This window comes from Oryctolagus cuniculus, chromosome 11, assembly GCF_051225735.1.
Source record: "Oryctolagus cuniculus isolate XC-2025 breed Fujian yellow rabbit chromosome 11, ASM5122573v1, whole genome shotgun sequence".
Lineage (NCBI taxonomy): Eukaryota > Metazoa > Chordata > Mammalia > Lagomorpha > Leporidae > Oryctolagus > Oryctolagus cuniculus.
In genome coordinates, this window is record NC_142877.1 from 13,804,717 (window position 1) to 13,861,064 (window position 56,348).

The 56,348-nt window shown below is 50.8% G+C and overlaps 5 protein-coding genes across 5 annotated transcripts in view; 4 read left to right on the forward strand and 1 right to left on the reverse strand.

Moving 5' to 3' along the window:
- LOC127491182 (E3 ubiquitin-protein ligase XIAP) overlaps positions 1-3,088 on the forward strand; it is a 10,179-nt gene extending 7,091 nt beyond the window's left edge. Inside the window, 9 exon segments of the mRNA XM_089309027.1 lie at positions 1,555-1,651; positions 1,654-1,812; positions 1,815-1,964; positions 1,967-2,128; positions 2,131-2,319; positions 2,322-2,541; positions 2,543-2,599; positions 2,601-2,779; positions 2,782-3,088. Coding sequence (XP_089165153.1) covers positions 1,555-1,651; positions 1,654-1,812; positions 1,815-1,964; positions 1,967-2,128; positions 2,131-2,319; positions 2,322-2,541; positions 2,543-2,599; positions 2,601-2,779; positions 2,782-2,828 — 1,260 coding nt within the window. The 3' untranslated portion in view covers positions 2,829-3,088.
- A 7,591-nt stretch (positions 3,089-10,679) lies between these two features.
- On the forward strand, positions 10,680-21,433 carry WFDC8 (WAP four-disulfide core domain 8). Its single transcript, XM_089309028.1, has 7 exons — positions 10,680-10,717; positions 11,861-11,970; positions 14,954-15,094; positions 17,018-17,185; positions 19,186-19,326; positions 20,296-20,436; positions 20,749-21,433. The coding sequence occupies exons 1-6, from the start codon at positions 10,680-10,682 to the stop codon at positions 20,433-20,435; spliced, it is 738 nt and encodes a 245-aa protein (XP_089165154.1). The 3' UTR covers position 20,436; positions 20,749-21,433.
- A 4,990-nt stretch (positions 21,434-26,423) lies between these two features.
- LOC100353214 (eppin) lies at positions 26,424-31,924 on the forward strand. The gene is made up of 4 exons (XM_008274766.5): positions 26,424-26,699; positions 28,479-28,610; positions 31,126-31,293; positions 31,785-31,924. Exons 1-4 carry the CDS (start codon positions 26,609-26,611, stop codon positions 31,790-31,792), a joined length of 399 nt encoding a protein of 132 aa, XP_008272988.3. The 5' UTR covers positions 26,424-26,608; the 3' UTR covers positions 31,793-31,924.
- A 1,154-nt stretch (positions 31,925-33,078) lies between these two features.
- On the forward strand, positions 33,079-37,594 carry LOC100008810 (eppin). Its single transcript, NM_001082104.2, is given in 4 exon segments — positions 33,079-33,190; positions 34,409-34,540; positions 36,490-36,657; positions 37,301-37,594. Coding segments are annotated over 4 exon segments (414 nt in total). The 5' UTR covers positions 33,079-33,099; the 3' UTR covers positions 37,324-37,594.
- Positions 37,595-52,469: 14,875 nt separating this feature from the next.
- WFDC2 (WAP four-disulfide core domain 2) overlaps positions 52,470-56,348 on the reverse strand; it is a 5,130-nt gene continuing 1,251 nt past the window's right edge. The window contains 2 exon segments of the mRNA NM_001082354.1: positions 52,470-52,634; positions 54,517-54,663. Coding sequence (NP_001075823.1) covers positions 54,518-54,663 — 146 coding nt within the window. The 3' untranslated portion in view covers positions 52,470-52,634; position 54,517.

A 56,348-nucleotide genomic window follows, 5' to 3' on the forward strand; every position in this document is an offset into this window, starting at 1 on the left:
GGCCTGGGTAAATCTCAGAGCCCCCTGTGCCGGGACTGCAGCTGTTGGGTAGCTTCATCCACACCCACTCAGCAGGACCTAGGAAAGGTCACATCCACATCCCACAGTTCCAGAGGCCCAACTCTCAGTGCCACTACCCCCAGTATCACCCATAGGGCTGCCCCTTCTGTGTCCCACAGCACCAGCAATATGGCTTTGTTGATACCTGACCTGTGGACAGGATTCATTCTGAGAGGAGGAGCGTGGTGGGGCAAGAGGCGTGGAGTCACCGCACAGACCCCAGGAGTCAGGGGAAAGCAGGCCAGAGGCCAGCAGCCTACAGACTCATTTATTTCAGTTGGTACAGCAGCTTGTATAGTCAAGGCAGCCAATCAGGTCAAGGGGCGGTCTATGCCCTAACCAATCACAGCCTGTTGCCAGTCAGTCTCCATTGCCATGTGGTTTTCGAAGCCATCCAATCAGAACCTGTTCTCAGTCAGGCTCTGTTGTCATGTGGTTTCCAAAGCCATCCAATCATAGCCTGTTGCAAGAGGCCATCTTGGCATGGCCTTCACATTCCACCTCACAGGGTGCTTCTCATTTCTTTTTTTTTTTTTTAAGATTATTTTATTTATTTGAAAGGCAGAGTCACGGGGGGGGGGGGGGACAGAGAGATCTTCCATCTGCTGGTTCACTCTTCAAATGGCCACAACAGCCAGAGCTGGGCCAGTCTGAAGTCAGGAGCCAGGAGCTTCATCCAGGTCTCCCACATGGGTGCAGGGGCCCAAGCACTTGGGCCATCCTTTGTGTCTTTCCCAGGTGCATTAGCAGGGAGCTGGATTGGAAGTGGAGCAGCTGGGATTCAAACCAGTGCCCATATGGGATGCCAATGGCACAGGTGGCAACCCTGTCTGCTACACCACACAGCCAGCCCTTCTCATTACTTCTGAATTGGGATGAGAGACTTTTTTTTTTTTTTTTGACAGGCAGAGTTAGACGGTGAGAGAGAGAGAGAAAGGTCTTCCTTTCCATTGGTTCACCTCCCAAAAGGCCACTAAGGCCAGTGCGCTGCACCAATCTGAAGCCAGGAGCCAGGTGCTTCCTCCTGGTCTCCCATGTGGGTGCAGGGGCCCAAGCACTTGGGCCATCCTCCACTGCCTTCCCCGGGCCAGAGCAGAGAGCTGGACTGAAGAGGAGCAACCGGGACAGAATCCGGTGCCCCAACCGTGATTAGAACCCGGGATGATGGCGCTGCAGGCGGAGGATTAGCCAAGTGAGCCGTCGAGCCGGCCTGAGAGACTCCTCTTGTTCATGGCTTTCAAAAAAATTTTTGAATCAAAACTTATCTTTTAATTCCATTTCCAGCTGGGGCGGGGGTCGGAGGGCAGGCGGGGAGGGGTGGAAAGAGGGTTCGTTTTCTGTGGCTGCGCCCTCCCTGCTCGTGGAAGTGGCGGGACCTTGGCGACGCCTCGAGCGGGCGCGGCGCTAATCGAGGGAGGCCCGGCCAAGGGGCAGGAGTTGGCTTTTCCAGCTGGGGGTTCGGGCGGTTGGGGCCGGCTCTCCTGGCGCGAAAAGGTGGACAAATCCTATTTTCAAGAGAAGAAGACTTTTACCAGTGTGGAAGGACCTGCAGACGTCCATAGAGAGGAAGAATTTGTAGAGGAGTTTGAAGTTAAAAACTTGCCGATTTTCCAAGCAGCAGTCCGGCTTCCGCGTCAACACCTGCACGAGCAGGTGGAGACACGGAGCGATGCTCAGCCGCCGCTAGAGGGCAATGTGCAGACTCGGTGGTTGGAAGACACGGGAAAGTAACCCCAAACTGCAGATTTATCAACGCTTTTATTTTGAAAATAGTGCTGCACAACCAACAAATCCTGGTGTCCCAAACGGTCGATACGAAGGTGGAAACTACCTGGGAAACAGAAATCATTTTGCTTTAGACAGACCATCTGAGACTCACGCAGACGATCTTCTGAGAACTGGACAGGTGTGGATCTGTCAGACTCCTTATACCCACGGAACCGTGCCACGTGCAGCGCAGAAGCCAGATTAGAGTCCCTTCAGAACTGGCCACGCTATGCCCACTTAGCCCCCAGAGAGTTGGGTAGAGCCCGGCTCCGCTACACAGGTGTAGAGGGTCAAGTGCAGTGCTCTGGTGGAAACTGAAGAACTGGCAACCCTGTGTTCATGCCTGGCCGGCGCCCAGGCAACGCTTTCCTAACTGCTCCTTTGTTTTGGGCCAGAACGTGGGTATTCGAAGTGAATCTGATGTTGTGATTTCTGATAGGAATTTCCCAAATTCAATAAATCCTCCAAGCAACCCAGCCATGGCAGATCGGGAGCTGGATGTGATGCGTTAGCTGAACAGGGTGTTGAGTATCTATTAGAAGAGAAAGGTCAAGGATATATAGACAATATTCATTTAACTCATTCACTTGGGGAGCCTCTGGCAAGAACGGCTGAAAACACACCGTCACTCACTAAAGCAACCGATGGTGCCGTCTTCCAAAGTCCTGTGGTTCAAGAAGCTATACGGATGGGATCCAGTGTCAGGGACATTAGGAATGGAGGAAGACGTTCAGGCTTCTGGGAGCAGCTGTAAATCACTCGAGGTCTGGCTGCGATCTAGCGAATGCTCGGGAGGGCGGTGCACAGGGTGAGTGGAGTCGGACTTCGCTGCTGGCCGACGTCAGCACTGCAGGGCAGCTCCGGCGCCTGCAGACAGAAGTGCTGCTGCGGTCTTCATTCCTGGGGACACCGAGCACCTGTGAACAACGCGCTGGAGCAGTTGACACGTGCCCCTCTGCTACACCGTCATCGCTTTCCAGCAGAGGATGTTTGTGTCTTAATCCAGCTCCACAGGGGCAGGTTGTGGTGCTCTTATTACCCTGATTGAATGTGTGCCATGAGCTGACTTCAAGTAATCAGCGTTGGATTCTGTTAGCGTTTGCTACCAATTAGGGGGGAAAAGTAATGGTTTAGTCGGCAGTCTAACATTGAACTTCCGGGTTTTTCCGGTTATTAACTGTATTATTTTTCCCATTGTTTTACTGTTCTTTAGCTGAAACTGTAGACTAAGAAGCATCACATTATAACTGATTGCAGTGTGTATTGGTAGTATATTGACTTAGTTTCTAGGTGTACGTGAATTAATTGAGTGTTTTGTTCTTTTCAGATAGACTTAGCAAATGGAGTATTCTATAGAAACTTGGAGATTCGAGTTAATCTCCCCAATCACATAATTTGTTGTGTGATAAACAGAATGAACTGTTCTGCACTGGTGGAAAGATAGAGATTATTTTTAGATGCATGTCTTTGTGTTTTAGGATTCTGTCCTTTTCAAATTATCAGCACTCACTTGGATGAATGATTTCAAAAGAGGTTTGTATTCAACGACACAATGCCATCTAGCCAACACGTAGTGACATGGAAAGATGTCAAGGGTATTGTAAGTATAAAACACAAATAGTAAACCACTGTGCTTGTTATGAGCCAAGTCAAGGGGTGTGTGTTTTGTGTATGTGTAGAACAAATGATTTGTAAAGATAGCTCCAAACTGTTAGAAGTGGCTTCTTTAGAGGGGGTGGGAGTGTGGATCCCATGGAGGGTGTACAGGGGCCTTTCGCTTTCTGTTTTGTTTTTTTTGTCTTTTATTCTGTTTGAATTTTTATAAGTATGTGTTACTTCTGTAATCAGAATCTGTAGAAAATATTTTACTGATGTAAAGGCTTAGGCATGTTCAAACACCTGCAAAACTACTTATCACTCAGCTTTAGTTTGTCTAATCCAAGAAGATGGGGCAGGTAACCTTTTTAGTGCCAATGTGAAATTTAAATGTCTTTATGTTTTTCCTGCTTTGTGGATGGAAAATATTTCTGAGTGGTAGTTTTCTGAGGTAAACCATGTCTTATCTTATTTCAAAATAAATATTTCTGATTTTGTAAAATGAAATAATAAAAAAAAGAAATCTTCCTGAACTTGACCTCAGTGATCTTCCGGTGAACTTAGTGGACTGGCCAAGTCTAGAGCCACTAGAGAGGCAGAGTGGGAGAGCATCTGCCCCGAGGGCAAGGAGCGACGAAGGTCCGGGTCCGTGTCCACAAGGTCAGGGGTGGCGTCTGTATAGGGAGGCTGTTGGTATAGGTGGTCAGAGCTGGAGAGAGCCTAGGCAGAGATGGAAACGGCGTCTGCTTGGGGCCTGGAGAGCGGCTGGGTGACGTGTCCGTGCCAGGGAGCAGCCTCAGCACTGGGGCAGAGCATGCGCGAGTGTGGACCGTCAGGGCTGAAGGCAGGTGTCCACAGGCGTCGGGGTGGGAGGCGAGACCCATCCAAGGTACTGCAGCCTGAGCAGGGGAGAAGGCTGGCGGTGTGAGGGGCACCCAGATGTGCAGGGCCAGAGCCCCAGGAGACTGAAGAGGACATCTGGAGGCGAGGGTGGCCTGCCATGGGGAGCCAGCACCCGGCTGAGAGATGAGGGGTTCCCCAGAATAGCCCCGGATGAAGCAGGCACCGGTGTGCAGAAGCAGCCCTGTATCACTGCGGGAGCCCAAGCAGGGTGAGTGGGCAGGGTAGAAAGTCATCCTAAGCAGGGGAAAGTGCGAAATTTTCTACAAATCTGACTATAAACGTTAAAAATTCAGAAAGAGTAATAATGATAAGTTATATATATATATATATTTTGACAGGCAGAGTGGACAGTAAGAGAGAGAGATACAGAGAGAAAGGTATTCCTTTTGCCATTGGTTCACCCTCCAATGGCCGTTGCGGCCGGCGCACCGCGCTGATCCGAAGCCAGGAGCCAGGTGCTTTTCCTGGTCTCCCATGGGGTGCAGGGCCCAAGCACCTGGGCCATCCTCCACTGCACTCCCGGGCCACAGCAGAGAGCTGGCCTGGAAGAGGGGCAACCGGGACAGAATCCGGCGCCCCGACCGGGACTAGAACCTGGTGTGCCAGTGCCGCAAGGCGGAGGATTAGCCTATTGAGCCGCGGCGCTGGCCAATAAGTTATATTTTTAAACACAATTATTTATTCTAGTCTTCTTGAAGAAGATTATGTTGGACCAGCACTGTGGTGTAGTGTGTTAAACCACAGCCTGCAGTGCCAGCATCCCTTATGGGTGCCAGTTCGAGTCCTGGCTGCTCCAGTTCCGCCAGCTCCCAGCTGATGTGCCTGGGAAAGCAGTGGAAGATGGACCAAATCCTTGGGCCCCTGCACCCCTGTGCAAGACCCAGAAGAAGCTCCTGACTCCTGGCTTCAGCCTGGCCCAGCCCTAGCCGTTGTGGCCATTTGGAGAGTGAATCAGTAGATGGAAGATTATCTATCTATCTGTCTATCTATTTCTCCTCCTCTTTCTCTGTAAGTCTGCCTTTCAAATAAATAAACATGTTTTCTAAGAGAGAATCATGTTTCTGTCCATTGCCTGTGATTTACAGACCCTCCTGTGGGAAGAGTAGCATCGTTGACCTTGGGCTTGGCTGTGAGTTGTGCTTTGGCCAGTGGAATGTGAGCAAAGGCAACGCACACACTGTCCGTTCCTGCTGGCTTCTTGGTTATTTCACTTTATCTTGAGAAGAAAACTGACCAATGAACAGGCTGCTCCTTTAGTCTCAGCCCCATGGCCTGGAGGGGACACCCCCGCCTGGGACAAAGCAGTAGACAACTTGCAACCTACACGTATCTTCAACAAAGGGAAAAAAAGCAAAAACAAAAACCCACCCTTGTGTTGTGGAAAGCCAAGGAGGGCTTCGGGTTACTTGGGCCCCAAACATAAGCAAAGTTGATAGAGACGGCTGATGCCCCTGTTCACATCAGTCACGTTCACCACACTCATGGTCAGCACTGACGACATAGCAACCCTGAGCCACTGCTGCTGGGGACACGGAGTTGGTCTCCGTGGGCCCCCGGCTGCAGCGTTTTCCCCAGTTGCGCAACACATAGCCTCATTTTATGTGTGTTTCGGTGGGGAGACACCTTCTGCAATGCTTACTGTTCCATGAACATCCTGGCCGACTGCACGGAAGTGGTGCCTGTCCAAAGCTCAGCTAACACACGCGGTCTTTTTATTTATTTATCTATTTATTTTTGGTCAGGCACATCACAGCCTTCTTGCACATAGGAACTCAAGGTGGCACTTCAGCATTATGCGTGGAGCCATTTTATACAGCAAAATCACAAAACTGAAAAAACGTGGCCCCAAATCCACAGAAAAGGACAGCCCCACAGGAGAGCAGGGAACAGGAGGGCTGGGAGCGCCCCCCTCCACCTCAGCTGGGAATGTGCACGTTGACCAACTCGGGGTTTTCGCCCTGGGCACAAGGCTCTGAAGGACTGCCAAGGCATCACGGGTACTGATTCTAGGGTAGCAAGTAGACTTCAGCAAGCAGGAGACACTGCAAGTTCAGAATCGCATAATGAGGACAGGCTGTAGAACACTCAAGCTAGAAATTAATCCAAAGATGTCACCAAAGCCCGTAAGTGTTAATTACCAGGTCCAGATTGCCAGACTAAATTGTTAACATGTAGATTTGCACTATTTGAAAGACAGAAAATGTAAGTATGTAGGATGGTTGAAAGCAAGAAGATGGAAAATAACCAGGAAAATACAGGCAAAAGAAAGATATAATTAGATTACTACCAGACAGTAGGAAGCTCCAGGACGAAGACTTAGGGATAAAGAAGGCATCACCAGAAAGACTCAATTCACCAGGAATACACTTATATTTGACTTAATCAATAATGTTAGGGTATATAAAGCTAACACTCATGTAGTTACAGGTATAAATTGAGAAATCTATGACCATGTTGAAATCATTTAGCATTTGTTTCTCAACTACTGAGAAAAAGGACAAAAAGGGTTAGGCGTTACATTGTAGCGGATTAAGCCGCTGCTTGGGATGCCCGCACCCCATATCCGAGTGCCCAGCTTGAGTGCACTTCCCACCCAGCTCCTTGCTAACGTGCCAGGGCAGCAGTGGGTGATAGCCCAAGTGCTTTAGTTCCTGCCACCCACGTGGGAAACTCGGATGAAGTTCTGGCTCCTGGCTTAAGCCTGGCCCAGACTTGGCTGTTGTGGACATTTGGGAATGAACCAGCAAATGGAAGATTCTCTGTGAGTCACTCCACCTTTCAAACACATAAGTCAATAAAAATTTTTAAAAGACAAAACATTAGAAAGATTTAACCTATTTGAACAACCGATCTATGTTTACGGAGTGCTTCACACAACATTTAGAGAGCACCTTCTTTGGTATGAGGATGGAGACAGCTGAGTAGGAGTTATTTAGAAGGCAGTGTTGGTGGAGGAATCTTACTTATTCACTCTGCTGGAGCGTAGGGCAAGGTGTATTAGAGAGGCCCATGGAGCCATTGTTTCCCTCAAGGTCTCCTGGCCAAGCAGAAGGCACTGTCCTGGTTGAGCAGTCACATGGCCGAATGCACCATACCACTGGGGTGAGGCAGGTGTGAGAAGGAGCGCTCAACCATGAGAACAGGGCCTGGGGCTCAGCGGGCTCCAATAGGGCAGCAGAAGGCGGTACTGGGATATAATAGTGAGGCCTTCCCTGTAGTTAGGTTACAACCTGGGAATTTGCACGGCTCCTCCCGCTCTTGGCCATCTATAGGTCTTCCGACTGCAAAATGCTCCTTAGTTTACAGCAAAAAGCAAGTCCAGCCATTTGGGACAGCAGTGCAAAAAGGTAGGTCCTGGGTAGTATAGACTTTTTTTTTTTTTTAAAGATTTATTTATTTATTTGAAAATCAAAGTTACAAAAAGAAGGAGAGGCAGAGAGGGAGAGAGAGAGAGAGAGAGAGAGAGAGAGAGAGGTCTTCCATCCACTGGTTCACTCTCCCAAGTGGCGTCAACAGCTGGAGCTGGAATGATCTGAAGCCAGAAGCCAGGAGCCAGGAGTTTCCACTGGGTCTCCCACACAGGTGCAGGGGCCCAAGCAGAGAGCTGGATCGGAAGTGGAACAGCCAGGACTCAAACCAGTGCCCATATGGGATGCTGGCACTGCAGGCAGAGGCTTAACCTGCTATGCCACAGGGTCAGCCTCTAGTATAGACATTTTAACAATATAATGCTTCCATCTATGAATATGGGATATCTTTCCATTTCTTTGCTTCTTCTTAAATTTATTTCATGAGAACCTGTGTGCAAATGTTTGTAAGGGGTTTATTCATAATTGCAAAAAAACCTGGAAGCAACCCAAATGTCCATCAGTTGATGAATGGATTAACAACCTGTTGCATATCCATACAATGGCTGCAACTCAGCAGTAAAAGGAACAAACAGCACACAACAGCATGTATTATGTAAAATGTATTGTGTAAAAATATGGCAAATGCTATTTTTTATACTGCCACCTAACTGTTTTGGGTGTATTCATTGAGATGAAAATACCATACTACTTTGATACCCACAATACCCATTTGAAAATATATGAAAGGCAAATCTCTAACCACTGGAAAATTAAGATTTTTCTTTTTCTTTGAACTCCCCAATTGGCCACAATGACCAGAGCTGGGCCAATCTGAAGCCAGGAGCCAGGAACTTCTTCTGGGTCTCCCACGCAGGTACAGGGGCCCAAGGACTTGGGTCATCTTCTACTGCTTTCATAGGCCCATAGCAGTGCCATAGCAACTGCCCCACAGATATTTTTAATCAAATGAAGTACAGCCATATACCCCAAAGTCTTTTATACCCTTCTCATTCTGCTATGCAATAAAAGCATATGCATAACTTATAATTTACTTTTTCATTTTCTAAGATCATAATTCTCTAAGAATATTTTTTTCTTATAGACTTCCCTCTTAACCTGTGTATTATTTTAATGATACAATAATAATCATATAATTAAATATAACAATGTGTTGATAATATTCTATTGATAAAATTCTTCAGGGAATGTATCACTGATTATATGTGGGTACATGAGAACACATGGAGCTTTGAGCATATCACTTGGTTCTTTGAACTTCTAGTAAATTGCCAAAACTCACATGATACTCTCTTATCAAAATTATTTTAATGATAAAACTTAGATATTAACAAACTTGAGTAAGTTTGCCTTCAATTTTTATGAAGGCATAAAATGAGAAACCTGGCACTTTCTTTTTTTTAATTTTATTAGACAGGCAGGGTTAGACAGTGAGAGAGAGAGAGAAAGGTCTTCCTTCCATTGGTTCACCCCCCAAGTGGCCGCTATGGCTGGCGCGCTGCGCCAATCCGAAGCCAGGAGCCAGGTGCTTCCTCCTGTCTCCCATGCGGGTGCAGGGGCCCAAGCACTTGGGCCATCCTCCACTGCCTTCCTGGGCCACGAAACCTGGCACTTGTAAAAGAACTTGTTTTGGGGCCGGTGCTGTGGTGTAGCGGGTTAGGCCACCTCCTGCAGTGCCGGCAACCCATATGTGTGCTGGTTCAAGTCCCAACTGCTCCACTTCTGATCCAGCTCTCTGTTATGGCCTGGGAAAGCAATTGAACATGGCCCAAGTTCTTGGGCCCCTGCACCTGCGTGGGAGACCTGGAAGAAGCTCCTGCCTCCTGGCTTCAGATCAGTGCAACTTTGACTTCTGCGGCCAACTGGGGAGAGAACCAGCAGATGGAAGACCTCTCTCTCTCTCTCTGCCTCTCCTTCTCTCTCTGTGCAACTCTGACTTTCAAATAAATAAATTAATTTAAAAAATAACTTGTTTCCTAATAGTTGGGATACCAATCACAAATTACAAGTGATTTTTGTTAATTTCTGGAAAGTTTATTAGTAAGGTTTTATCAACATTTACCAAATGATTAATAATATTATTAATTATACATTTAATTAGTCCTTTTGAGGCACGATTGCTTACTTTCATTTGCTCTGTAAGTGTTGAAAATTTTGAGTATTATTAATTTTGATAGATCTTTGATGAGATTTTTAAAATTTATTTATTTGAAAAGCAGAGTTACAGAGAGGCAGAGGCAGAGAGAGAGAGAGAGAGGAAGAGAGAGAGAGAAAGAGAGAGAAAGGTCTTCCATCTGATGGTTCAATCCCCAATTGGCTGCAATGGCCAGAGCTGTGCCAATCCGAAGCCAGGAGCCAGGAGCTTCTTCTAGGTCTCCCACACTGGTGCAGGGGCCCAAGGACCTGGGCCATCTTCTATTGCTTTCCCAGGCCATAGCAGAGAGCTGGATCGGAAGTGGAGCAGCCGGGTCTTGAACTGGCGCCCATATGGGATGTGGGCACTGCAGGTGGCAGCTTTACCTGTAGTACCAGCCCAGATAATATGGTTTTATAAAATACTTTATTTACATGCTTTAAGTATCTATATTTTTATGTTGCCATCATATCTAAAAAATTGGCAAGGTCAGTCCTTGGTCAACCAAATCAGATCCTCTTTATCTCACAAGAAACCAACTTCATTTTTCAATTTGAAGGAATGTTGTAATATATATCTCTGTGGAAGACATCGCATTTCTGAATTCTAATTCCAGACTGGAGCACCAACGAGGAGCTTACTCCTTGACATGTCTTACCCAAACTTTCTCTGCTTTGCTCCCGCGGCAGCATTCTTGGGAATAGGATTCACAAATTGTTCCTTGGTTTGGAAATCAGAATTGGAAAGTTCATATGAGACTGTCGAAGACTTAATGCAGTGTGTGGGATGGTAGAAAACTCATGGCATTAGACTTCACCAGCTGCGTTAGATTGAGCGAGGATAAGACAGGGATGCGTCTTAGTCCTCACAGTGACCAGGACGCTGCCGGGTAGGCTGCACTGTGCCCATTTTCTAGATGTAGATCAAGAGGCGCTGTAACTGTGAGTGACGAAGCCAGGACCAGAATCAAGACTGCTAGTTTGAGGTCAAAATTCTTATTGTGGAAGAGTCTAGACTCTGTGATAACAATGGGTACAACAATGGCAGAAATGGGGAGAAGACAGGATTAGACTTCTGAAAAAAAGAAAGAGGGGGAGGAGGTTGGGGAATAAATTGCCACAAATGTTCACTCTTAATTAGCCACATGTGAAGACCCCAGGAGCTCTGGAAAGACTACGACAACACACTCCCGAGGGTCTGAAGATGCACCAATGCGATGCATACTTTGTCATAAAGCTACTCATCTTTCCCTCTCTAATCCTCTCTCTCTCCCTCTATCTCCGTGTGTGTATGTGTGTGTGTTTGAAATGCATTTATTCCAAGAGTTAACACAGTAAGGCATTATTTAGGTCTTCACACCTAAACATAAAAAAATACTTAAAGATCATAAAAAGGTACAAGGAAACTGGGGGCTTGTGCACGCTGGGGAAGAGTGTTTATCTCGTTGTCTGACGGTATCATAACATCCTAGGCTTGGATAGCGGTGGAAGGAGTAAGAGGAATCTCTTTGTTAACCCAGTGTCATCTGGGATCATTTATGCTCTGGACACCACAACCCACAGGGTGTGATTAGGCCCTCCAGAAAATCTCGTCCACCTGTTCTGTCATCCGTGGAGCACAGAAAAGGTTCTCTCTAGGAGTGACCGTGAGCAAACCAGCCCTGCAACTGTGCAACTGCCCCAGATAAAGCCCTGTGATCGTTCAGGTGTGGACCGTTAGGAGCAAGACAATGGGCAGGTGTCCGCGTGGGGCACCTGGGAGAAGTCTGGGCGCTGCATATCCCAGGCCTGCCCCATCTCACACCCGACCTCAGAGAATCCTTTTCCCATTCTGGACCTTGGTGCTCAGATCCATAGACTAAGGGAAGCCGGTGGATCCTCGGGAAGGCTTCCATAGACTAAGGGAAGCCGGTGGATCCTCGGGAAGGCTCCTCCGTAGACTAAGGGAAGCCGGTGGATCCTCGGGAAGACTCCTCTGCAGACATTCTGTGTCCCTGTCGGGATCCTAACTCCTGCCCCCTCCTCTCTCACAGGCACCGCCCTCTCCACAGCGCCACCTTCCGCCGGAGGACGGTAGCGCTCCTGCTGCTGCTCGCTCTCCCTGTGGAGCAGCCTTCCGCAGCGCCGCCCCAGAAGACACAAAGTGCGTTCAGAGAAGCTGCGGCCACTCTTCCTTAAGCAGCATCCTTGGGGACTGCGGGTCGGACGCGAGAGGAGGCCACCGCCACTGACCGCTAGGACAGACCCGCCCAGGGCCCTCCGGATTCTTCCCGAACGTGTTTCCCCAAAGTGATCGCCCCGAGTTTCTCTGATAGTTGTCTTTCAAGTGAATATGTCAGATGTGAGAGTCACTACGCAGGGCCCGGGAGGAAGCTGCTGTGTCCCTGGGAAGAGATGGAGTGAGGCCAGCTGCTGATCTGAGGACCCACAGTGAGGGGGGTGGGGGGGGGCTGGAGAAAGAGGCAGGAAAACGGCACTGACCAGGGTCTCTGGCTGCTAGGGTGACGGCAATCCCTGGATTCCAACAACAGACGAGAATTGTTGATCTGAATCCCAGGGGACTGCCTACAGTTTGTGGAAAATGGAATCAAAAATTTAAAAATAAAAATACATAAGCTTTACTTCTCAACACAAACTCCATTCAGTTCAAGACACTTGAACTCACTTGATGAGACCAGACATGTAGTCCACCCCTAATTAACTGAGGGTCCTGGGCATGTCACTGTATTGACGCAGTCTTTTTTTACATGAATAAGTTTAAAAAAAAAAAAGATGCCCTTTAAAGATTAGGAAACAAAGAATTCTGGAACCAAATCAGGACTGTCAAGTGAACACCTAGTGACTGCCTATCCAAACTCCCACCAAATTGCTCCCATTTGATGAGAGGACGAGCGGGAATGCTATGGTAGTGGAGAGGGACACTCTGGTGAAGACTTCCTGGGGGTTTCTCTGCTGATGCTCTGGCCGACCTTCTCAAAACACTGTCATCATCGGCAGATGTGGCCACTCCTTGGCCAGACGGAAAGTCAGCGAGCAAAATATCCCGAGAGTCCCAGCAAACTGTTGCCAGGAGTTTTTCTCCTCACCCATCTGCTTTTTTTTTTTTTTTTTTTTTTTTTTTTTTTTTTTTTTTTTGACAGGCAGAGTGGACAGTGAGAGAGACAGAGGACAGAGAAAAAGGTCTTCCTTTGCCATTGGTTCACCCTCCAATGGCCGCTGCGGCCGGCGCGCTGCAGCCGGTGCATCGCGCTGATCCGATGGCAGGAGCCAGGTGCTTCTCCTGGTCTCCCACGGGGTGCAGGGCCCAAGCACTTGGGCCATCCTCCACTGCACTCCCTGGCCACAGCAGAGAGCTGGCCTGGAAGAGGGGCAACCGGGACAGAATCCGGCGCCCCGACCGGGACTAGAACCCGTTGTGCCGGCGCCGCAAGGTGGAGGATTAGCCTAGTGAGCCGCGGCGCCGGCCTACCCGTCTGCTTTTGCCTCAACTGGACCATTGCTTTTGGTTGTGCTTCACTCGAGAACCCAGCTGGGAAAGCCATGTTCCCTCTCCTGCTACAAGTCTTTAAGAAAAATGCTTCGGGATCATGATCTCACTTATTTAATGTTTGCATTGAAAGCTCTGCTCTTGCCTGCAGCTGATCTGGGCACGAGCGTGTTGGTCCCCGTTAGCGTCTCAGAATGGTGTTAACTGAACCGCGTGAGGTATCCACGGCGTGGAGCGCTGTTTCTGCTGCTAAGCATCTGTCCTCCTCAGTTAGGTCAGGAAGGTTAACCTGTCCCTGCAGACGATGTGACGACCTGTTACAGCCCCATCCATCACTCCTGACAATGAGTTATCTATCCTCTTACAAACTGCTGAGTCCCTTGTTCTCATAAACCTCTTCTAAACCATCAATGATTGTTCTCATTTTTCCACGCAAGCTTTTCCATAAATGTGATGTTTATTCTTGCAGCAATCTGATTTGTAATAGCCCCCCCACCCCCCCACCCCCCGCTAGTTCCCATCCAGACATGCTGTGGCAAGTTAGTGCATGGGAGGTTAGCAGAATCATCTCCTTGCACTATGAGGCCCCCGTTCATCACTGGAGGTCGGATTCCAGAGACCACCCGCACTCCATGGCGCTTGGCCTCCTCCGTCTGCTCAGCTGCCGAGAGAGTGTCAGATCCTGCCCCTCGTTTGGATCTCTCTGACCTCTTCTCCACCAGCCAGAAGAAAATTCTGCTTTGAAAGGACTCAGTTGATGGGGCCTGGCCCCCTTGGGTAACCTCTGACCTTAAAGTCCACTGACTTGGGACTTTAGTGACACCTGCAAAGTCCATTCACGGCAGTGCCTGGGTTATTATTTGATTCCATAACCAGAGGTTATTGGGAGTGAGACTTTGAATTCTGTCTACCACAAGCACCAAAATCAGGAGGCTATGCGTAGCCCCAGAAAGGGCCGTCTGCCATGCTCTGGGACAGGGTATGATAAACATCATCCCATGCAACTGTGCAGGGAGCTTATAGGGAAGGGATTGCCATTCTCATTTTACGGATGGGAGACTCAAGACTTAGACAAAGGAGGACGCCTCTCCCAGGTGGGTCAGCTTGTTAGTGCTGGAGCCAAGCTCCCAACCAGGTTCTCCTGTCAGTCCTCCTTCCACTCCACCTCTTCTTCCCTTCCCAGGGGTGATTTGCAAGTCATACAGTTGAACTTGGCTTGGTCTTGAGCTCACACGGTGCCAAATCCCGAACTCCTGATCCCCACTTCTGCAGCATCGCACGACTCCATACTGGTTTTCCCGTCCAACTAAGATCCTAGAGGCAGAGGAGGTAGTACTCGGTTTCAAGAATAGCGTGGAAGATCCTCACTAGAGGGGGAGATCCTTGAGGCCAGGGTCTTGGTCCCCAGCTAATCCCCTGTCCTGGAGCCCAGGAATTTCCCTGCAGATCTGCCTGGGCACAGATCGCTCATTCAGATCCATCTGAGGAGGCCAAGAGTTGTGAGAGGCAGACCTAGTCCCTAACAAGCAGAGAAAGCAGATGGAGGACAAGGCTGAGAGAATTCCACTATGCGCCTTCAGCACAGGAGACGCCTAAACCTCTCAATAAGGGTGATCTTGGACTTTTTTTTTTTTTTCAGAGAAGCCAGGAGTATGTCCCAAAGAAAGGCTCACCTGTGACACTAAGGCTGCGGGCTCCTGCAAAACAGATTTGGACTGCCGGGAGTTCCTGAAGTGCTGCCATTTTGCCTGTGAGAAGAAGTGCATAGATCCATACCAAGGTAGGGGCATCCAGGTTAAGGGTAGAGGTGCCTCCTGAAGTTCCCCTCTCTTGCTATGGCCAGAGCTGGCTGAGTGATCGCCCCAGATGGCAGGACAAAGAGACCAGGGTTCATACTTCTCTCATTCTTTAGTCCCCCATCATCAAGGATGAACCACGAGTCTAGGCACAGTGCACTTCAGCTAGATGATATTGCTGCTGGTCTTTGGCCCAACATTCAGCCATTCACAAATAGCTGGTACTGTCTGTATGTTCACTAGGTGTCAACAGACTGTTGTTGGCACTGTGGCAAAATCAGACCTCAGTCCACTTAGATGTTGGGGTCATTTGGGGCTTTTTGGGCTTTTCTGACTTCAAGGTTTTCTAGTAACTCAAAATGTTGGGTGCTAATATGTATGGGGACCTGTGGATTTCATAGAGCTTTGCTCATTCATTCAACCAACACGTATTGTCAATATCCTGTGGCCAAAGCCCACTGGGAACACATCTACAGTTGAACAAACTGGATTAAGTCCTCATCATTGCAATGGGGGAGAATGTTCACCATAGAGAAGAAACCATGACACATCTCAGCAGGAAATGGTTATGAAGAAATCCTTGCAGACTTTGAGGGCGAGTCTAAAGAAGTTCAGGTCTGGGTAGCTGCAGCCCATATCAGCTTGATCAGTTTGAACCCCAACTCTGCTCCAGAATTCAGCTTCCTGCCATTGCGTACTCTGGGAGGCACAGGTGATGGCTTGCATTGTTAGGTCCTCGCCACCCACATAGGAAACCGGATGGAATTCTATGCTCTAGACTTTGGCCTGGCTCTGCCCTGGCCACGGCAGGCATTTGGGGAATGAACAGTGGATGGAGAGTTCTCTCTCTCTCTCTCTCTCTCTCTGTATGTGTGTTTCTTTCCCTCTCTCTCTCTTTCTATGACCTTCAAACAAATAAATAAAAATTAAAAACCAAGAGAAGAGTTTTCTTAGACTAGGTGCCCTGATAAAGCAAGTGCGATGCTGTGGCCGGATGTCTCAGTGAAATTTATCTGTAGAGAGGGGATAATAAAGTGAGCATGAAGCTGTCATTGGTAGAGAAGTATAAGTCACTCATGCTAACTGGGAGAGAGAAGTGTTTGGTAGTCGCTGTGTTTCACATTCGTCTTGTTTTCACCTCACCTTGTGTGGATGTCCCGTGAGATTTTTTTATGTCCACCAGAGGAACAACGTGGCTCAGCTGTGAAGGTCACATCAGCTTTCAGAAGTCAGGATCTGCTCTTTTTCTCCCTTCCATGAACCAGGCACTTCTGTAGGCACTCTGGACATAGATGCTGAACAAGTCTTACCCTGCCAAGTTTGAGCAGTGGAGAGGAAAGATCAGCTCCAAGGTGATCTCATGTGCTCTTCGTAGCAGCCTTTGCAAGGAAGAAATGCTGCTTACGGGCACTGTGCCGCATAGACTATTAGTAGTAGGGCCGGGACTAGAACCTATGCCTTTTTTGGGCTGTGGATCTGCTTTAAATGTTAATTTATTTATTTGAAATGCAGAAAGAGAATGAGACAAGGACAAAAAGAGATCTTCCATCCACTGATTCCCTCCCCAAATGCCCACAACAGCCAGGGTTGGGCCAAGCTGAAGCCAGGAGCCTGGAACTCAATCCAGATATCCCACGTGGATGGCAGGGACCCAAGTTCTCGAGTCATCACTGCTGCTTCCCAGCATGTACATTGACAGGAAGCTGGAATCAGAAACAAAGGCGAGACTCGAACCCAGGCCCGGCAATGAGGGATGCAGGTGTCCCAAGGAGCGTCTGGAGCGCTGCCCTCAACTTCCGCCCCTGTGGCTCTTTTTCATGACTTGGATGAGAGCAGCAAGGGCTGGGCGCCTGACCCCTCCTTTTATCTCTGCGCTGTGTTCTTCCCTCTTTGCTTCCTGCCTCCAGAGCCCTGCACACTACCCTCCGACCCAGGAAACTGTAAGGATTACAAACAGCGCTGGTATTTTGACTTTGAACATGAAGAATGCAAATCCTTCACATTTGGGGGCTGCCGTGGGAATGCCAACAACTTCCTCAGCCATAATGACTGCCAGAAGGCCTGCGAGTTTACTGGTGAGACCTATATCCCTGGAAATCTGAGGGGCTGGTTTTACTAGACATAATATCTAAGTGTGGTTATATGTTCAGGCCTTGACGTTGAACAAGCCATAGCTCTGTTGTTCACTGTCTGGGAGGTCTTGGGCAAGTTGTATGCCCTGTTGAGTTTTGGTTTTCTTGTCTATAAAATGGGGATAATAATGGCATTTACCTAATGGAGGTTTTGTGTCAACAATGAGAGAGAGAATGCGAAGTGTTAAAATAACTTGGCAAGTGGAACCTGAGAGTCAGATCTACCTCCTTGGAGGAAAGTGTTTCCTTATCACAGCCACCTATTGGACATCACCCTGAGGACTTGCCCAAGAAGAAAGCACAGACGGGAGAGGTCAGGAACCCTGTGGAGTTAGTGTAGACACTGGAGGCAGAGAGCTGCATAGGGTGAAGGAGAGGCTGTAGATTAATTGCTCTGTATAATGACCATCATCAGTAACATTAGAAGACAGTGTCTTAAAGAGCTTAGGAGGAAAGTGGGCTGGATTAAAATCCTTGCTTTTCCCCTTACTGCAAGTTTCTGTACCTAATACTGGAGCAATAGCAACCACCTCATTGAGTCGTTGGTGCAATTATATGGGCTCAAAGACAAAGACTCGCCAGCACAGTGGCTGCCTGCGGTGTGGGTTCACTAAGAGCTAACGATTGAGCCGGGAGCCCTGGATCTTCCAACTGCAGCACTGTGTGTTTTACAAGTCAGCACTGGGATGTGGACCTCAGAGTCTACAAGGCAGGTTGGGAAATGTGCCGTCAGCACTACTGTACAGGAAACAGTTAGAGAGGTGAAGTTAGCTGCCCACGGGGTAGAGCTGGGATTTCAATTCCACAAGCCCAGTGACCCTGCAAGGCCAAAGCAATCTTGTGGCCTGACTTGATGGAACTAGGATCACAGGCTTCCCTTTCGGAGAGGCCTTAAGGAATCGCTGTGTAGTGGACAAGATCTTAGTGCTGCCTCCCAGGAGCCAGCAGGAAGAACAGGTCAAGAAAACGGGCTTCAGCTGGTTAGTAGGGAAGGTAGGCTGGTGCTCAGAGGTAACCTAGCACACTTTGGAGGGTCAAACCTGGTGTAGTCTGGAGGAGGAAAAGCACAGAACAGTTTCTGGCCTCATAGAATTTACAATCAGACGAGGACAACAGGACACACGCACAGACTCCTGGAGACTTCATTCCAACGCCACCTGTGCCCTAAGGACCAACAAGGTTGTATCTGAATCTGACTCCCACACTCCAGCTGGACCTCACAAACACCGCACGCTTAACTCACCTAAGACCTACCATCGCTCCCCACCAGACATTTTCCAGCCCAAGTTCTCCCCAGTTTTGTTGAAAACACCTTCTAAGTTCTATTTTATGCCTCTCTTTCTCTCTCAGTTAACATCCACTAACTTAGGAAATTATTTTAGGTCTAACTTGAAAATCGATCCAGAATCTGGCAACCTCTTATCAGCTCCATAGCCGCCGCCCTGGTCAGAAGAGCTGGCTTCTTAGCAGTATGGCTGCCTCACCCTCCGTAAAGGTCCGCCCGCTCCTACCCCTGCCTCCTCTGTGCTATTTTCAACATGGCAGCCACAGTGGTTCTTCCAACTTTGACATGAGTCCAATCATATCACATTGCAATGGCTGCACGTTTCACTCAGGGTAAAATCAAGGCCCCTAAAAATGGCTGCGGTGATTTGTGTACATTCCACATATTATCTTTGTTTTATAGAGAGAAAACTGATGTTGCTCATTAAACAGCAGAACTGAGGCTTTACACTGGGGCTTCCGACACGATGTCAAGTATTTTTTCTATTGTATTCCATGATATGAAGAGATGTTTCATTCCTCCAAAGCTCGAGTTAGTTCAGGGAATGGTGAACCAAGTTTCAGAAAGAGATTCTAGCTTTGAAGAAAAGCAAACACTGTTGTGAAGGGTGGTGAGGTGGGGTGGTGTTGGCAGGAGCTCACATCTGCTCTTGTTTTAGTCAAGAGAGGACAGTGTCCACTCTTCCCTTACAATTTCCGTATGGAGTGTCCATCATCGTGTAAGAGTGACATTGATTGCCCCAAGAAAGAAAAATGTTGTGAATCCACTTGTGGCTTTGTTTGCACCAAGGAATGGTCAGGTGAGAACTGGGGATATACCTCCCACAGCCCAATGGGTATATGCCAAGGGTACCATGTTTCCTATTGAATGGGGGGAGGGGACTTGAACCTCATATGGCCCTTGGATTGATCGATTTTTGAGATCTGTTGGGAATGCTTCCTCTTTTAACGCCCACCTTGTGCTCATTCTGACCTCAGGACACTAGTGGGCAATTCCTTAAAGTCAACCCTATGTGGTATCACCCTCAGCTCTTCCCCAACAGAATGGATTGTTCTGAGTCTCATTCTTCAGTGACCTACAAGGCGATGACATCCACTGACATTCTCTCCCCCGCCCCGCCCCTCTGTCTCTGTCTCTGTCTCTGTCTCACACACACATACAAATACACATACCTCATAACCAATTCATGTGTTCCCAACAAGCCCTCGTCTCTGCACAGAACCATCCTACAAGATGGACCGATGAAAAGCTTAGTAGCAAAAGATTTTGATGTAGAAGCTAACTCTGCCACTTTTAAGGCTGGAAGGATACATTCCCCAGTATGGTCCCAGGAATTGTCAGTGTTTTAAAGTTCAGCACAGTACGGTGGCAAAAATGGTAAAAGTATGGTGGCCTTTTTCGACTTCAACTTTTCCACTGGACAATTCACTCCTGATAGATGACCCTCAATTCCTATAATTTATAGGACAAGGAGGTTCTGGGCACTCTCTCATACTCCTCCCACCTCTGAACCACATAGTTCAGATACTTTCATTCTGTTGGGCCGGCAGGGATCCTCCAGACTGGAGAAGTCAGAGATGGCAGTACTTTTTTGATGCTCCTCAAATTATTATCCCCAGAGAGTTGATACTCTGCTTCCTCCAGGCCACTGTTGCTATGGGAGGAAAGGTAAGAGGCTTAGTCAGAGTAAAGCCATTTGGGTTCCCCACGTTTGTCTCAAACTGTGACAAGCATTTCAAGATCCAGCGTTGTATTTTACTTCATAAAGCCAAACTAGGCTTCTGCCCGCACAAGCCCGCAATGTGTGGCAAGATTGGTAAACCCATGTGCCTGCATGATGATGACTGCCCACTGGAACAGAAGTGCTGCTCGCGGTGTGGACTGCAGTGCCTGGAACCCAAGAAATGAAGTGAGTGGAGAAACTGGTCATCGGAATAGTTTGTCATGAGTAGCGTAATCCGAATCGAAAGTTTTTATTTGTCTTGTATCTAACTACATGACCCAGTTACATTTTTAAGTACAATGATATTAGTAGTTATTGTGGCTTTGGATATAATCATCTGATCTGAAAATGATAGTAAATTTCACTTTTCTTTTTTGAAACTTCGTGACTTTGTTCTCTTGTCTTATATTATGCAGAATCTGCAAAATACCACTGAAAATAAAGGTAGTGGTATCTATCTCTCTATAGTTCCTTATTCTATTTTATTTTTCACAACAGCAAAGATATTTAATCAACCTAAATATCCATCAACTGATGAATGGATAAAGAAAATGTGGTATTTACGTGTTACTCAGCCATCAGGAAGAATGGAATCCTGACATTTGCAACAAAATGAATTGAACTGCAGATCATTATGCTAACTGAGATCACCTAGACACAAAGAAGACAAATTCCACATCTCATCTCTCATATGTGGACATTAATATGCAAAGTATAAAAAATGTGTGGATGCCATGCTATTTGATATATAGGTATTTATAAATGTCTTCACTGAATTATATAGTAATACACCCTCTTTCCTCATGATATGCTCCTAGTCATGATTCTCATGTGATATTACCATCCCTGCTTTTAAGAAAAATAGTATGGGGGGCCGGCACTGTGATGCAGTGGGTTAACATCCTAGCCTGAAGCACCGGCATCCCATATGGGTGCCAGTTCGAGACCTGGCTGCTCCACTTCCGATCCAGCTCTCTGCTATGGCCTGGGAAAGCAATAGAAGATGGCCCAGGTCCTTGGGCCCCTGCACCAGTGTGGGAGACCTAGAAGAAGCTCCTGGCTCCTGGCTTCGGATTGGCACAGCTCTGGCCATTGCAGCCAATTGGGGATTGAACCATCAGATGGAAGACCTTTCTCTCTCTCTCTCTCTCTCTCTCTCTCTCTCTTTCTCTCTCTCTCTCTATCTCTGCCTCTCCTCTCTCTCTGTGTAACTCTGACTTTCAAATAAATAAATAAATCTTTTTTAAAGAAAAATAATATGTCTGTATATGTATATAATATGAACATATGAAATCTGATTTGAACATTAAATAAGATAATAGACTTTCATTGCATTTCCCAAAATATTTATTTATTTATTTGAAGGAGAGAGAGAGAATGAATTTCCCATCAACTAGTTTATTCCCCAAATTCCCACAACATTCATGGATTCAGTCTGGGTCTCCCACCTGCCACCCAGGGAAGGGAAGAGGGACCCAAGTACTTGAGCCATCGCCTACTGCATATCAGAGTGTGCCTTAGCAGGAAGCAAGAATGGAGAGCAAAGCCAGAACTCAAACCCAGGCCCTCCAACAGGGGATGTGGGTGTCCCAAGCAGTGGTCTGACTACTGAGTCAAACTCTCACCCCTAGTTCCTTATTTTATAGTCAAAGGCAACTACTGCATAAAAAGATATTTGTAATTGGGTTTGGGATAAATGGGTTTTATTGTACTTGGGTTGTTAGGTTATCCATTTGCAGGTGCCACCGGAAATGATTGCCAAATTTTTTTTTTGACAGGCAGAGTTAGACAGTAAGAGAGAGAGACAGAGAGAAAGCTCTTCCTTCTGTTGGTTCACCATCCAAATAGCCGCTATGGCCGGCGCGCTGCACCGATCTGAAGCCAGGAGCCAAGTGCTTCTGGTCTCCCATGCGGGTGCAGGGCCCAAGCACTTGGGCCATCCTCCACTGCACTCCTGGGCCACAGGAGAGAGCTGGACTGGAAGAGGAGCAACCAGGACAGAATCTGGCACCCCAACCTGGACTAGAACCCGGAGTGCTGGCACCACAGGCGGAGGATTAGCTTAGTGAGCAGCAGCGCCGGCCCATGATTGCCAATTTTTTTTTTTTTTTTGACAGACAGAGTGGACAGTGAGAGAGAGAGACAGAGAGAAAGGTCTTCCTTTGCCCTTGGTTCACCCTCCAATGGCCGCCGCAGCTGGCGTGCTGCGGCCGGCGCACCGCGCTGATCCGATGGCAGGAGCCAGGAACTAGGTGCTTCCTCCTGGTCTCCCATGGGGTGCAGGGCCCAAGCACCTGGGCCATCCTTCACTGCACTCCCTGGCCACAGCAGAGAGCTGGCCTGGAAGAGGGGCAACCGGGGCAGAATCCGGCGCCCCAACCGGGACTAGAACCCGGTGTGCTGGCGCCGCTAGGCGGAGGATTAGCCTAGTGAGCCGTGGCGCCGGCCGATTGCCAAATTTTATCAAATACCTTTTAAGCATCTAGTCATAGAGTGATTTTACTCTTCTCATTTGTTGGCACAACAACTTAACATGAGCATGTTATTCAATTGTCCTATGTCAAACCATCTTGCAACTTGACAATGATTTAAATCACATTGAGTGTATGTTTTATTTTGCTATGTGGGTCATGGTACTTTCAAAACAACTAGCATGGGAAACCTAGCTTCTTTTTCTATGAGCTGAAATACTTTATGATATATCTAGTCTCTGTACATGGAAAGTTATGCAAAATTCTGCTTCAAAAGCATCTAGGTCAGCATCTGTTTCCGTGGTGGCATAGTCTAGTGACCTACAGACACTTCATCTCACAGCCTGTGAAGGCTCTCTACCTCCTCTTCTGTGAATTTTCATATTTTTATCAAACTGATGTATTTCCTCTATTTTAAAAATGAGTAAATAAATTGTTCTCTATGTAATTTTTTTCATATCTCTAATTTTGGTTAATATTTTCAGTTGCACATGCATGTTTCTACCTGCCCATCTCTGCACCTGCCATTCGCTCCGTCTATATATACACCCAAGTGTTCTCTCCATTCACCCAGGAATCCGATCCCCACTCACCCAACCTTCCACTGACACATCTCTCAACTTATCTATTTGCCATCACCCATGCGTCCATCCTTTTTTCTCCTCCTCCTACCTATCCAATTCCCTATTTTATATCCAGTGTTTTAATCCATCATCCTGTTATTTACCCCCTCTGTCCTTTATGCCCATCAACAAACTTAGGCATTTCTATACCCACCGCCTCTCCATTCACCTACCAATCCATTAATCTGCCTCCTTTCAAACAGCCTGCACCAAGAGACTCACCTGTCCATCACTGACCTTATACTCAACTTAATCCACACATCACACTTTCCTCCTCTACCACTTCCTCCTCACCCAACCACCCCACCGCCCATCGCCCTATCAGCCACCCATCTACCACACATCTGCCTGCCTAGTGCTGTCTGCCTGCCCATCCAGCAGAATTTACTCTTTATTCTGGGCCTATTCATGCCCTAAGCTCCAGGTTAAACACCTATCTGGGGAAACAAACATGCAATTCAGTAACCCAGTTACAGGCACAGAGAACAACATAGAAAACCAGTGACAGGAGGTCAGCCCATGTCACCGGTATTAGTCTAATGAAAAAGCAGGAGCGGCCAGGTAGAGGCCAGTCTACCTCAGTTCTCCTTGGAGTTCCCAGAACAGAAGTGAAATTAAAGCAAAGGTAGGGGCCAGCGCTGTGGCATAGCAGGTAAAACTGCCACCTGCAGTGCCGGCATCCCATATGGGCACCAGTTCGAGTCCTGGCCACTCCACTTCCGATCCAGCATTCTGCTATGGCCTGGGAAAGCAGTAGAAGATGGCTCAAGTCCTTGGGCCCCTGCACCCGTGTAGGAGACCAGTAAGAAGCTCCTGGCTCCTGGCTTTGGATCGGCACAGCTCTGGCCGTTGCGGCCAGTTGGGAAGTGAACCAGCAGATGGAAGATCTCTCTCTCTCTCTCTCTCTCTCTCTCTCTCTCTCTCTGCCTCTCCTTTTCTCTGTGTGTAACTCTGACTTTCAAATAAATAAATAAATCTTTAAAAAATAATAACTATATTCCTAAAGTTGTACTTGTGAAATTTGCATTCTTAAAAAATAAATTTAAAAATAATTTTAAAAAAAGCAAAGGTAGGGTACCATAACCCTCAGTGAGAGAAGGAGAGAGGAGAGGTGAGGATCAGATAGGTCCTTACCCAGTCTTCTCCAAGAAATTAGGGTGACGAGGGTCCAAAACCACAATGTATGCCAGGCCTTCAGAAACCTACTTCATTTTACTTACTTGGAACGTGAGACCCCTGGGTGGGCCTGGAAATTAGGCAACACATAATGGGATAGAGCAACCAGAAAGCGTTTTAATTTACTTTAAAGATAATTTGGAGACAAAATTCAGCCTTAATGGAAGGCCTGTGAGTCATTTGGAAATTTGCTGGCTCTGTGACTCTTCAGACCCTGTCGCCACTGAAGACGTCCCTTCTACCCCTTTTGGACTCATGATTCTTCTCTAGGTCCAACTCCACAATAAAATATTACGTCCATACCAGTCTCAGCAGATCCCCTAGTGAGCTGTGGCAAGAACGTCCATGCTCAGCCCCCTTGAACCCTATCTCTGACACTCACTTTCTGGGTGACCCTGGGCAGCATCTTAACTTCTCTGGACTTTATGATTTCTATCTATAAAATGAACAAATTGGGGCTGATGGTCCTTAGAGCCCTTCCGGACATTCCAGATGTCTGATCTCTCCTGGACTGAGTTTTGGAGAACACGGGAAGTAGACTAAGAGAGCACTGCCCAGGACATCTTGGTTGCTCTTTAGAAATTCGACTTCCTAGGGCCTTAGTGGGAGCTCCTTTCAATGAGTCTGTGAAGTCAGTGGGATGGGATTCTCAAGGGGGTCCTGTGTGTGATCCTAAGTGTTTGACCATGCGGTCATTCATTAATAAAAAGGCTGTCATGTAATGAATGAACATTTGGATAACAGAACTCCACACAATAGGGCAACACCAGAAAACATTTACTCTTTGTATTTATTTATTTATTTATCTGAGAGGCAGAGTTACAGACAGAGATAGGAAGAGACAGAGAGAGAGGTCTTCCATCCTCTGGTTCACTCCCCAATTGGCCGCAATGGCCAGAGCTGGACTGATCCAAAGCCAGGAGCCAGGAGCTTCTTCGTGGTCTCCCATGTGATTGGAGGGGCCCAAGGACTTGGGCCAACTTCTGCTGCTTTCCCAGGCCATAAGCAGAGAGCTGGATTGGAACAGGAGCAGCCGGGACAGGAACTGGCGCCCATATGGGATGCCGGTGCTGCAGGTGGAGGCTTAGCCCACAGTGCCACAGTGCCGGCCCCAACATTGACTCTGAAGAGCATCTCTCCCAGTGCCAGGACTGATGGAGCGGCTGGTGGTGAGGAAGCTACCCGTGGTCTCCAGGGCGCTACTTCCCGTGGTCTCTCCAGCAGTCCTGCTGGAACCCAGCGGTGTTACTGTGGACGAATACAGCCGTGGTACTGAGCTCTATTCAATCGGAGCCCCTCAGCAGGTGCCTTCCTTTCCGAGTTTCCAAGGCCCCGAGGAGTCAGCATCAGCTGGTGGACGCCCCCTGCGAGCTGTTACATTCTCTCCTGTTCTCAAAGTCACATGACCTTGGCAAAGACTCTCCAGAGTCTTGCTATCAGCCCGATTCTTCCTCCGCGTTCCTCTGTGGCAACATCTTTGCTGCTTGGCCTTAGTTGAAGAATATAACTGAACCCAAGGGAAGATCAGAGGAAGAAAGATGGGAGGAAACTGTGGGAGAGGAGGGAAGAAACTCAGAGACCACGGGAGGCCCACAGGGAGAAGGACAAGGTCAGACACAGCAGGGGGAGGCACGGGGGAGAGAGAGACAGAACCACATTGTCAGACACACAACCGGTGTGCTAGCTGCTGCGCATGGAAACTTGACAGCTCTCCAAGTTGTCAACGCAAAGACCTGAGATGGTGCCTTCTCCTCCTCAAGTAGCCTGGCAAGTGGGAGGCAAGTTTGGCACACACACCGCCCGCCCCCCCCCCCCCCGGTGGACCAGAGAGCCGGGCCCATGCAGACCAAGGGGTTAAAGATCAGGAGCCATCCGCTTGGACGTCCTTGCCCCAAAGCTGTGGGCTGTGAACGTCCATTCATCCCGTTTGTGACCTCGGGAACTTGGCGTTCCAGGGGAGAAGGGGGTGGCTGGCTTGTCTCCAGGTCTCATATCCAAAGTATTGGCTGCTGAAGAGATAGACCCGGGCCAAGGCGAGCAGGCGACTCCAGGTTCTGGAACCAGCAGACAGGACAGCCCCTCTTCAGGATGAACACTCCAGGACTGCTGGGCACCCTGGTGCTCTTCTTCCTCTTGGTGACTGTCCAGGGACCCCGTCTGAGCGACTGGTTCTTTCCCAGTAAGTACTGGGGGCTCCCCTTACCCTGGACAGCGGGAAGCTTGCTGGGAGGAAGGAACAGGAAGCAATTCCTCAGATCTCGGTTGTGTGCTGCCATAGTTGCCCGAGCCCTGGGCTGGGAGAAGCGGGAGGCAGTGGGTGAGTCCTCTGTGGGAGATCCTTTCTGGGAACGCAGGAATCCAGAGCGAGGAATTCTCTGATCTCATCGCCTTTGAAGTGGGGAATCTCAGGTGCTGCGGTTGGAGGAGAGTCACAGGATCTAAAATTTTTTTTAAAGATTTATTTATTTATTTGAAAGTCAGCGTTACACAGAGAGAGAAAGAGAGGCAGAGAGAGAGAGAGAGAGAGAGGTCTTCCATCCGCTGGTTCACTCCCCAACTGGCCCGTAACTGCCAGAGCTACGCTGATCCGAAGCCAGGAGCCAGGAGCTTCTTCTGGGTCTCCCACGTGGGTGCAGGGATCCAAGGACTTGGGCCATCTTCTACTGCTGTCCCAGGCCATAGCAGAGAGCTGGATGGGAAGTGGAGCAGCTGGGTCTCGAACCGGAGCCCATATGGGATGCCAGTGCTTCAGGCCAGGGCATTAACCCACTGTGCCACAGCGCTGGCCACAGGATCTAAAATTTAAGAGTTATAGAAAAAAATAGTTATAGAAATCTGGGAAGCCTAAAAGAACGTGTATCCCACAAGAAAACAGATTCCGTTCTTGAGCCCTCATCTCTATTGTCTCCTGGATTTTCCAGATATATAAAGTGTTCTTTGACTCTGGGATAAGACAGTGTCTAAAGTCCCTTTCAACGTAAGACAATAACACTTCATGACTGCATGGGACCACATGGTGACAATAATGGTAATGGTTAATAAAAACTGATCTAAATACTCAGGAAATAGGAATTTCTGTGACCAGATCTTCTAAAAAAAAAAAAAAAAAAAAAAAAACACCTGCAGAAAGGGACCTGGATTCAGAATTAGTGGGTTCGAATCCTGATAACCATGTAACCTCAGGCAAGTTGCTTAAACTCCATGTGCTTGTTTTCTTATTAGATACTATAAGAATTGGCCTCCAAGGGCTGTTTGGGGGATTAAATGAGATAATACATTTAAAATGCCGAGTCGCCAGTGTGTAGCAAATGTTAGTTCGTATTACTTAACTCATAGTGCATCAGTTACTATGATTACAGCTTTACACACTTGGTCTCCTTTCTGCCTCACAACTCTGTAACATCAAAACAGTTTTACAAATGAAGACATCAAGGGTTGGGAGAGGACAGATGGCAGACCAGGAGCTGTGGGACATCGCCCCCTAGAGGACTTTCCCAAACGCTGACTTCAGCCAAGCCAAAACAGATCAACTTGAAACCCAGTGCTCCGGGTTGGGTGGGGACATTGGCGATGGCTGGGGACATTTCTGCTTGTTAGGACTGGGCAGTGCGGTGGTATCTAATGGGTACAGGGCAAGAATGCTGCTAAGGACAGCACCCACCCCAAAAAGAGTCATGCTGCCCACATGTCACCAGGGGTTGAGAAATTCTGCCCAAGGCGGCTGGCTCTGGGGAGGGACGAAGGACCAGGCTAGGGAGGTAGAGAATGTGGACTGGTCAGGAGGGAGGGTGGTGTGGGCAGGGCTGGGACTACTTGAAGATGCACCCTGGAGAGAAGGCACCCTGGGAATGAGCGCAGTGAGGGCAAACATCCCTGAGCTCCCAGAATTGCCATGGGTCTGGAGAAGGGTGGGCATCGTACCCTCCCCAGCTCGTGGTTAAGACTTCTGCTTCCCTAGGTAAATGCCCCCGACTCAGAGAAAACTGCGAATTCCGAGAAAGGGACCTGTGTACGAAGGTCAAACCATGCCCGAGCAACCAGAAGTGCTGTGTCTTCAGCTGTGGGAAAAAATGCATAGACCCTCAACAAGGTAACAGTCAAGCTCCACCTTTTTTTTTTTTTAAGATTTATTTATTTATTTATTTATAAGTCAGAGTTACACAGAGAGAGAAGGAGAGACAGCGAAAGAGAGAGGTCTTCCATCCTCTGGTTCACTCCCCTATTGGCTGCATCAGCCGGAGATGTGCCGATCCAAAGCCAGGAGCCTCCTCCAGGTCTCCCACGTGGGTGCAGGGGCCCAAGGACTGGGGCCATCTTCCACTGCTTTCCCAGGCCATAGCAGAGAGCTGGATTGGAAGTGGAGCAGCCGGGACTTGAACCAGCACCCACATGGGATGTGGGCACTGAAGGCAGCAGCCTTACCCGCTACACCACAGCGCCGGCCCCCAAAGCCTCACCTTCTGTCCCCCTGGGCTGGCATGGTCCCCTGGCTCACTGAGGACCGGTCTTGGCCAAGATTGCTGGACTTGGGAGTTTCGTTTCATCACTGACCCTCACATGCTATGTGTTGCCAGTCATGTCCTTATCCTATCAGCAACGTCTGGGCTCAGTCTACCCAAGCCAATGATGGGTGCAAGAGAGGGATGGAATCAGATTGCTTCTTGCTTGCTTGATTTCTTCCACGGTTAGATTTTCTGAATGCTGCTGCCCATTGCTATCCCAGCATCTACATCTACCAACATTGTTTCTGCAAGTGATGTCATACAATTTTTTTAGCTTTTTTTTTCTTTTTGCTCCAAACTCACTGCCTTTCTAACTGTGCAGATCTGACTTTGCACCAGGAAGCCTCACTTGGCCCCTACCGGCCAGCGGGGTTTCCTTGTCTGCTACAATCTGCGACCCATCCTCATGTCCTTGGCCGCCCCTCCCCCCAAAAAACCCATCAACGACTCCCCTGGCCATCCATTTAACACAGATTTCCTGAGTGCCTGTGAGACCCATAATAGGGTTGGATCTGCTCACTGCAGTCAGGGAGGTTGGAAACCCTTCTCCGAGGGACCAAGCCTGGAGCCCCTCGAGTGATGGGCCACGTTTTAGGCAAAAAGTAGGTGGACGTTCTCCAGGCACAGGGAGCACCGGGCCCAAAGGTGATGGGGCCGAGGAGGTCAGCCAGGAGACGGGGTGGGTGAGCACTGTGTGGAGGAGCCAACAATCCAGCTCTGGTTGACCCGGTTAAAGACAGATCTCGAGAACCGTGGAAACCCACTGTGGTGGCACCGTGGCATCACTGGGTTAAATTATGCCTGCGGCACGTGAGATGGGAGGATGAAAGCAAATGCGGATTTGGACGAAGGAGCTGGGGGGGGGGGGGCCCGGGGCGGGGGAGGAGCGGGGCCGGGTGGGTGCTGGCGGGGATTGGGAGGTGAACAGGGGTGGAGTGGACCAGCTAGAAGGTGACAGAGCACTCACACGCCTGCCGGTGGGGGATTCTAGACCCAGACTCCTGAGTTCCAGTCTTAACTTTGGAACAACACTTCTGTCGGGAAGGTGAGTAACTTTCCCTCCTGGTGCCTCCGTTTCTCCAGACAATGAAGCCGTCAGTGTTCACGGTTATTTTGCGGGTCAAACCCATTGACACACATGAAGTTCTTAGAGCAACATGACAGCGTGTGACGGCTCCCTGACACATATCAGCTGCAATCACTTGTCATTCTTGACTGGGAGGTGCTGAATAGCAGAGAATAGGCCTTTTCTTTTCCCTTCAAGTGTTCAGCATATAGTAGGTGCTCCAAGAAGGATTATCAGCTCAGGCCAGTATAGACTTCAGTTTACCCTCAACACTCTGTGTTATGCTGTACTGCATCCGGCCTCCTGTTGGGAACTGGAATATCAAGACGAAATTTGACACAATATCTGCTCACTAAGAACTCACCAGCTCGGGCTCGAGACCCAAGATGAGAACAACTGACCCATGGGCACCCAAGGTTCAGAAGCAAGGTAGAGACATGCAGGACTAACACAGGCTCCTGTGGTGCTCCAGGTGGCAGAAGAGGGCCAGGAGAAACATCACAGAGGAGGCGATACCCAAGAAGGGTTTTGAAGGATGAATAGGTGTGTTCCTAAGGAGTAGCAAGCAGTAGGCAGCAAAGGTGTGGAGCTGAGGGATAGCACAGGGAGTTGACTGTTGCTGGGACATGGTACTCCCAGGAGGCCCGGGGTGGGGTGGGGGGGATGTCAGAGCCACTGGTGAGGAAGGCCTCGTGGGGACTTGGTCAGGAAGTCCGGGACTTCTTCTTTGGGGAGCGAAGAGATCAGCCTGGTTTCAGATCCATCACGTCCTGCTCTTTGGGAGGTAGCAGTAAGCGTCGCTCGCAGGGTGCAGACCACAGGCGGGAGCTCATTCTGGCCTCATCTCAGCTGCCCCGGCTTCGGTGAAAGCAGCCGGAGTCTCCTTGCAAAGTGCGCCGGAGAGGAGCTTAGCTCCCGGGCACGGTAAGGGAGGACTCTGCTTCGTGTTCACCAATGGCGGCCACCAGGGGGAGACAACAGCAGCTACTGGTTTCTTGGGGAAGGGGGGCACTCTGAGGTCTCAACTCTCTCTGCAGATATATGCAAACTCCCAAAAGACTCCGGCCCCTGCATGGCTTATTTTATTCGGTGGTGGTACAGTAAGGAAAACAACACCTGCTACAGCTTCGTCTATGGAGGCTGCCTGGGGAACAACAACAACTTCCAGACCCAGGCCATCTGCCAGGACGCCTGCCAGAAACCCCGTGAGTCTCGGGGCCAGTGCCGCGCCCTCGGCAGGGCCACGTGGGGAGGGCTGCGCGCTGGCTCACCTGCTTTGTCCTTGGCAAACCTGGGCTGCGGGCGGGAGGTAATAAAGCGCCTTTCCAAGGGGTAGACGGGGTGGCTTTCTGGTGAGTGAGGGCGGGCAGGAACGTGAAGGTGGAGCAAAGCTGGCCAGGGGCAGTGGCGGGGGGCGGGGTCGAGGCGGCGGAATCTCAGAGAACACCTGCAGAAGGGGCTCAGCCGACCCTGGGCGCACTGACCCACCAATGGGTCCCGGCCATCCGTGCCCTCGTCACAGCCCTTTGCCAGCGATCCCCTCCCATTCTCTTGAAGAGACACCCGTAGCTCCCCGGAGCAAACCCGCTTTTAGTCTCCTCCCAGGAGAGCATGCGTGAATGTACCTCCCAGCTGTGAAGAGAGGCTGGTAAGAGAAACACGCTCGGCGGTATCTTGACCACAGCGTTGTCCACAGGCTCCTAACTCCTGCGCGGACGCAGATACGTGGGAGCAGCCACCAGGATCTGACCCAGGCACCCGGCTCTGCTATGAAACTGACCGATGCGACAGGTTGACTTCCGGGGCTCCACTCTCCGCGGCCCAAGGCCTTTGCTCTTCCCAAAACCAAACCCCAGGCTCCTCCTCCCTCTCTGCCATAGCTGCCGCTTTTCACGCACAACCCTTCCAGTCGGATTCCATGCGCTTCACCCCCTTATCTCCTGAGCTCCCCCACTGTCTCTCTGTATAGCCCAATTTCCCCCAATAAAGTTCTTGCTTAGTCCTACGCCCCGGGGGCTGAGTGATTCACGTCTAGTTGGCCTGAATTACACTTCGTGGAGAGTAAAGTGTCATTGAGGCCTCTGGTGACACCATTCAGGGGAGGAAGGACAAAGCTGGAGAGGGGCGTGCTCCAGGGATGGTAGCTTCCGCCTTTGTCTCTGCAAAAATGTGCAAGACCTTTTAAGGCAAGGCCATAGCCTCAGTGGAATCCTCCCTCCCCCCCCGACACACACACAGAAGCTGGCCCAGGGACAAGGGCCTGGGAACAGGCAGTTTTTGGGAGATGTCCCAGGAAGCCCGAGGTAGGGAGGGAGCGCACGAATCAGGAAAGAGAGGAATCCTTATGAGTGGTTACCACCATGGGAGACGGCAGCTCCGTCCCACTGGGGGCCTTCTAAGGAAGGAATGACATGCATCCAAACTTTCTTCAGTGATGCGAAAGCCGAGGTCTTCATCCGCTGATTCCCCGTGGGATACCCGTCTCTTCCAGGCTGATCTGCATGCGGTGAGCGCACTCTCAGAGAGCCCACCTACCGAGGTCAGCACCACCTTCTACCCTAGGGACCAGACTAAAACATGGCTCTAAGGAGTGAAGTGAGGAGAACAGACGGGAAAGAAAGGGCACGTAGAAACAGGCCCAGAAACTCACTAGAAAAAAAAAAATACAAGCACAGGGTGACCGACATGCAAGACCCTGGACTGGAGCATCCTCTTCTGCTGAGTCTGCGAAGCCCCAGACAAGACGGGCCCTTCCCCCTGGTAGCCCAGGGAGCCAGAGAGCCTCAGATTGGAGCTTTAGGAGCTGCCTACCAATGGTGGGGGGGTGCTGCAGGTGCCACCGATGGGCCTCAGGGCCTGGGTGTTCCCCACAGAGCGAGTGTGGCTGGCTGGTCTCCAGGGCTGTGTTCTGGAGTGTTGGGTTGCATCAGGGCATCCGACGCTCAGAGGCTGGAGCTACTGAGTGACGATTCCTAGTTTCGGGGACACCAGCAAGGCTGGCACCTCCTAAAATGCGACTTTCCCGACTTCTGCCAATCCTGCTACCACTCATCCTCTTGGGAGGCATCCAGGAGGCTGGACTGGCTGAGGGATTCTTTATCAGTAAGTAGCAGGGACTTGGCCCTTGCGATGGAGAAGGGGGACTTGAAGGGGAGGAAGGGACGAAGAACAATTTCAGCGGTGCTTCCCCCAACATGGCCAGGAAAGACGGGAGGCATTTAGTCATTCTTTCAGCCTCCCCCCTCCTGTAAGACGCACTTGGCAAATGCAGGCGCCTTCGTCTGGACCACCACCAGCCCAAGGAGCTCTTCCTGGAGCTGCCTAGGCTTAGCGATCATGAAAGGGACTCTGTGGGAACTGGGGAGCCTAGGGGATTTGCCCCGAAGGAGGACGGTTCGCCCGCCCCCGCACCACCCTTGTTCATTCCGACCCTTCCTGTTGGAGCCTGCACAGGTTACCCCCAGCTGTTCCCGCTCCCAGAGGGTCCTCGCCTTTGGGGGCAGAGTGGTCCCCAGAAGTCTCTGGGGTGCTGACCTACAAAGAGCCCAGGACAAGGAGCCCAAATACGCTGGGCACTCTGATAGCAATGTTAAAAGTGGGTCTCAGGAGCTGGGAGCCGCACACTTCAGACCCAAACCTGGCTCCCTCCTCAGCAGCCTGTCAGTGCCTATAGAAAAGGAGTGAAGCAGCAGTCGGGTCCTAGGAGAGCTGTGAGAGACAGGCACAGGAACCTGGGCAAAGGCACGTGGCCGCCCTCTGTTCGGGTTCAGAGTCCTTTGCTTACAACTGTGGCAAGCAATGGGACTCATCCATAGCGTTACACTGAGGACTGAGGATAAATGGCCCAGTGTATAGCAAGTGCTTCATCAATGCTAGTCATTATTTTGTCCCAACAACTTGACAGTGACTTTCAAACTTTGCTGCTTAGAGTTAAAAGCAGCCTTATGTGCAAATGAAGAAAACCAAGTTCAGAGAGGGCGCCTGCTGTACCAGGGGTTGCACAGAATTTAAAAACTCAGCTATCTGCCACGAGGGATGGAGATCTTAATCACAGAGAGTTACAGCGCCTCCCAGGGGAACACCCAAGCACAGCAAGGCCGTGTGACCTTGCTTCTCCCTGGAATCTTGTCCCTGGAATCTTCTCCCTGGAATCTTATTGGTGGTGGTGGTGGTGGTGGTGGAGGGTGGTGGTTAGGAATGAGAAGGGGACGAGTGGGAGGTGAAAGTAAGCCCCTCTGACTCCGCGGTGGGGCCCTGGTCCGGGAGGGAGAGCACTAACACTCTCGAGGCCTCAAGGGAGTGTGTCTTCCCCTTCCTTAGAGACGTGTCCCAAAATCAGAGTGAAATGTGAAGTGGAAGAAAGGAGCGAATGCACGAGGCACAGGCATTGCCCGGACAAGATGAAGTGCTGCTTGTTCAACTGCGGGAAGAAATGCTTAGACCTCAGGAAAGGTACCACAGGTCCCCTGAGCTGTGCGATGGCCTCACCTCCTACCCCAACCTGTGCTCTCCTACCCCTCCCCTTGCTCTCTGCCCTAGAGTCTTCCTGCATTTTCCACCTGACACAAATTCAATCGGTGCTGGGCTTTGAGAGATGCAGCTTTTATGTGACTACTGACTTCTGTCCTTATGTGATACGTGTGTGATATAGTTTGCTTTTTCTGAGCCATTGTCTCTTTTTCTATGACATAGATGTGAAACCCATGGGCTCTGAGACCCCAAGTAGCCACCGAAGTTCCATGAAATGTCAACGTCACGTCGGGTCCTAGGAGAGCTGTGAGAGACAGGCACAGGCTCTGTACTTCCTGCCTTGTTCCCCTAGGTCTCTGTATAAATGCAGGATCCTTTCCCGGATCACCTGCCACCTGCCACGCTCTTCCCCACTCTGTCCGTATCACTGGGCTCTAATTAAGACCATCAAGGACTACACATACGGCAAACTTTATTGTGCCCCTAACATGCATGGGAGCTTCCACTTACTGACCGTGTCCCAGGATGTCAGAGAAGGTGTTACAGGATAAGGGACCCGTGACCCAGCACGTGAAAGATGGGGATGGCCCAGGCAAAAGCAGCAGCGAATGGCTTTCCAGGCACAGGTTGACCTTGTGTGGAAGGGTCCTGTGGGAGGAGGCAGCAGGCTCAGGCCTAAAGAGGCCAGGGAGCAGAGATGAGAGAGCCGGAGCTTGATTAGTTCATGTGTGTGTGTGTGTGTGTGTGTGTGTGTGTTAAGGAGTCTGCCCTGAACCCTCAGAGCAATGGGTCATCTGTGTTCAGATCCCTTAGTATCTATGCGACCTCAGGAAACTGACTTTGCCTTCCAAGCCTCGGTTTCTTCCCGTGACTTGTGAGAACAGTAAGAGGACCTGGCACACGTGGTGACGTGTTAACCTGCATCGCGCACTAAGAACAGGGCCTGGCACCCTGAGAAATGCACTCGGGGTTGCTTTGTTGGGCTGCAGATGAGCAGGTTCTGAAGAACCTCGCTGGCCCCTCATAGCGCGGCGAGCCAAACTTTGCTTAGTAAATGCTTCCTTAGGTTCAGGGTGCATTCGGCTTTTCTTTAAAACTGTGAACAGTCCTGAAGCACCCTCCCTGTGCCAAGTTCCCTGCCAGGAACTGCTGTACCAAGACGCCCTAAGACACAATGGCCACCCTCAAATCCCCACGTTCCCCTGGAGGGTCCAAAACTCGGAACAAATAATTATACAGAAGCGATCAATGCGTGTGCAAGATCAAGAAGTGAGAAAGAACAGCAAAGAGGTAAAGAGTGGATCCAGGAAAGACATCCCAGGAGAGCTGGGTTCTGGGAGGGCTCTGCGGAGTGAACAGGCCTGCACCTGCTTAGCAAGCCAAGGGGGAGCATTCCAGGCACGAGGAAAGGCACGGAAGCAATACATGGCATTGTTAGAGCGTGCGGCAGGAGACCAGGAGCAGGACGTGGATTCTAAAGTCCTTCTGGGTTCTGGTAGGATTTCCCCGTGAGCTCAGTGCATCATCCTGGAACCAGCGTGGAGCAGACTGGAGAAGTGTGGGAGCTCAGTCAGTAGCCTCCCATGGCAGTCCTGGCTAAAGATAAAGATACTGGAATCCTGGGAGTGGCAGGGAGGACATGAAGGAGCGCTATCTAAGAGGCAGGAGTTAGCTGTCCAGACTCGGGGTGGGGGACGCAGTTAGAGAGGGCATTGCTGTCCCATCTGGAGTGAGCAGGGTGCAGTGTTTCACTCTTACCGTATAGGTAAGGAGAGTCAAGGAGCACAGGGTCAGAGTGGTCACAGACACCATTGCACTGGGAGCAGAGCCCCCGGTCCAGGGTGCCTGTCAGTGGAGTCCAAAAGAGCAGGGGCCAGAAGAAGGGGAGGTGACAGGCACCCAACCAGGGCTGCCCTGTGGCCTCCCCACAGACGTGTGCAGTATGCCAAAGGAAACCGGCCCCTGCCTGGCCTTCATCCCCCGCTGGTGGTATGATAAAGAAAGAGAGATCTGCACTGAATTCATCTACGGCGGCTGCAACGGGAACAATAACAACTTCCAGACGGAAGCCATCTGCCTGGTCATCTGTCAGGACCGGGGTGAGTGCGAGGGGCCGCGGTCCCCCGAGCCCACAGCGACCACACAGAGACAGGCGTCTTGGTGTTGGCTTGTCTCTTCCAAACCTTGCTGGGACTGGGGCTGACAAGACCAGCTCCGATGAGGGGGTGAGAGTGCAGGTTGCAGAGGTGTAACTGGGGGAAGAAGGGGTGAGAAGCCAGACAAAGGGAAATTGCAAAGAAGGGGTGAGCAGGGGCTGCAGGGAGGCGATGGACGTGATGAACAGCCCCAGGTGCCGTGGGAAGGAGACCCCACGGTCCCAGCCCGGGACTAGGCACCGCCCACCAGCCGTCCATCACAGGCCCTTCCCTCTCCCCGAACCTGTCACCACTCCGCTTCGCTTTTAAAGGGCAACCACAGTACTTTATCGGCCAAATCAAGACATTTTGAGAGTGAAGGGGGGTTGCCATTAATTGCTGTACTGTGACAACAGCACAACCCGCAGCTCCACTGGACAGAGCAGGACACGCGATCGCGCCGTGAGCCCCTCACTCCCCTTGCCTCTGTTTTTTCTTTCTTCAAAAGGGCACAAAAGCAATCTCACCGTTTCCCCATTAACTGCAAGACTTTGTTCCTAAGGTGACCGGGGCCGTGCGTCTCATGCTTTGTCCTGCTGTCTCGTAGAGTCATCTCACTGGATAGGATAAGGAGGAGCTGCAGCAGCCCCAGGACGCGGCTCACGACCAGGGCTTTCTCCGAGTGTGTCTGACGGATGCCCACGCAGGCTTCCACTGGCCAAATTCCAGCCCCCAAGCCCTTGGCTGCTCCAAAACGGAGCTCCAGGATCTGCTTGCACCCCTTCCTCCAGCCCAGCCCGTGCTCCCTTCAAACACAACGCCCTTCACCCCTTCCCTGTGAAGTCTCTCCCTCCACCTCTCAGGGTTCTCACTGACTCCTCTCCAGACGCCAGTTCTCTGTAATAAAGCGCTCCGTGAGTCTGATGCCCAACTGAGAGACGCCCGTCTGTGATAGGAGAGAGCCACGTGCACTCACTCCCCATTTGTAGCTTTCAGAGGATAACAAACGGCAGAGAGAGAGGGAGAATGAGACTATGACAGTCCTGAACATGGACACCCTGGGGACGCTGTCACTCTGTGACGTTGTCACAAGATGCTTAGAACGAAGTCAGAGCATACGCAGGTCCTGTGTGATCCAGTAAGTCAGAGGCTGATAAATTAAGGGCTCCTTTAAAAAGTGAATATCAGTAAAACACAAAAGAGAATATTATCTCCAATGAGAAACCACATTACAACCAATGGCAGATTCTAGAAAACTAACAAATAGCACAAACTGCACTATGTTGCCCAGCGCAGTGGAGGGACAATGGTTCACAGGACGCACTACATGTTTTATGAAGAGCCAGAGAGGAGCTTGAAGGCTTAAATATAAAGAAACACTATGAGGCCGGCGCTGTGGCACAGCGGGTAAAGATGCTGCCTGCGGTGCCAGTATCCCGTATGGGCACCGGTTCGAGACCTGGCTGCTCCACTTCTGATCCAGCTCTCTGCTGTGGCCCGGGATAGTAGTGGAGGATGGCCCGGGTCCTTGGGCCCCTGCACCCACATGGGAGACCCAGAGGAAGCTCTTGGCTCCTGGCTTTGGATTGGTGCAGCTTCAGCTATTGCGGCTAATTGGGGAGTGAACCAACAGATGGAAGACCTCTCTCTCTGCCTCTCCTTCTCTCTCTGTGACTCTGACTTTCAAATAGATAACTAAATCTTAAAAAAAAAAAAAAAAGAAAGAAAGAAAGATACAATAAGAAAATGCAAATACTGGTTACCTTGATTTGTTCAGTATATGTTACATATATGTGTTGAAATATCATACTGTACCCGGTAAATATTCATAGCTATTGTATGTTAATAAAAATTTAAAAATAAAAAAAATATTAATTGAGGGCAAGCATTGGTACAGCGATTAAAGCCCCGCTTGCTACGTACCCGTCCAATATTGGAGTCCCTGGATTTGAGTCCCAGCTCTGCTTCTGGTCCCGTTTCCTGCTAACGCACACCCTAAGAGACAGCAGATGATAGCTCAAGTGCTTGGGTCCCTGTCTCCCACAGAGAGACATGGATTGAGTTCCCAACTCCTGGCTTCAGGTCGGCCCAACTCTGGCTATTGAGGGCAAGCTCTACGGCTGCTTTGACCAAGAGAATGGAGCAAGACCCATCCTCTGTGACTTCTGGCGTGAGACTGTAAGAAGCAAAGCTCCCACTTGGTCCTCTTGTTCGGGGGTCAGGGAGCAGACACCATGTTAGGGTCTAAGCATCCTAAGACAGCCGTGCTGGAGGGACAATGTGAGTTCTCTGATCAACACCCCAGAGACGCTCTGCCAGAGCCAGCTTCAACTTCCAGCCATACTGAGTGAGCTGTGGTCCACAGATACTCAGAAAACCAGAGCCCCCAGCAGACCCTGACTGCAGCCTGTGAAAGACACCGTGCGACAACCACCAAGCTGATTCCTTTCTGAATTCCTGACCCACAAACTCTTGAGCAAAGAATGATGGTTGCAGTAAACTGCCAGGTGTGGAGGAGATGCGTTCACAGTGATGGGCAACCCAAGACGGGAAGGCAGCCGAAGGAAGGGGTGAGGGAAGCAGGGGAGGGGGGAGGCGTGGCGCAGGCCATGGGGCAGGTGAATGGATGCCCGAGAGATGTGGAGGACACCAGGGTTGGGAAGGGAGGCCGGTGAGTGTAGCACACCCACATTGGACACGTCAGTTCACAGTGGAGTAGGACCCGAGTCGGAGGCTGAGAGACTGGGGTCCACTTGCTCTTACCATCCTTCGATTTCTCTCTCTTTAGAAAAGCCTTGCTTAAACTGATCACTGTTTATAAGGCTCTTGGCAACTACCTGTTATCCTAGTGTCTCCTGGGGAGAGGGAATGTGTTTAAAAGTTGGGTTCTCCAGATCTAGTAAACTGCAAGCTACGGATCCGGACCCGTAGCCAACAAGGCATCCACATGTCTGCACCCTGTGGGAAGAGCACCCATCTAGGCATAGAGACCCAAATCTGCCTCTGGATTTTAGCCCGTGGGAAGCGCGCCCTGGCTGGGACAGGCTAGGATGGAGGGAGGCTCCTTGCAGGGTCTGTTTGCCACACGCAAGCTGCAGGTGACAGACTCATGACCCCGAAGAGCTCTCCCAACCCTGAGAATGTCAGGCAGCTCAGGAACCCGCGCAATCTAATGAGCATCTGGTGCTTGCTCGTCTCATGGGTGTCTCTCAGCTCTTGACTGGGTTTGACATACTCCAGCGACTGGAACAGAATCATTTTGTCCTGAGGGCCCCTGGGACAAGCAGGCTCTTGGAAATGGACACCATGTACCCTGCAGTTGACAGCATCTGCTCACCTGTTCTGCTCAGGAATGAACTCAGAGACCTTGGGGCTCAACACAAGGATTCTTTGCCTTGAGGGACCTCCCTGGATCTGGAGGGTGCTGGGTCTCTTTATCGCTGACTCTTTCCTTGTTACTCAGCCCATTAGATCTCTTCTCAGTGCTGCCCTGGAGGGCTTGGGTGGTTTGGGAACTCAGGGAATGTCTGAGCTGAGGGACCTGGAGAAGTGCCCCAGCCCCAACCCCTCTCCTTTCGAAATACTACGTGCACACATAGGGAAGCTCTCAACAGGAATTAGACTTGTTCAAGACCTCCCAGCAAGCTAGTAGCAAACACGGAGCTAAACTCCAGGTCTGAAGAGTGACAAGGGGCCATTGGAAAAGAGCAAAGATGAGGTCTTCCCCACGTACTCACCTGTGGCCCTTCCTTGCCTCTCATACCCACACCCAGTGACATTCATAAGATAGAGTGGTGGCAGCCATGGGAACTGGGGGGAAGTGTCCTGTGCAGAAAGATAGGAGACCCCAGTGGGACTCACTGTGGACCACACACCTCTCAGGAAGACCTGGAGCTCCAAGCTCTTGCCCGCATCTGCCCTCGGTCAGGCCAGCTACAGAAAAGGAGCGCCAAGCCCATGCCCATGCAACTCACTGGGACCTGGATTTTGTGTTTGGAGGGAAGTTTCCATTCTCATTCCATGAGATGTACATTTCAAAGTCAGGTGCTGCTGTACGAGCTGTTCTAATATACGACTCAGAGACAGGATACAGTGTCAGTAGATTTGGGAAGATGGACATCCACTTCAGTACATGTAAAATCTATTGTCTAGGGTTGACATACCAAGGGTGCTTTCTTAAAGACTGATTTATTTATTTGAAAGAGTGACAGGAAGAGGGAGAAAGGGAGTGAGGGAGGGAGGGAGGGAGAAAGAGAGAGAGAGAGACTTCCATCCGCTGATTCACTCAGGGCCAGGCCAAAGCCAGGAGCCTGGAACTTCATCTAGGTCTCCCATGTGGATGGCAGAGATCCAGGCACTTGGGTCATCTGCTGCTACTTTCCCAGGTGCATTAGCAGGTAGCTGGATCAGAAATGGAGCAGCCGAGACTTGAACCAACACTCTGCTCTGGGATGCTGGTGCTGCAGGCAGCTTACTCTGCTGGACCACAATGCTGTAGCCCACCAAGGCCAAATCTTGTAAGGCAGTGGCTCACCAACATTAGTATAACAAGAACTCAGGGAGCCTAGAGTCTTCAAAGAACTGAAATAAATACAAATAAAGTCCCCAAGGTAATTCTGATGCATTGTAAGTTTGGGAATGGTTGATCTAATTCTCTTCTGATTTGCTATCACATTCCTATGAAACACTATCAAAAGTAGATCACACAATTTCTTCTTCATCTTATTTATATTCTTGCACATTCCTGCCTCCTTCTGCTATTAAATTTTTTCTCTCTAAAGACCTAGCCTTCTGTGGCTGGCCTTTGGCACGGAGGTGAAGACCCCACCCGGGACACCTGTATCCCATATCAGAGTGCTAGGGTTCAAGGCCCAGTCAGCATCCTGTTATTGTGCGTCCTGGAAGGTAGCAGATGGTAGCTCATACACTTGGGTCTCTGTCACTTAATGTGGAAGACATGGATTGAGTTCCAGGCTACAGAGCTCAGCCTGCCCAACCCCAAGTGTTTCGGACATTCAAGGAGTGAAATACCAGACATGAGATTTCTCTCTGTCTCTGTTAGTCTCTCTACCTTTCATATAAAATGAAAATAAATAAAAGTTGTAAAGACTTTAAAGATCTATCCTTCTTAATTTGCGATTCCTCTTAAATATTCTCAGTAGCAAGTACGTGACACACGATTCAACACATTTTTCCTTCGGCACAAATTTCCCCCCATGTTGCTATTGATTTCCTCCCTCTACCCTTTCAGCAAGCAAAATGGCACAAATCTTGTGTTCTTTCAAATTTAGTGATAACGTAAAAGAAGGAAATGGATATGTCAGAAGATGTTTAGCTCCAATGTACTGTATTTTTCAAATCTAAACAGTCTCCCCCAGGACTGGCACTGTGGCACAGGGTCAAGCCACAGCTTACAACACCAGTATCCCATATCGGAGGGACAGTTTGAGTCCCAGCTGCTCCACTTCTGATCTGGCTTCCTGCTAATACACACAGGAGAGCAGCAGAAAATGGCCCAGCCACTTGGGACCCTGTCATCCATGGGGGAGACCTGGATGAAGCTCTGGGCTGCTGACTTCAGCCTGGCCCAGCCCTGGCTATTGCAGCCATTGGGGGATAAAATAATCTCTCTCTCTCTCTCTCTCTCTCTCTCTCTCTCTCTCTCTCTCTCTCCTCCTTCCCTCCGCCCTCCCTTTCAAATAAATAAAATATTTTTTTAAAAAAAAGAAAGCGGGCAAAAGGCAGAGATGGATATTTTGCCTAAAAAATATACTGATAAAAAATAAACACATGAGAATATCAACAGGACAGGGAGTTAATTAAATTCACTTAATCAGATGTGTGATGGACTTGTGCTGTGTATGGAATACATACTATACACCACGCTCTGTCCCGGGGGCTGGAGTTAAAGCAAGAATCAAAGACACACCCTTGTTGAACTCATGTTCCAGTAGAGAAGTAGTATAGATAGTATGAAATGCACACAATACATGGTAAAAGTGCCATAGAAGGGGGCTGATGTGATGGAGTAGTGGATAAAGCCACCAACAGCATCCCATATGGGCGCCAGTTCTAGTCCTGGCCACTCCACTTCCAATCCAGCTCCCTGCTAAAGCACCTGTGAAATCAGTGGATGATGGGTCAAGTACTTAGACCCCTGCCACCCACTTGGGAGATCCAGATGAAGCTCTTAATTCCTGGCTTCAGACCGGCCCCAGCCCCAGCCTTTACAGCCACTTGGGGAGTGAACCAGTGGATGCAAAGTATCTCTCTCTCTCTCTCTCTCCCTCTCCCTCTCCCTCTCTCCCTCTAACTCTGCCTTTCTATAAATGTATAGAAAATGGAAAAGATCATTATATCATCTGACCTGGAGCCTTGATTTGGGGAAGAAACTGGTTGAAGTGCATCAGAGAGCTGCAGGCCCTTAAGAGGAAAGACTAGCAGTGGGATAGCGATTATGAAAGCCGGGTTTGAAAGCTCAGGTTCCGTGGAGCGGGTAACAGACCACCTTTTGCATGGTATGGCTAACAGTGAAATGTCAAAAGTAGAATTTCCAGATAAAATTCAAGAAGCTAAATTTGAATATGTCCCAAATAACTAGTTATCCAGTATTTTAATTTGGTAATTCTGGTAACCCTAGTCTAAAGCGGTATTTTAGGAAAATTAATCCAGCTCATCAGGAATAGAATTAAGTAAAAGAAGAGAGAGAATGTTTGAAATAACAGTAGAGGGACCAGCGCTGTGGCGCAGTGGGTTAATGCCCTGGCCTGAAGCTCTGGTATCCTATATGGACGCCAGTTCGAGTCCCAGCTGCTCCATTTCCAATCCAACTCTCTGCCATGGCCTGTGAAAGCAGTAGAAGATGGTCCAATTCCTTGGGCCCCTGCACCCATGTGGGAGACCAGAAGAAGCTCCTGGCTCCTGGCTTTGGATCAGCGCAGTTGCAGCTGTTATGGCCAATTGGGGAGTGAACCATCGGATGGAAGACCTTTCTCTGTCTCTCTGCCTCTCCTCTCTCTGTGTAACTCTGACTTTCAAATAAATAAATAAATCTTAAAAAAGAGAGAGAGAGAAAGAACAGTAGAAGGGGCATTATGGAGAAACTGAGTCGGACATACAGATGATATGCCTGAAATTCTAACCCTGTCTCTGGCGCTATATGATGCGTGACTTTGGTCAAAAGCTCAGTAACGGCTGTGAACGTCTTCTCCTGTGAAATTCAAGAGTTGGCCTAGATCCCCCCTACGGTGCGAAGCCTGTTGTGACTTAATCCACACGAAAATCCCCTTCATAGTCCATGCAATAGAACTGTCGGCCCTCTGAAGCCTCTTAGATCCTAAATATGAACCTTATATCCTAGAACATCAGACTTAGAGGGTTTATGTGGTCCAACCTCCTCAGTGGACACACAAAAACTGAAGTTTAGAGAGAGTGTTGCATCAGTTGCCTATCACTATTTAATAAATCGCACCACAACTTACTGCCTTAAAACTAGATTGCTATCACCCAGGTCTCGTGGGCATGAAGGCAGGCAAGGCTTAGCTAGTCCTCTGACTTGGGGTCTTCTACAGAGATGTGACCAAGCGGTGGCTGGGGCTGGGGCCTCAACTCCAAGGTCAGTGGGGATGGGCCTATTCCCAAGCCCACTCACATGGCTGCTGGAAGGATTCAGTTCCTCACAGGCTGTTGGCCAGGGGGCCATCCCCCAGTCCCTTGACAAGTGGGTCCCTCCAGACAGTGGCTGACCGCTGGGCACACAGGCACACAAGACAGGCCAGACAGCGGACGCGGTAAACAGCAGTCGTAGCTTTTGCAATCACAGAAGTGACAAGTCACCACTTCTCACATCATTGCTCATTAGAAGCACTGGGCCCATCTCCTACTCAGGGAGGAGGCTACTGACTGCGTGGATACTAGGAGATGAGCATTGTCGGGGGTCAGTTTCCAAGTCTGATCATCACCGGGTGAATTTGCCGGAGTCACACAGCAGTGAGAGCCTGAAGTCTCTCTTCTTACACGGGTTGAAGCAAATGAGAGGTGAAACTACTTAGCATAGGGGCCAGCACCGTGGCTCACTTGGTTAATCCTCCGCCTGCGGCGTTGGCATCCCATATGGGTGTCGGGTTATATTCCTGGTTGCTCCTCTTCCAGTCCAGCTCTCTGCTGTAGCCCAGGAGGGCAGTAGAGGATGGCCCAAGTGCTTGGGCCCTGCATCCACATGGCAGACCAGGAAGAAGCACCTGGCTCCAGCGCCAGCTGTAGCAGCCATTTGGGGAGAGAACCAACGGAAAGAAGACCTTTCTCTCTGTCTCTTTCACTGTCTATAACTCTACCTGTGAAAGAAAGAAAGAAAGAAAGAAAGAAAGAAAGAAAGAAAGAAAGAAAGAAAGAAAGAAAGAAAGAAAGAAAGAAAGAAAGGAATTAGCAAGAATTATTTTAGAGGGGTCGAGTGGGAAGTTTGTGCCACCTTCGGGACTGTGACGGGTTGTAAGCCTGGATAATGGTGATGGTCGTGAGAATTCAAAGGAAAGAATGAGAACTTAAGGAAGAACTATTTCACTTTATCAACATTCTTGGAGTTTCACTGAAAGAGAGAAGTCTCAGTTGCTGATACTTCTCTCCTTCTTCCCTGATTCTTGCTCACAGGTGAAACTCGGGGTTCGAACACCCAAGGGCTTTTAGGTCACCGAAACTGGATTCTGAGAGCTGCTGTGTTGGAAAAGTCGCTTAGGCAGAAAGACAAATATAAGCCCAGGAAACTGTCCCAGAGGCCGTGGGTGCCAGATGGTTACACCGGCCCTAGAAGGAACCATCCCGATATAGCCTTGAGGTGTCATTAAATGTCTCAATCTTGCTAAAGGAGAATCTTCCAAATTCCCCCAGGGGTAGTAGCAAGTCCTTTAAATTGTTTTTCTGGAAAGAATGAAGCAAATACCTGGGATAGTTAGAGAATGAGTTAGAATCATCCATTAATCAGATGTGTAGCCTGCTTTCACCGGTGAACAGCCTTAGGTGGAGATTCTCCTACATCATTAAACACGCTACTGTTTTCCTTGTATGGGTAGATCGTCATTTAAACACACTTCTGGGGTTAAATTCCAATGTTGCTTATATTTTCTCAATATAATAGGTTGTGAAGATGATACATCACTGTGGTTATTTCTGGTGTTTACATGTGATAGATTGTACGAAGTGGAATTTCTGGGTCAGGGTGGACATGCATTTTAAAAGCTTCTGATCCATAATACTCCCCTGTAAAACCTTAATAACTACCCCTTGGGAACACATGGTATGTCAGGTGCTTGGCCCACATTATCTCCTTTAATATTCCCAGCAACCTAGACAGCAAGAGTATCAGTATCTGGATCCTACAGATGAAGAAGTTTAAGGTCAAGAAGATAAATTACTTTCCCAAAATACCAAATTTTCAAGGAACAAAGCTAGTGTTTGAATAAAAGTTTAATTCTAGGCTCCCTGCTCTTAATTGGGGTGCTGGCATGAAAGTCCAGCTCTTCTAGGAGCAGCCCGGTTCCTGTTGTTACCTCTCCACCCCAGAAAGCCTCCGGACTTCTCCATGCGGACTGTGTGGAGGCATTCCAGGCCTGCCTGCTTTGACGCTGCAGGTTTATTCTTTGGGGTCCTGGAGAGCAGTTGCTTTGCCTTGCACATTTCTCCTCTACCTTGAGCCGAGCAAAATGACATCCACAGAATAAATATTCAACAAGCACTTGCTGATTCGTGTCATGGGCGTTATACTACAGAAGAAGGGACCTGGGATTTATTTGCTAGAGTTCAGGTGTTAATCTTTGAGCCCGAGCCATGATGCTTGTCATCTCTGAATTACGGAATGAGGAAAGGAAGGAAAGAGGGAGAGAAGAGAGGAAAGATGGGTGGAGATGGGAAGGCTAAGGGGAACCCTTCTTGCAGGTAAGACACCCCGGCAACTAGGCGGGGTACCCCCCAGTCTAAGACATCTAATCAAAATTTCAGATGAGAGTCCAGAACCCACAGCCTCCCCTGCTCCATCCACAGAGAGAACACAACACACAACCCTTACACTGTAGCTAAGGATGGCAAGTCAAAAAAAGGGGTCAAGGTCAGAATGAGAGAATCATCATTTAACTGTCATTAAAACACCATTTGGGGCCGGCACTGTGGTGTAGCGGGTAAAACCGCCACCTGCAGTGCTGGCATCCCATATAGGCGCCAGTTCGAGTCCCGGCTGCTCCACTTCTGATCCAGCTCTCTGCTATGGCCTGGGAAAGCAGTGGAAGACGGCCCAAGTCCTTGGGCCCCTGCACCCACGTGGGAGAACCGGAAGAAGCTCCTGGCTCCTGGCTTCTGATAAGCATAGCTCCGGCCGTTGTGGCAAACTGGGGAGTGAACCAGCAGATGGAAGACCTCTCTCTCTCTGCTTCTCCTTCTCTCACTGTGTAACTCTGACTTTCAAATAAATAAATAAATCTTAAAAAAAAAAAAAAAACACCATTGATGCAGGCAAGAATCACGGGTAGTTTCTAAAACCAGCAAGTAACATTTTGAGGATTTTTATGTAGTCCTAAGTATCTTCCCACAGATGCTAATTCATTACAAAGGGGGAATGGAAGAATTTTGGAGTGGGGACGCTGGCAGACACCAGTGCTCAGGTTCTCAAGTGATCAAAGGTAGCATCGCTAGTTGCAAAATACATCAACGCCACACGCCTCTTGGTGTAACCTACCCCGAAGACCACAATGTCTTCCCTGGGGCGTTTCTGCCCAAAATGCATGATATGAATTTAATTACAAGGAAATAGCAGATAAGTGCAATTGAGTGACACTCTATAAATAAGTGGCCTATATAGAATGTCAGTGTTGTAAAAGACCGAAGAAGATTTCCAGATGAAAGAGGATGGAAGAGTTGTGGCTGTTGAATGCAATGCAGGATCAGAGAGTTCCTTTCGCTACAAACAACATCGTGGAACCAGTTGGTGGCATCCGAATAAGATCCGTAGACACTCTTCACAGCTGGCAGCCAAGTCACACAGGGCCGTGCCCTCAGGAAGGCTCTGTGCCCAGGGTATGAATCTCCGCGGTCATTATCTTAGACTTCTCAATTACTTGAAATGGTGTTGTGTGTGATGATCGATGGGACCGTGGAGCACATTCTGGGGCCAGGAGCCTTGGCTCCAGAGCAAGCCCAGTGCCTGCTGCCCCTCCGGGATGGGTTCACGGCAGCCTACTTTTGGCCACCTGGCACCCTGGCTCTGCCCAGCCTGCCTCTTGCCACGTTCAACCCCTGACTGCTACCACTGGGTGGCAGTCAAGTTGCAACATTAAGGAGGAGGCGGTCCTTGTTCCATTGTCAACCACATCTGGTGGGGGCTTGCGTGTGGGAGCAGGAAGGGTCAGAGCTGGGCATGCACACCTCGTGGCGTCTCGTGGAAGGCTGTGGCCACCACTGTTCCTGTCCCAGGCCTGCAGTGACAAGGTGCATTCTGCAGGTGACCCTGCCCCAGGCCGCAGCATTCCTGCACAGAGGTTCCAGTCTCTCGGGGTTCCTTCATCCGTGGTTTGCAGCGAGGGGCCTGCGGAAAGGGAAGATTGGCTTCCCTCCCCCTGCTGGGAAGCACAGTTTCCTTCTGGAAGCTGGCGGGAGGAGGAACCAAGAGCAGACCTCAGCACCAAGTAGCAGACGGGGACTCCAGGGGCTGCGGGGGCCCTGCACTGCTTCACAAGTCTCCCCACACCTGGGGGACAATGGCACTGAACAGCCAATAAACAGCACCACGCCAGGTCTAGAGACAGACCTCCTAAGAGAGGGGAACGCACTGTACGTGAGCACCTGGGATGGTGTATTTTTCCTGCTGCCTGAACAAGGGGGCTCCACATTTGATTTCATTTCATACAGCTGATCTCGTCCATAGATTAGATAACAGTGCTGGATCAATGTTAATGGTTATTGTACTGTGGTTATTTTTTAAAGATTTATTTTGGGGGCCAGAACTGTGGTGCAGCGGGTTAAAGCCCTGGCCTGAAGTGCTGGCATCCCATATGGGCACCGGTTCTAGTCCCGGTTGCTCCTCTTCTGATCCAGCTCTCTGCTAGGCCTGGGATAGCAACAGTAGATGGCCCAAATGCTTGGGCCCCTGTTCCCGCATGGGAGACCCAGAAGAAGCTCCTGGCTCCTGGCTTCTGATCAGCACAGCTTCGGCCGTTGTGGCCATCTGGGGAGTGAACCAGCGGATAGAAGACCCCTCTCTCTGTCTCCACCTCTCTTGTAACTCTTTCAAATAAATAAAATAAATCTTTAAAAAAAAGGATTTATTTGATTCATTTGAAAGATAGAGTTACAGAGCCAGAGAGAGAGAGAGAGAGAGAGAGAGAGATCTTCTGTCCAATGGTCCACTCCCCAAGTGGCCACAAAGGCCAGAGCTGGGTCAGGTCAAAGCCAGGACCCTGGAACTCCATAAGGGGCTCCCATGTGGGCAGCAGGAGTCCAAGTACTTGGGCCATCCGCTGTTGCTTGTTCTCCCCCAGACACATTAGCAGGGGCCTGGATCAGAAGAGGAGCAGCTGGGACATGGACCTGTGCTATTATGGGATGCCAGCATCGCAGGACACAGATTAACCTGCTACACCACAATGTTGGCCCCTGTACTGTGGTTATTTAAAAGAATTTCTTATTTTAGGAAGTTCACTGAAGTATTTAAGATATCTGCAACTTACTCCTACATATTAGAGAAAAGCATAATAGAGAGAGTGTGTGTGCACATGTGGAGACAGAATTAAAGGAAATGTGATAAAATATTAGTATTTGAGAGACGTGGATGAAGGGTATACAGGACATTTTGACACCATAGATGCAACTTTTCTTTATGTCTGAAATTGCATTAAAAATAAAAAAAAAAGAATGAAAAAAGACATTAAAAAGAAAAAAAAGTGCAGGCGAAATCACCCCCACCCATAGCAGAGCTGCTAGAAGAGTGCTATATAGTGTTCTACAGAGCCATAGCAAAAGTGCACAAAAGACAGGGCCCCTGGCTGGCGCCGCAGCTCAATAGGCTAATCCTCCTCCTGTGGCGCCAGCACACCAGGTTCTAGTCCCAGTCGGGGCACCGGATTCTGTCCCGGTTGCCCCTCTTCCAGGCCAGCTCTCTGCTGTGGCCCAGGAGTGCAGTGGAGGATGGCCCAAGTGTTTGGGCCCTGCACCCACATAGGAGACCAGGGGAGGCACCTGGCTCCTGCCTTCGGATCAGCGCGGTGCGCCAGCCGCAGCGCGCCAGCTGTAGCAGCCATTTTGGGGGTGAACCAACAGAAAAGGAAGACCTTTGTCTCTCTCACTGTCCACTCTGCCTGCCAAAAAAAAAAGGCAGGACCCCCCTGCCAATGTCCCATTGTGAGTGGGAGTCCCCAGGACAGATGGAGAACTGGAACTCACCTATTAAGATGCTGAGAGGTGTTTTACTACCAACGGGGCAGGATGCCAGTGTCACAAGCGGCATTAACCCGCCTCAGCACGGTGGCAGCCCCACAGCTAGACTTTCAGGAGTGCAGGGCTGGGCTGATGGTGGGATACCACCCAGCAGGAGATCCAGCTTCGGGGTGGGGGGGAGGGGTAGGCCTGCGTCTTTCAGGACGCCGTCTGCACGTGCTCCAGACCAGCGAGCAGCATTTGGAACCTCGTTATTAAACATAATGACCGGCCAATGAATACTGGCCCCGATTCCTCACCCCTTCCCATAGCCACATCCGGGACTCTGGAATCCCTTCTACTCCAAGCAGTGTCTTTCTCCTCCTTTCTTTGGGCTTGGCACAGAGACTGGTTCTAGCCAAAGATCCGTTAACCGAAATGATGAAGGCAGAGGCTTGGAATGTGTTCATCCTCTGTCGCTTCAGGCAGCCTGCTGGTGCAAGAGGTGAGCCCTCCCCCACCGCCGAACCCTACAGATGTGGCAGTGGGAACAGAGGATTCGTGCTTTAGCTGCTGAATTATTTAAGATTTATTTTTATTTATGTGAAAGGCAGAGTGACAGAGAGAGAGGGAGAAGTGGAGATTTTCCATCCGCTGGTTCACTCCCCAAAGGGCTGCAACAGCCAGGGTGGGCCAGGCTGAAGCTGGGGGCCCAGAACCCCATCCTGGTTTCCCACGTGGGTGGCAGGGCCCAAGCTGCCTCCCCAGGCACATTAGCAGGGAGCTGGCTCTGAAGTGGAGCAGCTGGGACTGGAACCAGCACTCTGACATGGAAGGCTGGTGTCTCAAGTGGCTGCGACAGAGAGCCAGCCCCTGGCCTCTGGATTCCAAGCTGGCTGGTTAACACAGTATAACCAACACAGAGACCTTCTCCCACGCGTGTGCTGCTCACTCAGGGTCTTGGGGCTCTACAAGATTAGGGTTTTAAAGGAAGCCAGGAATTCCACCTGGCGTTTGGGGGCCAGCCCTCTTTTTCCTGCTGGGTTTCAATACCCCCACTGCTCTTTGGTGCTACATCAACCAAGCAGCCAGAAGTATCCCTTTCAACCCTAAGTTGAGGCAGGCCATCCCTCTGCTCCCGATCCATTCAGAATGGAAGGCAAAGTCGGCCAGCGCCGCGGCTCACTAGGCTAGTCCTCCGCCTTGCGGCACCGGCACACCAGGTTCTAGTCCCGGTCGGGGCGCCGGATTCTGTCCCGGTTGCCCCTCTTCCAGGCCAGCTCTCTGCTGTGACCAGGGAGTGCAGTGGAGGATGGCCCAAGTGCTTGGGCCCTGCACCCCATGGGAGACCAGGATAAGTACCTGGCTCCTGCCATCGGATCAGCGCGGTGCGCCGGCTGCAGCGCGCCAGCTGCGGTGGCCGTTGGAGGGTGAACCAACGGCAAAGGAAGACCTTTCTCTCTGTCTCTCTCTCTCACTGTCCACTCTGCCTGTAAAAAAAAAAAAAAAAAGGCAAAGTCCACGCAGGAACCCACAGGGCTACCTCCTCTCAGGCCTCCCATCAGCCCCTTCACTCCACCTTTGAGCGCCCACGCACACTCCGACCTCAGGCCCTTTGTCCTGAAGTTGTCCGGGTTGCTCTCCCCATGGAGTGGCCCCTGCCCCTACCCTTCTCTCAGTTCTCTCCCTGAGTGACGCCCCAACTTCCCTCTACGAAAACCACCCCTCCTTTCCCGTGCTCTGGAGCTCCACCCCTTACCCAACTTCATATTTCTCCTTGTCTTATCCACCACGCATCTGACATGTTACATACGTGTGGGATCGCCCATCCGCTGACTATTCCCCCCCACACACACACCACCTCCTTCGTGTGACATCTCCAACACACTGACTGAGCAAGCAAGGGCTCCCGGTGATGCTGTTCCTGCGGCAATGTATCCCCTCCCTGACTGGTCCATGGGTAGAACTCGGTGGTCTAAGTTCCGGCTCGCTCACATAGCTCCTTCCCCTTTTCCTAACGCAAACCTGCACTTCCCTGCCAGCAGGCGCCTGTTTCCCCGTGGGCCCACGGCCCCTGCACTGCAGGTGGGCATCAGAGGCGCCAGCAGTGAGGCAGGCGAGTGCAGCGAGCAGCCCTGCCCTGAGTTCTGGAGGGGCAGCGGGGCGTGGGCTCTGGGGACGGAGGGTCCTGGGGTGGCGGTCACGGGCTGGCGTGGGGCCTGGAAGGGCAGACACACGTGAGCCCTGAGTGCATGCCCGCTGTTTCCGAACTGATGCCTCTCTGGGCTCTGGATGACCTGGTCGCTCCCACCCTCCACCCACCTCAACCCAACTCAGGGGAGACCAGGACAGAATGAAAAGAACAGGCGCTGTGGTCACCCCAATGCTGAGAGCAGTGTTTTATTCATCGGAAAGGGGAGAAGCTGTGGTCAGCCCCGGGGGAATGCAGAGTCCAGAAAGGGGTGGGGGGGTGCTGGGCTGGAGCCAGACCCGGGGCCAGGCAGAAACTGCTGTCTCCTCCCCATTCCTCAGGCTGGCGATGGCTGGAGCTGGAGGAAGAAAATCGTAGTAAGACCACCGACGTACTGGACGAGGGTGTCTGCGCCTGGACCCTGAACCCCACCCCCCACCCCACCCCAGTCCCACACCTCATCTCCGCGCGGCTCTGCTGTACCACTGTGGGAGAGAGTCCTCTCTTTGCTGCAGACCGTCCCCGGGACACGCTTGGGAATCTCAGGGACCCAACTGGCCAGCGTGCCCTCCCGAGGAGCAGCCACAGTCACTGGTCTCCTTAGAGATCCCCCTCCCATCAGGCCTTCCTGAGCACAGCCCCCTTGTGGCCGGCACTCCTGGAGGCATCACTGGAGACCCTGGCCACGCCCTCTTCGGGCATCACTTGTCTCCTCCGGGCACCGTGGGTTCAGGCTCCTTTGCTGAGGTCTTGTTCAGGGCAGCAGGTGACCACCTCCAGGCTCTCACCCATTCTGTTCCCTTCTCTGAAACAGCTGCCCACTGCACTTGGCCAGCTGCCTCCTTTTCTCGTCTTTTAGGACTGGCTCAGGCTCAGCCCCCAGGACACCTGCCCCATCCTCCCCCACCTCCATGTGGGTGACGTCTGCTCCTGTTTCCCACAGCCCTGGCTGCTTGAGTGTTGTCCATCCACACCCCTCGGTCATCACACCAGAGCCCTGGGCAGGGCAGGGGTCACCCACGCGTCCCAGCACCTGGCTCAGAGCCAGCAACTCAGTGCCACATCACTCAATGGGCTGACCAACCATTTGTTTCATTTGTCTTTTCCTTGACTCCCTTGTATTTGCTTTGTGACTAAGTCCTGTATTATTTTTAAATGTACGTATAGGGGGAAGGGAGGCTCCGCAATCCTTTCTGAGGGCCAGAGCCACCAGAAGTGGCAGAGGTTGGCCCTGGTCCTGGTCCATCACAGAGCAAGTGCCCCACGCCCTCAAGCACGCAGCTGACGGACTCCACTAACACGAACTCGTCCTGCACAGCCAAGTTCTCCGGCGAAAGCAAAGGTGAGCTCTTCTGCCTCCTAGTGGCTGTGAGCAAACTCCTCCCGCCTCCCAGCCCTCCAGCCCCAGGACACAGCTGCTTGCAGTGTTTGCTACACAGCCCAGCCCAGCTGCTCAGCCGACACTGCCCCAACCACCCTCTTCACACCCAGGTCCAGCCACTACTCTCCCCGCCCCCTCCTGGCCCAGCTCAGCTCGCCCCTGGCCGGTCGCGGGCGCCTCGCCTGCTCCGCTCTGCCCTGGTCCGTCTGTTCCCATGCAGCGGGTGGAGCGGAGCAGTCAGAGTGCGTCCCTTTGGGAGGGCCCATCTCTGGGCGAGCCCAAGGCCCTTCCAATGGCCTCCAAGGCCCGGAAGGAACGGCCCCTCCCCCCAACTCGTGCTCCCTCTTCCTGGGACTCCCCCCTGCCAGTCACCTCAGCCTCTGGCTCGTCCTGCTTCATATCTGCTGCTCCCACGGCCCACACCCCTCCCTGGACGGCCCTGCAGTGCGGTCCCGCATTCCCCAGCTCCCCAGCTCCGTGCTGTGGCCTGTGCTGGCTTTCCCTGGTAAGCACGCACCAACGCTCCCTGTCCCCCGCACTCTTTCTCTCCCTCCTGCCTTCTTTGGCTCATAACACCTGCCACCCTGTGACCGGCTACAGAATCTGTTGGCTGCTGCACTTGGCTTGTCGCCCACTAGACCATAAACCCCCTGAGAGAGGCCTCTGTGTCTGCTCCCTCCATCCACAGAGCATCTCCAGCCCCTAGAGTGGTGCACACTGGGTGCTCAGTGAACACCTGTAGAGTGAATGCATGGGGATAAACGGACAGGTGCACAGCAACGTGTTCACCCGGGCCACCCTGCTCAGGGCGCCTTGCTGCAGGCACCAAGTCCCTCCGTCCCCTCCCCAGCCCACCTACCTCAGAAGTTGGGCGTGACGCAGGACACCTTCCCGCAGCCATTGAGGCAGCATTTCATCTTGCCGGGACACTGGCTGTCCACCTGACACAGGTCCTGGCAGATGCCGAGCTGGGGGAAGTCTATGCTGGGGCAAGAACCCTCCTTTTCTGGACAGGAGAAAGGCAAGGGCAGGTGAACAGAGGGGACGCAGGGAGGCGAACGCTGTCCACAGGGGACCCACCCCTGCCCCTTCTCCCAGCTTTGCAAACAGCAGTCACCTGCCTGAGCCAACCTTGGGGGTGGGGTGAGAGGCTGGGGTGGTCCATGAAGACCACCTGCACACCCCCTCCTCCCCTCCACTGCCTTCCCGGGCCACAGCAGAGAGCTGGACTGGAAGAGGAGCAACCGGGACAGAATCCGGCGCCCCAACTGGGACTAGAACCCTGGGTGCCGGCACCACAGGCGGAGGATTAGCCCAGTGAGCCGCAGCGCCGGCTGCTCTGCCATTTTCTAACTCTGGGGTCCGGGGCAGTAAGCTCCCAGGGCCTGGCGGCTTTAGCTGTTGTGGGAAATCAGTGCTGCCCATGCAGCGAGGTTGCCACAAACGCAGTGGAAGCAAACACACGATCTCTTCCTGGAAACTCCAAGTCTTCGCAGTAACGATGAGTAATCACACCGCTGAGCATGGAATTCGCTCCTACTACGCCCAGGCATTGTTCTAAGCCCCGGACACCCATGCACTCATGTAATTCTCGCAATAACCCTGAAAGAAGGGGAAGGCCTGGGGATAGCCCCTCAAGTCACAGAGGGGAAACTGAGGCATGAAGCACCGTGTCATTAGCCTAAGGTCACCCAGGATGGAGGCAAGGTTTGAACTCCAGCAAATCTGGCTCCGGAGTCGGTGCTTGGCCACCGTGCACGCCGCCGCCGCTCCTGGGTGAACTGTGAGGTGCCATGCACACGGGCGGGGCTGCACGCTCACTGTCTTCCCTTCTCTCATTCCCACACACTCACTCCCAGTTACAATCACTCAGCCCCAGAGCCCTCCACACATCCCTCCACTAGTGCACACACACACACACACACACACCAGGCTCCCCTGGGTCTGGCAGAGGGAAGCCAGCCCCAGTCAAATGCCAAACTCAGGCGCAGAACTGGAGACAGTGACCAACAAAGTCCTGCCTCCCTAGCACGACGAAATCCATTCCTCCGAAAACAGCAGCTCAACACTGGGACAAAAGAGGGAACTGGGACTGGTGTAGGAGCAAAGCAAGCCACCGCGGACAGCGCATCCTCTCACGGATACGACGCCTTGTTCTGTTGTGGCTGGTTCCCGGGGCTCTCACGTCAGTCCCATGAAGTTTGGGATTACCACTCCCATTTTGCAGATGAGAATGCAGAGCTCAGAGAGGTAAAGCGACTTGTTCAGGGCCACATTAGCAGGCAACCTCTCAACCACACGCCTTCCCAGCCTCTGCTGGCATCTTTGGGGGAAATACCAGGCTGGGACGATCAGAGAGGCTGACCTCAGGACAAGAGACTGGGATGGCAGGCCGAGGTCATACCCCTGCCTCTTGGCCTCGTTCTTCCCTCTGAGAAATGGGAAGCTTCGGTTCCACCCGGCCGCCCAATCAGAGCCGGCGCCTGTTGGGAGCCGCCTGAGCACCGGCGAGTACCTCTGGTGGGACACCCAAAACCTCTCCCTCGGGAGAAGAGACAGGGAACCCTGTCTGCGGAGCAGCCCTGTCTTTCTTCAAAGAGCGCAAGCCAGAAAGACAGAAGTTGACCTCGCTACACCTGCGGCTAGGGATGTTGGTGTGACCTTGGGCAAAGACCTTGCTCCCTCTGACGC

What these genes read in the sequence shown, in the direction of transcription:
- WFDC8 (XM_089309028.1), top strand. Translation starts at nt 10,680, where the DNA reads ATGCGTCTTAGTCCTCACAGTGACCAGGACGCTGCCGG. An exon ending in GCCGCCCCAGAAGACACAAA is followed by an intron (nt 11,971 to 14,953) that starts GTGCGTTCAGAG and finishes TTTTTTTTTCAG; the next exon opens with AGAAGCCAGGAGTATGTCCC. An exon ending in TTGCACCAAGGAATGGTCAG is followed by an intron (nt 19,327 to 20,295) that starts GTGAGAACTGGG and finishes TACTTCATAAAG; the next exon opens with CCAAACTAGGCTTCTGCCCG.
- LOC100353214 (XM_008274766.5), top strand. Translation starts at nt 26,609, where the DNA reads ATGAACACTCCAGGACTGCTGGGCACCCTGGTGCTCTTCTTCCTCTTG. An exon ending in GAGCGACTGGTTCTTTCCCA is followed by an intron (nt 26,700 to 28,478) that starts GTAAGTACTGGG and finishes CTGCTTCCCTAG; the next exon opens with GTAAATGCCCCCGACTCAGA. An exon ending in ATGCATAGACCCTCAACAAG is followed by an intron (nt 28,611 to 31,125) that starts GTAACAGTCAAG and finishes CTCTCTCTGCAG; the next exon opens with ATATATGCAAACTCCCAAAA.